Source organism: Musca vetustissima, unplaced genomic scaffold, assembly GCF_032173495.1.
Source record: "Musca vetustissima isolate MV318-11 ecotype Yass unplaced genomic scaffold, APGP_CSIRO_Mvet_v1 utg387, whole genome shotgun sequence".
Lineage (NCBI taxonomy): Eukaryota > Metazoa > Arthropoda > Insecta > Diptera > Muscidae > Musca > Musca vetustissima.
In genome coordinates this window covers 46177-118265 of record NW_026879427.1, presented here as the reverse complement: position 1 = coordinate 118265, position 72089 = coordinate 46177, and the positions used below count along the sequence as shown (strand labels likewise).

General features: G+C 34.0%; 4 protein-coding genes across 5 annotated transcripts in view; 2 read left to right on the top strand and 2 right to left on the bottom strand.

Annotated features, from left to right (window-relative positions):
• The window catches only part of LOC133324332 (uncharacterized), a 9541-nt gene extending 1265 nt beyond the window's left edge, over positions 1–8276 (top strand). The window contains exons 2-8 of the mRNA XM_061533177.1: positions 1–1555; positions 1728–2536; positions 2611–4054; positions 5073–5212; positions 5312–5653; positions 5762–6071; positions 6721–8276. The exon at positions 1–1555 is cut by the window's left edge and continues 413 nt beyond it. Coding sequence (XP_061389161.1) covers positions 1–1555; positions 1728–2536; positions 2611–4054; positions 5073–5212; positions 5312–5653; positions 5762–6071; positions 6721–8271 — 6151 coding nt within the window. The 3' untranslated portion in view covers positions 8272–8276. The remainder of the gene's footprint in view (positions 1556–1727; positions 2537–2610; positions 4055–5072; positions 5213–5311; positions 5654–5761; positions 6072–6720) is intronic.
• A 9120-nt stretch (positions 8277–17396) lies between these two features.
• LOC133324333 (heterochromatin protein 1) lies at positions 17397–20634 on the top strand. Of its 2 annotated transcripts, XM_061533178.1 has the most exons (4): positions 17397–17522; positions 17594–17713; positions 20037–20148; positions 20223–20634. In XM_061533178.1, exons 1-4 carry the CDS (start codon positions 17415–17417, stop codon positions 20507–20509), a joined length of 627 nt encoding a protein of 208 aa, XP_061389162.1. In that variant the 5' UTR covers positions 17397–17414; the 3' UTR covers positions 20510–20634. The 2 variants fall into 2 exon arrangements, with proteins under 2 accessions (XP_061389162.1, XP_061389163.1); XM_061533179.1 differs by lacking the exon at positions 17594–17713.
• Positions 20635–48774: 28140 nt separating this feature from the next.
• On the bottom strand, positions 48775–57939 carry LOC133324331 (hydroxysteroid dehydrogenase-like protein 1). The gene is made up of 5 exons (XM_061533176.1): positions 57764–57939; positions 49861–49983; positions 49609–49719; positions 49090–49538; positions 48775–48888 (listed from the first exon to the last, which is right to left on the bottom strand). The coding sequence occupies exons 1-5, from the start codon at positions 57930–57932 to the stop codon at positions 48775–48777; spliced, it is 966 nt and encodes a 321-aa protein (XP_061389160.1). The 5' UTR covers positions 57933–57939.
• A 3726-nt stretch (positions 57940–61665) lies between these two features.
• On the bottom strand, positions 61666–64973 carry LOC133324330 (inactive hydroxysteroid dehydrogenase-like protein 1). Its single transcript, XM_061533175.1, has 5 exons — positions 64814–64973; positions 64627–64749; positions 64442–64552; positions 61872–62323; positions 61666–61794 (listed from the first exon to the last, which is right to left on the bottom strand). Exons 1-5 carry the CDS (start codon positions 64971–64973, stop codon positions 61666–61668), a joined length of 975 nt encoding a protein of 324 aa, XP_061389159.1.
• Positions 64974–72089: the final 7116 nt, after the last annotated feature.

The following is a 72089-nucleotide window of genomic DNA, read 5'->3' as shown; positions in this document are numbered from 1 at the left end:
ACCCCTCAGTGTTATGTTACCCTCCGATGAACCCTCCAACAACCGGCTCCTGAAATGTAGTCTTTGTGACTTCACCACCCTGTATCGCAACAATCTGCTCGAACATGAAATCGAAGATCACTGTGATGCCAAATTCTATCGCTGCGAGAAGTGCTCCTATGTGACCCACATTAAGGCCCGCTTTAGCAAGCATGTCAAATACCACTCCATGCCCATGATCAAGTGCGTGACGTGCGATTTTCGCACACCCTACAAATGGAATTTGGATCGCCATATGAAAAATCATGGTGGTGCGGGACCATTCCGCTGTGCTGCCTGTGACTTCACAGCCGACATCAAACAATCGCTGACGGTACATGAAATGAATCATCACGTGCCGCCGGTGGGTCACGCAGCCGGCATGACTTTGGCCCGTAGACGCAACAAGGTAGGTGGTACCGACCTGAGTGAAGATTTCTTCAGTGACTCCGCTGAAATGATGGAAGACCATTTCAATAACAACAACATGGATGAGTATGATGAAATGCTGATGACAGCCGGCCCCGCCGAAGGAATGTATGAATCGAAACGTTTCCGTTATGAAGAAGATGAACCCACAGATTTATCACAAAAGGGTGGTTCTTCCGATACATCATCGGTGCACAATCAATCTTTACCCGGCACAAAAGCCAAAAAACCTTTACCCAATCTCATACCCATTTCAAAGGAAGGAGAGAATATTTTGAATCTCAGTTCGGATATGGCAACCGGTGGTAATGGTCGATATTTTAATGAAAAACAAATTTCCGAAATGTTGCAACCCTTGGAAAAGCCGGATTCTGCTGTGGGAGCTGCACCTGCTTCACAATTGTCACCAACCACCACCATAGCCTCTTCCTCGGCTGCCAGCGGTAAAAGCCTATTGGCCCGTAAATCCGGTGGCTCATTTTTCGATAAAATCAAATTTTCCAATACCACAAATGAAAACCTCATTTGTCCATGTGGTCACATGGCCAAATGCTTGTCCGAGTCGATTATACATCGCAAATCCTGTACCTATGGTCATGATGATATCGATTTGGATGACGAAGATCACGATGAGGATGGTGAAGAGGGTCGTTTAGAAATCGATTTCAATGAAGATGATGAGTGTGACAAACAGTCACAGTCCGCCCTTAATTTAAGTGTCACGGGTTCAACACGCTGTCAACATTGTCGCCATCGTTGTAAATCTTCAGCGGATCTGTTGAATCATTTGAAAATCTGTTCAGAGGCCAATAGTCGTTGTGGTGATTCATTGTCGGGTGAGAGTAGTGTTGGTAGTCGGCTAATGATGGGCGATGGCAGTGGACAGCAACACCATCCGATGGAAAATCGGGTATTTGTTTGGAATAAATTACCTCGCAATCAAGGTTCGGAGGGTTCGCAAAGTTTCGATGGAGCGCGTGGAATGCATCAAAATGCCAATATAAATAATGGTGGGCATGGGGGTTCTGGAATTGGAGCGGGTATACTAAGTGCCAATAATGATGAGAATAGTTATTATGGTGTTGAGACAGCACCAGGATATGGGGAGGTAAGTTGTAGTTTTTTTTTCGATTATTTTTTTTTAATTTCCATAATAAAAAAATTAATTAAATTCAAAACTTAAATCAGTTTTTTTAAATCATGAAGTATTGCTATATATCCCCAAATCCTAAATATTTCCCACTGTGCCAAATGAAATTTGAAACTTTCACTGTTTCCAGGTAACCAAAAAGATGACACCCGAAGAAGAGGCAGCCAACTCGTCGTTGAAAAAGGTCTACAAATGTCCGCATTGTTCTTTTTGGGCATCGACGGCATCCCGCTTCCATGTTCACATTGTCGGTCATCTGAATAAGAAACCGTTCGAATGTTCTCTCTGTTCGTATCGTTCGAATTGGCGTTGGGACATTACCAAGCATATACGCCTAAAGACCATTCGTGATCCTAGCCATAAAAATGCCCGTGTCCTGATGAATGATGAGACGGGAAGGCGCAATTACACCAAATACAACAAATACATCACATTGATGAAGGTGACCGAGGAGGATGGTGATCCCAAGCTAATGAAATCTGGCGAAATGACACCGAATCAGGTGGCCTCATTGGCTTTCATTAATGATTACAATCAAAAGCAGCAACAGCATCAGGGATCTGTTGCCTCTTCCGGTTCGACGTCTTTGAATAATATTTTGAATGGTGTCAGGGAGGATATTACATTGGAACCAATACCATCGAAGAACTCGATGGGTGGTGTTAATGAAGATAACATGGCCGATAACTTTATTCGTTTGCCACTCCTGGCCTCAATGATGAATGCTGCCATGGCCCAACAACAGCACCAGAAGGGACAACAGGCTAGCAGTGGAGATCATGAAAATGCCACATTGATTACACCCTCGGTTACCATATCGGCTGTCAAGAAGAGTCAACAAACATCAGCGGCTCCCTTCAAGCCAAGTGATGAAATCATTTTGGAAGTGAGACCGGATAGCAATGAGAAGAATTATAAATGTCGTAAATGTAATTTTAGGTGGGTATTTTTAGTTTCCATTGGTAATCTGCAGTATCCAACGTAATATCTTCTCTCTCGCTCTCTCTTCGCAGACACATGAATCGTGATGCTGTTTTGGCTCATGTCAAAGTTCACTTCCCCGATCCAAACGCGCCAATTGTCACAGCCACTGCTACAACATCACCCAACAAATCCGGCCAATTACAGGCCACGGGACCCCTACAAGTATCGGTAAATTCCAATTTGTATATGAACAAAGTATTGGCTGCCATGTGCCTGACACAACAGCCCAACAACTCGTCGGCTAGTGCCCAGGCCCAATTAACGAATCTGGTTGCAGCCGGTCTACTGGATCAATCGACCAATTCACCGCTAAGCGGCCTGGCATTGGCTCTAGCTGGCAAGAGCCCCCTTAAGGCATCACAATTAAATGCTGCTGCCGCTAATATCATTGAGCACGGTGAGCAGAAAGCGATTCTAAATGACCAGGCAAGTGCCGAAAACACTATGACGTCGCCAAATCAATTAACACTAGTTAAGGCGCTTCAACACAATTCACAACAGCAACAACAAGAACATGTACAAGCGACGTCGTCAAATTGTGGTTATGGGTCGGCGACGGCAACAACAAGTCCCTCATCGTCATCTTCATTGCAAAATCTATTAACATCGCCTAGAGGTGTCAGGCAGACCAATAACACCACCGTCAATATCGATGGTGGTCTAAATGACAATACAATGGTTATGGGTTCACCTAAAACAACAACTACAACACCGGCAACAACTCACACAAACAAGTCTGGCATAATGGCAACATCTGCGACAGCAATTCCACCTCCTCCTTCACCACAAGCAATTGTAACTACTACTACTAGTACTCCTATATCTTCTCCATGTACTTTCAATCTAACACAAACGGCGGCAAGGCCATTGTCTCCAATCCAACCACCGGCATTACTCGCAGCCTCATTTTCTTCCTCATTGGGAAATAATAAACATTTTGGTGATGGTCACGTCGGGGAAAATGACTCGAGTGTCATGTCGTCGTCGGGTGGTGGTTGCGATCTTGGCGATGGTCTACAAGATCTAATGATGAAGGTTATGGGTTATGCTTCATATTCTTCTGATCATCATGTTGGAATAAAATCATCATTATCATTCAAGTCGTCCAATCCGAATCAAACAATAAAACAAAATCAAAATTCTTCCTCCACCTCCTCAGCTACTTCTATACAAAATCATACCTCCTCATCCTCTTCCCAATGTAACAGTAATAATAATAATAACAACAATAATAGTAATAATGCTAGTAATAATAATTTGGGTCATATGTCCTCTGGTAATGGTTCAAACAACAACAATAATAATTCTCATCATAACAACAACAACAATAATAATGGTAATGGTGGTAACGGTAACAACAACAACAATAATAATCTATTAACGCACGAAACAACATCAGGCGATAGGCGTGATCCATCGCCATATCGTTGTGGTCATTGTCATCAAGTATCGAATTGGAAGCATGTCATACAGGTATATTTCTAAAACCCAAAAAATCCCCATCCCGATTTATTTTAAATTGTGAGTGTATGTGCGTGTGTGTGATGAATGATTTTTAAAGTAATTGTGTGAATGGTTGTTGTGGGAGATTGAAGATATTTTAAAATGGGACTCCACTTAAAATCATTTATGGGGAACCAAATAGCAATTTTAAATTGAGCTGGAAGTTAAAGGTCCGTGAAATATGAACATGATCTGGACATGGACATATATCCCTAATATGTTGCAGATCATGTCCAAAGCGTTTTTGTGTGGACATGATATAACCCATTTTCATATTTTAGAGGACCTCGTATATCTATTTTAATATTAGTACCAGTTTATCTTTGGGAAAATAATTAAATGCATAGGGATAATATGATAATTCTCTAAAATTCAATACAGACGAAAACTTTATTAATACATATTGAAAAAAATGTCCCGAAAATGGTTAAATTTTATTTTCTAGTTTTAGACATTTTTTAATTTAAAATGTTTATATGTATCATTCTCTATTTTGGGAATATTTATTAGGATGTTGTTGACCATCAAATCGTAAGTTTTTTCTTTTTTTTCTAATGAATTCGGTAATGTGTAAAAAAGCTTTATTTGAAATTCATTATAAATTTTAAATATTGAAGAATTTAATTGTTCATCAAATTTTTAATATTGTAAGTTTTAATAGCCTCTTCTAAAACCTTAGAAACAAGAAAATAATTTATAGTTTTTAAAATTTAATTCTAAAAATGTTTCATACAAAACTTGGAACAACTTGAATTACATATTTTCTAAATACAAATATAGTTTCGCATAATTTAATATCATACAAATAATTGTGGTGTTTGGTATCATGTTATTTATCTTTGGTATTAATTTACTTATTTTCATTTGTTTATACTGGTATGTGTGTTTCATAATGGTGTTGGTGTGGTGTTTGTGTTTATTAAATATGTATTTATTTATAATATAATTTATTCATAACATTTAACAACTTCCATTTTTCCAATTACAGCGACATTGTCGATTGAAACACGCTGGCGTCATCAACATCGAAACCCTTGATCGTGCAGCAACCGGTGAACGTCACATGGCTCCCGTGTATAAACCCTTGGTCAATGGAGCCACCATCAATGATCCGCAACAACAACAACAGCCAAGCAATAACAACAATCTTAACAATGGCCAATACAGTTTAACCTTAAAGGCCTTACAACAACAAAACAATAATAACAATAACAACAACTCGAACAGCACCAACAACAACAATGTACTTATGGACAACACTAGCAAAATGCTTGTGCCAAAATCTGAAACTCCACAATCGTTATTGAATTTCCCACTACCCCTGATATCCGGTGCTGGGGCCTCACAAGATTTACATGCGGCTGCTGCAGCCTATTTGGCCGAAATATATAAAGCAGCTGCTGCCCAAAATGGTAATCATAATGCCACCCTGGCCAACATTACCAACATGGCTGAGGAGTTATTGCTACAACAACAATTACAAAAGAATGATCAAATTGAAATAACACGAGTTTCATCCTCGTCGTCCGCCTCCAACGCCAATAAACAACAACAACAACAGAATTTCGGGCTATTGAACGGTCAAAATTCCAATTTGGCTCAACTCTTGGAAGCCAATAACAACAACAATAATAATGGCAATATTAATATCCCATTGAGTGTTCCAACAACACCCAGTGGCAACAACAACAAATCAAAACAACAAAAATGCCCCCTCTGCACATACATTTGTGATAGCAAGTCCCAGATGAATTATCACATCTCGCTGCATAAGCCCACCCAATACGAGTGTCATTTGTGTACCTTTGTCTGTGCCAAGAAACAACATTTGAGTTCACATATGCGCAGTGTCCATCAAATGTTGCCCCAACAACAACAACAGCATCATCAGCAGCAACAACAGGCATTTGCTGCTGCATCATCAGCAGCTTTAAATATGGATTTCAGTTTGGCCCTTAAAATGGCAGCAGCTGCTAAAAATCAACAGGTAAGCGAAAGGGGGTTCAAATAAATTTAGAAGCCTGGGTTCTTAGAGGGTAAACATTACGCAGAAAATTGTCAATATATGTCCATGTTCTCATATAAAGGTCCTGCCCAATAATCAGGTCTTTCCCGACATTATTGTTAATATAGAATAGGGATAAGGAAATCGACTTTCGACTTTTTTTAATGAAATATCTAAAAGTCTAAATCGACTTTTGAGTCACAAAGTTTTTCATCATAATTACTTGGTTTATTACCACAAAGCCCAGATGGCCCTAAAAATAAGCATTCCAAAACTTTATTTTATCTGTTGACAACAATTCATATTCAGCCAATTCAGACAAATGGTCTGTTCCAGAATCTTCTAGAATGAAGAAATTAGTAAGAATTAGTAGATTCTTGCAGTACGGGGTTTGACGAAATCGAAAGATCGAAAAGTAGACTTTTAGACAAAGGCGAAAGTCGAAAATGTAAAAATTTAATTTTTGGTCTGAGACAAAAAGCGAATTTTCTAAAACTCGTCTTTCACCCTCGACTATGTTTTCCTAATATAGAACACTCTCGTTTTACGTTGCGAATTTTTAATTTCCTTTTTCTGAAATTTAATATTTTTATCTTAAATTCATTTTCATGTTTTCCTCTCCTTCTTCCAGGATTCTCCCTTGGCCATTGATTTGTCGGGTATTAAACACAACATAGCCAGTCTAAATTCTCCAGCTCAACGTTCAACAACAGCCGGAACAAATTCCGTAGCCAATGCCAATTCCGCATCTAATCAACATTTACCACCCGAATATCAATATCGTTTAATTTATTATTGCAATAAATGTCCCGCCCGTTATGCCCAGAAACACAATGATCCGCAAACAGCAAAAACTGATCTTGATGACCACTTGAGGCAACATGAACCCTATCACGGCAGTTCAGATGATTCACGTAAATATCAATGTGAATATTGTGATTATAGGGCGGCCCACGAGACCTTGGTTCAGGCTCATCGTTATGTCCACACCAGTCAGTATCAAGAGAAATGCAATGAGCTGTATAAAAATTGTAAAGATGATACCGTGTATCGGGCACCGAAATTAATGCACATCACAGCAACGCGCAATAATATGAAACATGAAACCATATGGGTGGTGGATCAGGATCTGAATGAGGGTCACATCATGAAAATGGGTGGTCAAAATTCCAGCATTACATCAAGTTCGCCGAATGGCGGTTTTGAAGTCGGCAATTCCTTGCTTAAGAAACAATTGGAATCGAAACAAAATTCCACGACAAATGTCCAAGAAGTGGCCACAAAAGATGTGGAGGATTTGGCCTCTGTTTCACCGGCTAACAGTGACATGATGGAACATGTGTCGGAGAAAACCAACCGACAGGAAAATCATTCCCCCTCACCAGCACCTGAAAATGTGGAAAAATGTCAACATTGTCCATTTGAGAGCACGTTGAGTTCGGAGTTTAAAACCCATATCCAACAGCATATTTCGGTTTCACAGCAGCATTTGGCCTACACCTGTGAACACTGCGATTACACCGCTGATGAACAGGATCACATTGATGAACATACACGCATACATTTCAATAGCATGGAGAAACTGAAAGATGTTGCATTCTTTACCAGCTATGATAAATTGGAATTGAGTATGGAACAGCCATTGACGGCAGAGGAGAACGAAGGCGCGGATGAGGCAGCCGGGGAAGAAAATCATTTGGAAATGAATATCAAAAAGGAGGTGGTGCAATCGAATAACAACAATGATGAAGATCGTATTAATGAAAATTTGAAACAATCTGCCACCACCACCGCTAATAACAACAGCGGTAATAACAATAATGAGGCAAATACATCAACGAAACCGGAGGAGAATAAATCCCAAAAATGTGCTAAAATTATTTTATATAAAAATGATGGCTGTTTGAGTATTAAAAAGGAAAATAATAACAACAACAACGAAACAGAACAACAATCACAGCAGCAGCAGAATAATAGCTCTTCCAATAACCAAAATATTAGTGATCGTCTAAGAAGACGCATTAGTCGCCAAAGTGGAAATGTAATGCCAACCAACACCACCAGCAACAACAATAACAACAACTCAACATCTGATGACCAACAACAACAACAGTCGACAACTACAAGCCATAAAACTATATTAGTTAATGCCAAAACTGGTCAAGTTATCAGCAGGAATTAAATTCTTATATATAAAAAATATACATATATAAGAGTATATATACATATTTATGTATAACAATATATATACAGTACAAACACACGTTCTATTCAAAAAGAAAAAATATTTTTTTAATTTTTCCAAAATTGAAATATGAAACGTTTTTGTTTAATGTTTTTGATTTTTTTTACTGAAAAGTACCCCTTTAATTTCAAGAAAAACTAATTTTAATTTTCAAAAACACAAATTTAAAACACAAAAATTGTTTTCTTACAATCTTCTTGAAAAAATTATATCCGAAAAGAATAAATTACATTTTATGTATAACTGCATTTATCATACATTTTTGAGAATTAGAGAAATTTCATTTTTTTTTAATAAAATTAATTAACTGAAATAAAAATGTTCCGTTTGGAAAATTGTTATTTTCCACTTCAAATTAATTGTTCTCATCGATATTAAATAATTTGTTGGTTTCAAGCCCTTTATATAAAATTTATTAAAACAAAAATTTGACATTTTTTTATTGTAAAAATTTGTCTAATAAATTAGGTACGTGCTGTATATATATATACAAAAAAAAACTTTTTTTATATTAAATGCTAATAATTATTAATTAATTTTAATATTAGATTATAATTTTAAAATTAATTTTATAATCTTTGTTGTTTATTTTTCTTTCCTAAATGAACACCATTTTAAATATATAGTTTATTTTGTTTTAATTGTTATAATAAATTGTTTGTTACTAACTTTTAAATACTATTATTTTAATAATTTACATACATAAAATTAAGTTCTGTTTTAAATTAAATTTTTTTAAAGTAAAACAATTCCATAATATAAATACAAAAAATTAGCAAGGGGCAGCAAAATCATAAAAACAAATTAATTTTAATTTAAATAAAAAACTAAATTAATAAAAACTAATTGAATAAATAAAAAATACTGTGATGTTCAACTATAACAAAAATATATATACAAAATTTAAAAAACAAATTGTTGGCAAATTTATGAATTAAAAAACAAAAATTATATGGAAAACTAAATTTGCTGGAAACCCCTAAAAATTATTTTTACAAAACAACAAAATAAGGAAAACAAATCAGGATTATGAAACCATATATACATACATATATAATATTTTATTTGCAACATATTTTTTATTATTATTGTTATGTTCCACACTGGGTTTATATTATTTTTTATGTTGTTAAGTTTATGGTTATAATCCCCCACACCTCTCCTTCCCCCCAAATTATTATAGTTTTAACATTTAAAATTATTTTGTTTTCTTTTGTCCTTAAATAATTAGTTGTTAAGACATTTTGTTTCTATTATTTATAGTTTTCTTTTTCTTAATTTTATTTTTTATTTTTGGCAAACACATATATAAACACACACAGAAAAAATGAGTAGCATTATAGTCATTTATCTTATATAAAATACAAAAAACAAGTAATTAATTATAAAAATGTGTATTTACATATTAAATAAAAAAAAAAAACAAATTTAGTGTTTAGTTTATATATCTAAATCAAAAACAAATACCTAACTATATATACAAACAATTGAAACAAACACACACATGCATACCTTTATTATCTAATCTTATTTTTTAGTGTATAGTTTAATTTAAAAACAAAACATAAAAACAATGAAACAAACAAAAAAAGAATACAAAAATAAGCATATTTTTACACAATTGCACACAACTTACAAGTTAAAGTTTTTTGGTTCTATATTAAAATTTTTTGGATTTTTTAAGAATATTTAATTTTGTCTTTATTTTATTTAGTTTATTTTGCTTAATGTTTTTGGTGGGGTTTGGAAAATTGAATGCTTTTAAATCTTAAATTTCAGTAAATTTATGTACCTCGCATGGGATTAAATCCAAAGGGGCCATATATAAATCTGTAGGCTTGTAAACATAATATACTCGAAGGCTACTATATACATGCCTAAAATTTAATCGGTTGATTTAAACCGGTATAAAAAATCGGATTTTGGTGCTGAAAATCAGGGAGTTCTCTGTATTGCGTTGCGAAAGCAAGTGCGATGTAAAAGCTAAATGCGTTAAGAGTACAATTTAGTACTCTGAATCACAAACGCATCCCTAAATTAAATCGAAAATAAGGCAACACTTGGCACCACTGGTAAACAATAACGAAGAATGACAAAAGGAAACGTCAACAAATTGTAAATTAAAACATATTTTTGTGCGGCACGAGTATTTTTTGTTTTTTAATTAATAATTATGGATTCGGTGGGTATAAAAATAGAAGTACGAATTATGTGACAAATGTTTTCCAATATTTAATTTTTAAAGATTTATACAAAACTTTCGTCTCAAAAAAGATAAAGATATACAAATATATATTAAACGCAATTAAAAACGACCTCGTCGTTCCAAATGGATCCACAACTCCAACTCCAATAAAAGTGGCCATTGCTTTGGCCATTCTTTGGACAAGGTGGTTATCCACACCAAATCGGCCAAGACCATCTTAGGATTATCATAGCAATCTATGTCGTTTTGCTTAAAATAGGTTTGCGAGGTGATTGAGCGGATACTTTGTTCCAAGCACATACAATTTGAGGTAACTTCGGAAAATGAAATTGAAATAAAAAGGGGCTTTTTCCATACGTTTGTAATTCGTGAGTGATTGGGGCAGGCCAAACCTGTAAATATTGTAAATATGTAAATGTCAGTAAATAGAACTGACATTGTTTAATCTGTAACTTTTTTGGTGTTTCCATAAAATAATTAACCATTTAGATATAAATGAAACCTTTAATTGAGCTTACTTTCATATTTCGCTTCCTTTGCGTTTGCTATATGTTATTATAGATATTTGCGTTTAACGAACGAGTTTGACATACATACAGATTAACCCCCCTGGGTTTGGTATCTTAAAATTAGGTTAAATTATTTACTTGATCCGGATCTGTTTATCGCGAATACATTTTATTATGTATTTGGCATAGGGAGATACACTAGAGCCCTGGGGGGTTACTGTGTATTGCGATGCGTGAGAAAAATTGTAACGCATCGCGTAATTGGTACTCTCTTATTCGTTTTCGTATCTCCTTTCGCATCTACTTTGCGCAAATGTGGCATCACCGCACTCTGTAATACGAAAACGCATGTCAAACTCGTTCGTTAAGCGCAAATATCTTGCGTTAACAAAATACCAAAGGCAAAGGAAGCGAAACATATAAGTAAGCTCAATTAAAGGTTTTATTTATATATAAATTGTAAATTATTGTAAGTAAAGGCAAAAAAGTCACAGTTGCAGACTCAGCAACGTCAGTTCCTAACTTCAGTAAATTTTATGGGGCAACACAGTGATTTGGCAAAGGGACAGTTGCAGAGTTCAAATGTTAAACAACGCGCTAACAATTTGTGGACAAAACTGTCTGATGACCTCAATTCAAATTGACCTCCTGTAAAAGATGTCGGTGGTTGGAAAAAGTAATGTATTATATTTTTTATATAAAATGTGAAACTATGTGTGCATATTTACTGATTTGTGTTGATAGCCACCTTGCAATTTCAAAGCAGCGGCCTCTTTTATTGGAGTTGGAATTGTTGTGGATCTATTTGGAACGACGAGCGTTTAATAAATACACAAACGAATCTTTATTGAGACGAACATTTTGTATAAATATATAAAAATTAAATATTTGAAAACAAATTAAATATTTAATTCGTACTTCTATTTTCATACCCGTGGTCACTTAGGGAGAGTATATTAGATCAATCTCATAATTTTTTTTTAATTCGTTCATCATTTTTGTTTAAAAAATACTCGTACCACACAAAAATATGTTTTCATTTACAATTTTTTGACGTTCCCTTTTGTCATTATTCGTTATTGTTTACATTGTGGCGACAGTGTTGCCCTATTTTCGATTTAGTTTGCGTGAGCGTTACAGAGTACCAAATTGTAATCTTAACGCATTTAACTTTCGCGTCGCACTTGCTTTCGCAACGCAATACAGAGTAACCCCCCTGACTTGCGTCGTTAATGGGGACCGGATAATTAATGGGGACTCAAAACGACGCAAATCGTATCACCTTTTTCTATACATATACAAAATGCACTGAAGTTGTAAAAATGCTAAACGACAAAAAAATGCTAAATCAGGCACTGCAAATGCAAAAAAAAAAAATAGTAATCCACAATGTAACTCGGACCGACACAACTTGAAATTGCAACGACGCAAATCGAATTTTCTGGTTTTTGAAAGCGACGCAACTTGAAATGATACAAATCGGGATGACGCAAGTCGGGGCTCTAGTGTATATTTATGGTAACCGAAAGTTCACCATAATCTGCAATTTATTCATATTTATTAAAAAAAGGGACCATATATAAATTGTTATGAACGAAATTTGTATCAAATATTTGGAGGTTTAAAATCTCGTTTTTCGGTATTTAGTTTACAACTCAAGAAAATATGGTTAACAAAACGCACAAGATCTCTAGAAGGAGGATATATTTTAAATAATATTCCTTATTCATCTCAAATTCAGAAAAATAACCTCCAATGGGCACAAAAAGATGAGCGTGAAAGTTCATCACGACATAGCTAAAACACTTGACCTATGATGAATTTATCTTTCTACGTTCTTCGTAATTCATTTTTCAACCAAGATCAAAAGCTCCATATTTTTGTAAGCACCACTATTAATTCAGCCATCAATTTGAGGTATTTGTCTTCAATTTCCCAATTTTTGGAACTACCATTCTTTACCTACGAGACATAGTCTACAACCATCGCCATATATCGGATGATATGTAACTGCCACTGAGAATAAAAGTCAAATAGTCCTTTAAAATGCACTCCTGCTGACAGTGGACCTTAATAGTAGCACCCATATATATACTCTCTACTAGGTCCATTTATGTACTGTCACATATTTAAGATACATACATCGATAGAATGTTTAGATATTGAAATGGAATTTGGTGAAAGGTTTTCCTACCAAATGTCGAAGTTTAAAAATCCAAAGTATTTATTTAACAGAACCTCCTTTAACTTGTAATGCAATTCAAAAAAGCAGCCAACAAAAAATATTTTATTAAAAAGTTCTAAACTTTTCAATAAAAGTAAAATAAATAAATAAATAACAACAACCAACAGCAACAATTTTGAAAATCAAAAAGATCCAAAATAAAACTTGTGGAATAGCGGGGCCATACTTATAAATGTATTAAAATATATTTAAAATAATAACGATAAATAAATGAAAAAAAAACTAAATATATATACATATGTATTACTAAGTAACACGCATAGTTTATATAATTTTAAGAATTCATATATATAATAAAAAATAGTGTGTATGTAATGTAATCTATTATTATATAAAATTCACGAACAAAAATTTGAATTGAAACACACAAAATTTTGTTCTATAGATATTATAAGTGACAAACAAAAATCATTGAATTGGTGTACAAAAAAATAAAATTCCATTTAGTAAGAATTTTAAGCATTTAAATAGACGGAACATAAAAACACATACACAAATATATATTGGTGCAAAATAAATTTAAATAAAACAAAATAATAATAAAATCACATCATTAGAAAACAAAAATGTGTCCTGTTGTCATTCATTATTATCAGGATCGATTTGTCAGTAATAGATTTAAAAGGGATCAGCTGTTTTTTCTCAAGTCTAATGTCAACGAATTTTCAGAAAAAAGGACAAGAAAAACGTTATCATGAGCAAATGGAGTTTTACAGGAGTCAGAATGAAATTTTATCAACGAGTAAAACATTAAACCGAAGGCTTTGGTGCAGCAACGTCTTCCTATAGAGATTAACACTAGATTGCCGAGAGCAGTCATTTTGACGGTTTTTAAATTTCAAGTACAAAAACAATTGTGTATATTATGACTCAGCTTTTTAAAATTTGGTGACTTTTTCTACCACATAGAACTACGTTTATTAATCATAGTAGCTGCTTCCTCCCCTCTTTCATTCCCCGTATTCACATGTGCTATACCTAAATAGCCTAAAAGCGGTCATTTTGACCTTTTTGAAATATTAAATAATCAAACTACTTTTATTACTGTATAAAGTAAATTTCTTATATGACCAGATCGGTACAACAACATCGAAACCCGTTTGCTACTCTAGAAACACATACGAACACACAAATCGGGAAAAATTAATTTTATATTTCCAGTCGATTTCACTCTTAGAGTAAAGTCTTTCTCTTTTTTCGAACGTTTTGTCCGCGCTCTTATTTTTCAAAAGGGGAAACCCGAGAGCCCTACCACCGAAAACAAATAATAACAACGTTTTGTATGATTGTAAATAATGTAACAAATATTAAAAAAATAGTTTAAAAAATTTTCTTTACACAATAAAAAATTTTTCAGAATGAAGTCATTTTGACCGATTTTAGACAATATAGGTATATACAAAATTCCCGTCTTTCTAGTGTTAAGAAGTAAACCTGGTGACAGATACACACATCATGTTGAGGATCTGGAAGGACCATTTTGAAAAGCTTGTGGTATGTTGAAGAAGATACCCCAGAACCAATACGATATGACTATATAATGTGTATACCACCTAGCCAAGATGAGGTCAGAATAGCCTTCAATCGACTGAAGAGTACTAAAGGAGCAGGAGCCGGTGGGTTACCAGCCGAACTACTCAAGACTGGTGATCAGATGCTGGTCAGGAGCATAAAATCGGAAAGGACCTCTCAGGGCCCTTTAAACGGCGAGAAGACCAAGCTGTTGGTATCAACGCCCAGTAGACTCGGACCAACTGTGGAACTTGAGAACTAAAGCTTCGAGGTAGTCAAAGATTTCATATACCTTTGTACATACCAGTAGACTCGGACCAACTGTGGAACTTGAGAACTAAAGCTTCGAGGTAGTCAAACATTTCATATACCTTTGTACATACCGCCATAAATCAAACTAATGGCATCAGTTTTGAAATTCAGAGAAGGATAGTGTTGGCCAATAAATGTTACTATAGTCTAAGTAGAAACAAGGCCACCTCCAGCCAGACCAAACTCACACACTACAAGACGCTATTTATATCTGAAGCATGGGTAATTACGCAAGCCGATGAGGCAGCTCTGGAGTGTTTGAGAGAAAAATTCTCCGAAAGATCTATGGGCTGATCTGCGTTGACGGTGAATATCGCCGTCGAATGAACGATGAGTTGTACCAGTTATTTTCGGACATCGGCATTGTTAGACTCAAAAGGCATATAAAAGCGAACTAGCAGAAGGGGAATGCCACGTATCTTATGGATTCGATCAAGTAGAAGACAAAATCTTGGATCGTGGTCTTTCAAACTTGCGGAGATGCGCCCAAGACCCACGCGCCTGGAAATCCTTATTAAGCTCGGATTACGGAACGAAAGTTCTGTCACAAGCCAGCTAAGTAAATCACTTATTTTTAATTACAGCCTCGCAGCGGTACGTATATAAGGTCTTTGCATCGCTGTTCTGGCATCTGTGGCCCATGTTGCATGAACTACATACCATATTTCGGCCTTTGTTGTTGCTTTGATATTGGCCACACATCTGCCAAAAATTTTTCTATCGGATTAAGATCCGGTGACTGCTCAGGCCATGGCACTACGTCAATCCTTTCCAATACAAATCAATCCTTTGCGAGTTTGTTGGTATGTTTAGGATCATTATCAATTATGGTATTTTTGGGTAGAATAGTTTACTAGCCAATTGATCTGAAGATCGTGTCATAAATATCGAAAATTGGGGGTATCGTTATATAAGGGCTATATTAAAACCAGGACTAGTAGAAATAAACATTCGAAACAAAATTATATATCCTTATTTATTTATTATTCATTTCTGTAATAAAAGGCCTTCAATACCATATAAACATATTACGTAGCTAACAAAACCTGAGTGCATAATCGTAATATTACAAAATTGAATGACCAAAATTTTCCATTCCTATTAAATTGTAGCACAACTGTACTTTTAAGAATCTCCGGATCTATAAGAAACTACTTTTGTATTTATTAAAACGGTACTTTAATGAGCATCGCAACTATTTCATAGTTTTACCTAATCTGAAGAAAAACAAACGCACAAATACTAATCCTCCTCCTTAACACATTTTTCTGATTTGGTCAAGTATTTCCAGTTACAAACAGCATGGGTTCTAAAGAGTTTTACATCCTTACATGCAACAACAACAACTACATGTTGCGGTAGGTAAAAAAACTCCAGTGTAATGTTAAATAATTATCTACATAATTGAGTGAATACTGTACAGAAATGGTTCTAAGGGGGTTCACAGTTGATGATAAATGGTAGTGGAGGAATATAATGGCAATGCTCTGAATATGTAAAGAATGCTTTACTTGTAATCGTAGCTCCCTAGTTTAAAATATGATCACTTTACTACTACACTTATCTACGTCTATTCATTTGAACATTCATGTCAAATAAATCCCGATAATATAAGTAATTATGACATACGTGAATTTAATATAGATTTTGATCTTTGAATTTCCTTCATATTGTACAAATTCCCATTCATAATTCAAACAACAAATGGCAGCGGAACGCTTTTAATTATGGTGTTTCTACCTGCTTTACAGCATTTTACATTTTTCCATGCTGGCAATACCCTGACTCCCAGATGTCAGCAGACACAACCCTGTGTGCAAAATAATATGGGCAATGTAGAATAAAAGTCAATACATTCGAAAATCAGTCACTGCACGCGTCGGTTTGTTAGCTACGGCGTCTCACAAATTCTCAAAGAACAAAAAAGCAGATTTAATAACGAATAATTTTATACTTTTAATACTAATAAAAAGTGAATTTAGTTAAAAGTAAGTGACTTGTGTTTAGAAAATAAACAATTCCGTGGCAGAAGAAACCCACTTTCCGAGTGTTTTTCTTGTTGCTTCCATAGAATTCTTTTTTTTTTTTGCATTCTCTTACCATCGTTTTTTTTCTCTCCCTCCCTCTCTCCGATAATAAAACAACGCTCATTTACCACAAACACCGGCTGCTGGCTTGTCATTTTGTTTGAACGTCGAAAAAACAGAATCAGCGAATAATTAACACAGCATATCCACAGATCTCGTCGCCTATTTTTTTCTCCCGTACGTGAATTTTTTAAAACTTCCTTTTCAAAATGAAATCAAAGAAAAATGAAACTGATGCTTCTGGCAGTGGCTCTTCTGATGAGGAGGCAGAGTATGTTGTGGAAAAGATTTGTGCACGTCGTGTACGCAAGGGAAAGGTAAATAGAACGCAACATGAAAATTTCCCTTCCGATTTATTACAACATTCTATGTTTCTTGCCAATTGCAGATTGAATATTTTCTCAAATGGAAAGGTTATCCGGAATCTGAAAATACTTGGGAACCAGAAGAAAACCTCGATTGTCAAGATTTAATTCAAGCCTTTGAAGAAGAAAGAACCAAGGAAGAGGTAAGCTATTTAAAAAATGCAAAATTATTTTCCATGTTTGGGATTTATGTCAAGAAAATATGTGTGAGTGTGTGTTTGGTTGTTTGTACAGGCTGTGTGTATGGGCATTTTGCTTATGAAAGAATTTACATTTATTTTTGCCCTACTGTTGCTATCGACTTGGTGTTGTTGTTTGTATGTTTTGGCGGGATATTAGTGTGAAGATTGGTTTTGTTATAACAGGGTGACGCCTAAACGGCTTGATTGGCTTTGGTATTGAACGGAGCTCAACTTCATTTCCATGACGCAGAAAGTGATAAAAGGCAAGCTGAGTTCGTATTTGTTATAATTGAAGATAAATTGGAAATGTAAATTTATTCTGATTCCTAGGAAAGTACAGTAATTAATGTACATTTCGTTAGTCTAATGATTCCACAGTTGTTTTTGTTGTAGCAGCCCTACTACGGTCTGAAATGACAGACGTTGTCCGAGTAAGACCGAGTATAGTACAATTTTGTCTCAAAAGTGGACAGTTCTATCGAATCAAAATGCATATTTTGATTATGTATTTTTTGGAATACAATATCAAATAAATTCAAATTAATTGAAAGGAAAATCATATATTACAGCATTCGTATGGAAGAAATGACTGTCATGGATGAAACAAATATTTCATGAAACTCCGTACTCAATTTTTTTTTCAGGAAATTAGGTACTAAATTTAAACATTTATTTACTGACGGAAAAGTCACCACTATGGCATATTTATACAAGATAGTCTCATGCAGTCATGTTTCCGATTTTTTCATAAATAAGCTTTTGAGAGCATCCAACTTTCAAATTTTAAATGAATTGAGAAATATTTTAGAGGGTAATAATCTTGGCATTTTTGGCGTGACAGAAACTTGGTTAAAGCCAAATACCAAGTTATTTTTGTTATAAGAGTGATCGCCTTGTAATAGAGGAGGTGGAGCAATTGTGTGTTTCTTGTTGGTGTGGTCTATTTGCCACATGGCGATATTGTGACTTTTGAAGATGAAATTGCTGATCTTGTTGTTAGGTACTTAAATGTTATTATAATGGGAGATTTCAATAATAATATGTTTGATCCGCAGCGAAGTTTAGTTGTAAGGGAAATTTGTAGCAGATTAAATTTATCTGTTGTCCACAACTCAATGCCCACACACGCCGATATTGCGCATACCTCTGGATATGATGGATTTCACCTAAAGTTTCTACAGCTTGTGTTTCCCCTTGTTGGTCAATTTTTGTTGCACGTTGTCAATTCTATGTTAACAATGTCTGTGTTTCCAGAGATGTGGGAAATTGCAAAAATTGTGCCTATTCAAAAAAAAAAAATAATGGTGATTCGGTGAATATAGACCTATATCTACAATGCCGATTCTTTCTAAATTGGTTGAGTATGTCATGAAAGATCAAATGCTAGTTTAAATTGGCAAAAATTCTCTATTACATGAGAGCCAGTATGGATTTAGGAGTAATCGCGGTACTACATCTCTTCTTGTTGAATTGACTGACACAATATAAGGAAGACTGTTGGTGCGGGAGGTTGTTGTTGTTGTAACAGCCCTATTGCTTTAACACAATGGGCTGAGGTGATCGTAGACCCCTCTGTCGTGGAAACGGGTGCGGGAGGTTGTTGTGTGTTGTTGTCAGTAGACTTAGAGAAAGCCTTTGACAAAATTTAATCATGCTAATTTAATCAGAATATTGCATCGTTTTCGTCCTCAGCTTGTGGGAAATTGGAAAACAAATGTTTCTCACATGGAAATTGCTCCATGTGAGAAGTGGTGTACCCCAGGGGTCTGTACATGGGCCTCTATTGTTTGTATTGCAGCCAATGGTTCTGAACCCATCCAACTGAATAGACTGAATAGAAGCTAATACATTTTCATTTATTAGAAAGTTCAAGCCAGTGTAGCTCAGCCCTTCACGTTTTCGTGAAAGCAAACCATACGTATTCTCTCTTAATTTAGATCTGCCGTTTGTTTAGCATAGGCGGGAGAGTAACATACAAATACCAATCCAAGTAATATGAGCATCAATGGTTTATGCTGCATTTCAAACAAAGCTAATATTGGAGAACAAATTTAATAGGTATCCATATTTTCGCCAAATTAATTCTTTAACGGGTTTTATTTACTTCACGAAGGAAAAGTCTCGGCTTCATTCTCTTTGAATGTTGCTACGTCTTTTCATTCGTGAAGTAACCTGGTTGAATGGGAAATCTTACCAAAGTCAAAATTTTGTGCAAATATTTTAACTGCTTTTAAAATATGTCCTCCATAATATGTACGTTATTTACACATTTGTATACTTTCAGGCTGCTTCAACATCTAGCACAAAGACAACTGAAAAAAGTAAAAAAGAACCATTCAGTGGACGATCCAGTGTTGCCGGTGGTAAACGTAAAAATGAAGATTCAAAATCATCAGGTAAATACAACACAATTTCACTTTAATAAACCACCGAATAACATTTTTTCTTCACTTTTCATTCATAATTTTAGGTAGCAAAAAGAAACGCACAGAATCCGGCAAAGATGAAACAGACAATGAATCAGTTTCAGATGCATCAACAAGACACTCAGAGTTGACGGGCTTCGATAAAGGTCTTGAAGCTGAAAAAATTCTTGGAGCCTCTGATTCAAATGGTGGTCTCTACTTCCTTATACAGTTCAAAGGTGTCGATCAAGCTGAGATGGTGGCAGCCTCAGTGGCAAATGTAAAAATACCACAAATGGTTATTAAATTTTATGAAGAACGTTTATCATGGTATTCTGACAACGAAGAGTGAGCGGTCTATGCAGTTCGGCACAAGATGTGTTGATATCTCTTTTTTTTAACATAAACAACATAACTTTACGTTAACCTTTCGTATTAATTTAACTATACTATAATGCAAAAGCAAACAAAAAGAAACAATATTGAAACAAAAAACACTTTTAATTTCCTTTAAATTTTCATTTTTAATTCGTTATTATAACTTCCTAAGAAGTAATAATCGTTGTAAAAGAACTCATCTCTGACCCAAGTCAATGCTTGAATGTTTCGTTGACATTTTTATGACTTCCCATATCTTTCACCACACATTAGTATTTCAGCTTATTTCCACTTATAGTATACTTATTCCCTTACAAGAAACATACATAATATGAATGTCGCTAAACAAGTGGAAGAAAATAATAAAAAAACAGATAGAATAATACATTTTTGTTTGTTTAAGAATCCAGGGAAAATTGATATATTCACCATTGACGAAAACATAAAAAAGACCACGAAAATATGATGTGGTACTTCTACAAATATAATATAAATGTAACAAAATTAAATAAATATTTGTTTTTGTTCGTTTATAGGCAAATTCATATATTCATACGAAAAAGGTTCCACAGTCACTATTACAAAATTACATATGCATTTCTATAGGGGAGCTAGAACTCTGAAATTTGGATTGAGGGTCACTGATGGAGTGTAGAATAGAATAGGGTTTTTTTGGACATTCGAACTATAAGAATCCGAAAAGTACTAAAATGTACTAAAGTTGGTACAATTTCGTAGCACGGGAAGGATAGAGCTAAAATGTGCTAATGTGCATATGAAAGTACTAAATCATACTAATATACGATTTGGTTTAACCGATAGAGCTGGGATAATGAAATTTGAAGTGTAGGATTGGGCTAAATCGTACTAAATTTTGGATTTGGTTGAACTGATAGAGCTGGAATCTGGAAATTTGATGTTATGATCACTGTTGGGGAGTAGGATTGGTCTGGAAATTCGTACTAATGTGTACTAAATTTGGTACAATTTAAAATTGTGGGTGAATCAATACAACTGCAATACTGAAATTTGGAGTTATTTTGGAATTTTGTAGAAAGTTTTGGAAATTTGTGCCAATGTGTACCAAATGTGAACTTGGGTGAACCGATAGGGCTGGAACACTGAAGTCTGGAAATAAGGTTACTGTTGGAGTGTAAGATTGGGGTATGGGTGTAGTTTTGGAAATTCATACATTTAAGTACTAAATTTGGTACAATTTGAATTTTGGTTGAACTGATAGAGATGGGATACTGAAATTTGGAATTAGGATCATTATTGGGGTGTAGGATTGGGGTATGTAGGAAGTTTTGGAAATTCGTACTAATGTGTACTTAATCTTGAAATTTGAAGTTAGGATCACTGTTGGGGTCTAGAATTGGGATATATAGAACGTTTTGGAAATTTTTACTGATTTGTTAGTACAAATGGTTCCAAATTTGCCAGGGAGTCGGATTGGGGTATGTACAAAGTTTAGTAAATGTCTAATGTGTACAAAATGGTACTAAATTTGGTACAATTTGGATTTAGAGTGAACTGATAGAGCTGAAATCCTGAAATCGGGTAATAAGATTTCCATTGGATTGTATGATAAAGATAGTAATGGAAATTTGTACTAAATGGTACAAAATTGGATACAAATTGGAGTTTCATGAACCGATAGAATACTGAAATTTGACATTAAGATTGAGGTATGTAAGAATTTTTTGAAATTCTTACTAATAATTGTTAAAGTCATGGTTTAAAATGCTAACGCCAAAATAGCAAAAACAAAGAAAATTGCCGCACTGCTAACTAAATTCATCCTCAAAATATGCAGCACAGACAAGCACAACTGCAGCAAATAGCAATACATTACGAATAATTTTAGCGAGCAAAACTAAAGCTTATTGATTTTGTCAGCAGCTACAAAATAGCAATGAACAACTACAACATAATTGTCAACGCGACTAACAACCAAAGCTTACAATGAAGACTAAGCACCTTGACTGCGGCTGCTTAGCAAGATTTTTAGCAAACAAAACCCGAGCATTTTTCGAGTTCAGTGTTGCCCATTAAAATTTTATAAATTATATGAGAGAATTAAAAATCGCGATTATGATCATTTAATTTTTTTTTAAGAAAGACAATTAATAATACTTGCTAAAGAGTTTAATTTAATATATTATTTAGGTTTTAGTACTATTATTGACAGTTTTTGATTATGATTTAACAAGTTTAAATTAAATAAAAACGCACAAAATGAAATGCTTTTTTTCTAATTTCTGCGTTGGCAACACACAAACATAAAAACAACCCTCGACTGATTATTCGTCGGCAGCGAAATATGAATATGTAGTCGTACTGCCGATTAGTCATAACAAAAAAAGCTCGCATGTGCAATACGTGCTTAGCACGGATGCTACGAACTAAAAAAGCTAGCCGTTTGCTGATTTAGTCATAATGTCAATATTTTTTAGCAGTAGCTCTGTAAGACTAATGCTAATGTTTTTTGATGCTGCATTTTAAACCCTGGTTAAAGTGGGTAGTTATGGAAATTCATATAAATGCGTACTAACAGGTACTAAATTTGGATTTAGGTGAACCTATATTTGAAATTTAAAACATTCTTTCTTAATTACTATACAATTCGTAAAAAGGATATTTTTACCATTATGCAAAATTGTTAGAGGCTATTTTTTGTTTATTAAAAAAAATAAACACAAAGACTCCGTTAAGTTCGTTCCCACTTGGAAGTATATTATATTGCAGCTAATCGTTTTAAATCTTGAGGTTACAACTTCCGATTTTTATCAAGCCGTTTCCTATAATTTGTGGTTCCCGATGCCTTCAATCGTATTGAAAATTAGCGGTATCATTATATGAATGCTATGCCTAAATGTGGTACGCGATATAGCCAAACTTCAAATTTTATCTGCCAACAAAAATACGCTTCGGTGATCTGATAATAAAATAATATAGGGATAGACACAAAACCTGTACAAATATAGATACTTTTGTTAGATTCATTATATGAAAATATGAATATGGTTGAAAAGCCTATCCAACATAGCGAAAATGGTAAAAAACGGTTATTATAGTTATATGGGGCTAGACTTAAAAATGAGTAATAACTTTTAATAATTTTTTGTAGGGAGACTTGATGAAATCGTATGCCATATATCGGTATTGTCTTAAATGTCATGTGTCAAATTTCTATGTCCCAAAATTCAAATCAGCGTACAAATAGTTTTACATAGAATACAATTTATGACTTCACATAAAAATACTTTTTGATTTTGTATAATCTAATACAAATAGTTAATTCGAAAGTTTTAGGGTATTTTGCAAACAAACTTACCACACTGTTCCTTACATCCAGCTAAGAATCTCATTGCGCCTTTCCTTTGCAATAAAACGACTTTGTGTTATACGAATACATCCGACATAAAACGAATAGTCCAACAAACTTTAAACGAACCGGCAAAACACAATACAAAACACATTTAAACTGCAAATTAATACTGAAGGAATATTTTTTTACAATTGATATTTTTCCAATAAATATTATCAACAACATAAATATTTAATATTTATTTCTATTATTTTCTAACTGACATTTTCTAGAATATTTTTAATTGAATATTTTTTCGCCATCAAAAACTTCCAAAACAAACTTATTTACACGAAACAACCGAACGATCACTGCAAAAGCGAGCAAGATACCGACAACAAAAATGATTCTCTCATTGACAAACGCACGCACACACACATACACCACTTGATGCTAAAGGAACAACAACAACAATTGCATTGCGGTGCCAAAGAAATTACAACTTCACTTTTTTAACATTTTACAACCGAAAACACTTTAATTTAGCAATTATTTTATATTATTTCATATACATTTTATAATTTCACACTTTTTATATCATTTATATGCGATTATTTACTTTTATTTTTTGATTTACTATGGAACAACACAATTCACGACCGACTAACTTAAAAAATACTTCTTAACTGAAGTTGGCGTCTGATAGGAGTTGCAGTGTTGCCAATATGTTGAATAATTGAATGAGATCGTTCAAGTGATTACCAATTAGATTTTACATATCTTTGATGTCAAATTCTAATAGGAATGTCATTTTCATTAAATGAAAATATTGTTCGAGAAAATTTAGTTTTGCACATAATTTAGGAGGGGTTTTTTATAATATGTATTAAATAGTTATATGAATAAATACTCAAAGGGTGGCAGAGAGACAGTCAGTCAGTGAAAATTTATTGAATATAATGAAATATCAGATTCACATAATCTCATTAGTAATATGTGACTATTCCTCTGACATACAAACACATTTACGTTGTAGTTTAATTAATTGCAACGATCCTAATTCTCATTCTGAAAATACAAACAATGCACTGGCGACATCTGTTTGAAAATAACAACTAAGTGTTAAAATGGTTTTGAACAAGACTATTCATTTTGCTTGCATATTAATAGATGGCGTCCAATATATAGTATTGCCAGATAAAGCCATAAACATGCGGGAAACTAATAAATTATGTGGAGAGCAACAATTATTATAAAATATTTCAAGATTTTGGGATAATCAAGTAAAAAGGGTGTGAACTTGGGTGGGACCGAACTTTTTATATTAAGTCTACGTTCCACGGCAATATTTTAAAGTTGCAAAAATGTTGCCCGATGCCGTCGTCTTACACGATTACCGATAATATCCTTGATTAAGGATAAATTGGCGCCCATTACATCAGGACAATTCTTCAAGGGCAACATGGGTATCGTTGGAAAGGTTTTTGACTGTACTTTCCATTGCAATAGTTAAAAATGTTGCTTGATACCGTCGTATTTAACAATTTCCGAATATATCCTTGATTAAGCATAATTTGGGGTCCATTGGTCCATCAGGACAATTCTTTTAGGAGAAAATGGGTATCGATGGGAAGGTTTTTGAGTCTACTTTCCACTGCAAAAGTAAAAAGTTGTATTTAACGATTTCCGTAAATATCCTTAATTATGGATAGTTTGGCGTCCAAAATGAATTTTTTAGAAGCTAGATTGTTTGCTAGAAGATTTTCCACACAACGAGAATACAAAATATGAAAATAGTGCCTATTTGGTTAATAGAGCCGATTGGAGCTAGCCTGAAAATTCGCCCAATGCACTCAATGAGAATTCTACATATAAAACCAGTAAGCGGAGTAGTATAGTCGGACGGGTCGACCATATGATATCCGACAAAACTACCACTGCCGTCTAATTTTTTTTCCGATCTCTATTCCGAGCCAGAGCAATATTTAAACTCTCTTCACGGATTATTGGTCAACAGCTCCACTCCATATTTTCCAAATCTTGTTTTCCAGAGTTAAATATTTCCGCCCTCTAGTAAGGTAATATCAGAATACGTAGACCCCTGTAAATATTGAAGTATAACTCTCACATCCGATTACATACAACAATATAAGCTATCAACTTTTCGGGTCTATGTCTTTCAGGAGAAAATATATGCACGAATTTACATTTTGTCAAACTGTGGCCTGTATCGTGTTTAAAATTACAATGGGCAGACGGACGGACAGACTGACACATGTCGACTCAGCTATTCGAGATAGAACCAATATTTCGCGGCATTAACAACTCTTAGATCTGCACAAAGCTATAATGCACTGTTATGCTACCCTAAAACTTGATAAAATACCAAATTATAGCTGATTTGGGTAAACAACATGTCCAAAAGCCTCACAATACCGAATAATTGGGGAAGGGGCTACAATAAAAAAATAACGGATACCATTTTCAATATTAAACATCTTAGGCGTTGTATCAATGTATGTGCAAAATTTCAAAGCTATATCTTCAATATTGCAATCATTATCGTGATTTGAACAGACGGGCATGGCTAAATCGACATAGAATTTTGTTCTGATCAAGAATATATACTTGATGGGCTTTCAGATGAATATTTCGATGTATTGTAAACGAAATGCCGAATTTAATATACACTCCACTCCACCTACAAATACCGAAAATGAACTGGACCAACATTGATCAATTTCTGACTATTTTAAACTCCAGCCCCTAATTGTACTTATTTAAACTGCGTGCTTTATCCCAGCTGTCGTTTAAATGTATTTTAAACTCCTTCGAAAAATTTAAATACATTTCATAAAAAAAAATTTGATTAATCCCTAGGTGTAAAAAAAGGACACTGAACCAAAAAAATCTTTTTTTATTATTCATAGATTTATTGACCTTTCCGACGCATACAAAATTGAAACATAGAAATGTCTCCGTACACGATAGATCATGATATATTGCAATGTTTCATTTGCGTTCAATTACGCCTTTAATTACCCCTTTGTTTATCCACAAGGCACGTTTTCCATAAAAAAGCAACATCTTTGTCTATACAAAAAAATCCGCAACCATCACTAATAGGTTAATTGCGTTTTATGATTTTGAACAGCAAAACGACAACAACAACACAAACAATTGAAAAACAGAAATGTTCTATATTTTGTTTTGAAATTTCATTTTAGCGTATATTTCACTTGAATATGGGCGTGAATTGACGAGATGAGTTGATCACCCTCTCCACCTAGTCATCCATACATCCATCCATCTTTCTTAATCGGAGAAATGCAGCATCTGTCAGCGAATAATTTGGCGTCGTCGGACTGTGTCATTGCGGCCATTTGTATTTCATATTGGAGATTGGATATGACTAGTTTTGTTGTTGCTTTTCTACGTCAATTACATTTCATATGAATATAGCATTTTTAGGGGGGTATATTTTGTTTTGGGAAACTTTCTTAGCAACATATGTAAACACACAAGTTTACAAATGAACATGAGGAAACAAATTTTTTATTTACTGCTGAAATTGTAATTTGGGGAAAATATTGTAAATCATGAACATAATTACTATTGGTGTCAAAGCAAAATAAAACCAATTTAAAATATTGGTATTTATGGAATAAATTATCCTCTCAATACTGACGATGTTTCAGTAGTTTAGTTTGTAAAATGTCGATAAGCGATAATTAGAAAGTCCCATACACTTATAATAGAGGTTTTTCATGTCTGACAGTAGTACCGAAGGGGATTATAAGACATGTATACAAACATACATATTTAACGCCACCTCAACTCAATTTGTTTGTCCCCATTGTTAAAAAATATATGTATATTTGTTAGAGATATAAAGGTAATAAATCAACTTGATTTGTTTTTTATATATTTATAAAATTGTTTGTTTTTCATAAGAGTTAGTGAGAGTATTTTTAATACATACAATTTATGTGAACCAATTTCATGGCAGTTATGTTCATATAAAGAGCAGTGATATTTGGCTTAAATTTTACACCAATTAGTCGGATATTAGAAACACCTGCAAACTGAAAAAAATCAAAATTAATTTCAAACTAATTTATTATTTTTTTTAAATTTCTCTTTCAAAATGAGCTACATGAACGGAGTTGCAATGAAAAGGAAAGCCAGAGAGATACTACATTCCAACCACTATGCGACGCGTTTCGCCGTTGGTTAAGCGGCTCATCAGGCATATTGAGCAATGTGGCTTACAAATGTCTTTACTTGATAAGTTGTATTTATGTCGACTATTGTTGCGAAATTGCATCTACGAATTAAATTCAACCGTGTCAAAGTTCGGACATTTGGCATCACACCAGAACATTCCTTTTCAGAACAGATTTTTCTTGTAGTGGCGGACTTTTTTTCCATACAGACTACAATATTTTTCTACAATGGTATGCAACTGCATATTGTGCAACCTTAGGAAGATAAGGAGGTGGTTTTGAACGCTAAGGCGCCAGACATCAACAGATGCCATGGGAACCAGAGTTCAAATCCCAGACGGGCACAAGCAGAATTTCTTGAGTTTTGTTTTTATGCCTTTTAAAGGGCGAAGGATCATTCATGAAAATGTTTTTAATTAATTTTTCTTTCGAGATGAGCTACATGATCGGAGTTGCAACGAAAAGGAAAGCCAGAGAGATACTACATTCCCACCACTATGCGACGCGTTTCGCCGTTGGTTAAGCGGCTCTTCAGGCATATTGGGCAATGTGGCTTACAAATGTCTTTACTTGGTAAGTTGTATTTATGTCGAGTTCGTTCATGAGCCGAACATTATGGTCGGACAGACGACCATATGACACCCTACCCTTGCCTGGGCCATACTTCGCGATATTTGTACCCTCTTAACCAATAAGAGGTCAAGAGCTCTTCTTTCTTACCTGACCCTAAATAAATAGTTGGCCAGATACTTCCTTAGTGTAAAATTTGTGATTTTCTGACCATTTAAATATTGACCGATCTTCATCAAAACTGTCATGCGTACTCTTTCTCTGTGTAAAATTTCGGGATGTTCGGGTCATTATATGAGCGCTATACAAAATCGTATACCTATATGAAATATTTTATTGCGATGACGTTTTCTACACATAATGCTAAATTAGAAATGTGATTAAAACTTTTAAAATTTCAAAAATGAGAGTCGAGCCCCAAAACTCCATTTACTCTACCATATAAATCTCATTCACTTTGTGACTCCGCAAACATAAGTATTTCGCTTTCATCTACAGAGGTCGGCTTGCAATTGCTATTTTGTGTTGTGCAGGTTCATGGCACACACGATCATTCACAATTCTTTTTGGTTTCACCAATTGTGGCAGCTACATACATACTACACACACAGAGGCTCAGGCTTACTGTTTGTAGTTAGATATAGTAGATTGTACGAGAACATAGTAACTAACATCCTTTCCGATCACCGTTAAATCGCAAGGTTTTGTGGGTCCTTATGAAGACCGTGGACACGACTGGGCTAACCTTAACTGACGACAAAACCACATTACACCGCACATGAAGAAAAACTCAAGCTTTAAGGTTTCTCAGTCGAAGTGGAATAAGTGATTCACCACACTGTAGTACAGGGTATATTATGTCTTTGTGCATATGCTTGTAACAGGCAAAAAAAAAATCCTTTTGAGAAAATGCATAGAATGCATAGAAAATCGGTTCAGATTTAGATATAGCGATTGCGACAAAATTTTGCACAGAGTACTGCATTAGGCCCTGATTGATGTCTGTGAAGTTCCGTTCAGATTTAGATATAGTTTCGTCCGATTTGGTGTAATTAGTGCACCAAACTCCCAAATATTGTTTCGATTGAGAGGAAATTATGTACAGAGTACTGAATTAGATCCTGATTGATGTATGCAAAGTTTTGTTGGAATTGGTTCAGATTCTGATATAGGTTCCATATATATTTTTATCCGATTTCATCTAATGTTGTACCAAATAACTAATGCTTGTCCCATTAGGACGAATTAGTGTATAACTTACCAGATGGAACCTAGAATAACGTGTATTGGATTTTGTGTCGATATACTTTTTGGGTAGTGCACTGTGCTGCAACATACGGTTGCTCAAATATCTCCATTTATATAATATATAGTACCATACATATTGCATGTAACCAAAGTGGTGAAGGTTATCATACGTCCGACTTTTGAACTTTCCTTACAAAAGTCACAAGTTCGGGAAATGCATTGAGATAATGTTAAAATCTTGTAATTCATAATTTTGCCGTAACAAGTTGTGTGTTGAAATGGGTCATATGAATTCCCAATTGAATTTCGCAATGACGTTCTAAGTTGAGTTCTCTTTTAGAGGCAGTATATTTATCCAACGCCCTTCCCTCGGAATAATTTGAAGTATTTTGGTAAATCACAATTTTCTATACACTTGTATTGGTACCTCCCAAATTGAATGATTTTCTGGGATTTAAGTTTGTTCCTTTGTAATTAAAAGTAATTTTTAATCGATTTATTCTTTTCATCTGCTATTAAATCTCCCACAACTGTATATTTGGATAAAAAATATGTCACAACATACAAAATTATTTTGGACTAAAAGGAGAATTTACTTGTCAGTTTCATTTAAGAGAGAACGTTTAGAAAACTGTTGACGACAGATGTGTGTAGGGGTCTCCTTAAATGTGTTTTTTCTTCTCGATGTTGATGGTCTTTCTTGAGAATTTGGAGCCAATGAATGGATTAGCACATGTTTGTCAACGCTTTTCTAAATTATCTATATCCGTTGGTACACACGTACATACATATTCATGTACACTTATGTATAGATATGTATATTGAGTGTTTTTGTCAGCAATTTCAAAAAGAACTATGGAAATAAAGAGATATTTTATTTGTGTTTTTGGACTTATTTTCAAATTGCTAAATATTGAAATACTCAGTTAAGTCCAATACTTGCTGCAGTTAATAGCCAAACAGTGAATTTTCAAATTAGAAAAAAAGGTTCGTTACATTTAATTTTCAAAGGATTATTCGATTTAAATGAGTGTCTGTTGAAATTTATGCGGATGCCATAGTTTCGAAATGTGTTGTGATGTCAAGGGTAGAAATAAAAGTGTGTGCCGCCTCGCCTCGCCGTAGACTATTTTTTTGAAACGAACTGACAAATCAAAAGGACTGAATTCTACATTTTTTATTAGATTATTAAAAAATTATTTGGCTTGCTGCCAATCAAATTTCAATTTTGGTCCAATTTGTGTATTTAAATTTGTTTTTGTTTTGGTCCAATGCATGGAAAAAACATAACTTAATTTTTTATAAGCAATTCCATCGTGAATTTTTTGATTTTGAAATAATTAAAAAAAACCAAATCATTTATTGTGGTTGTTTATATGTTGTACCCTACACTCAATGTGGGTGAATAAACGAAGTGGATATAATTGCGACTGTATGCGATCCGCAGATGAGCATATAGTTAAATTAATTGTTCTAGTTTTCTGTTTGTCAGAGACGAAATTATTCCTTGTTTGTCACTCTCAATTTTCTCTTGAATATTATTTTTAATACATGAAGGACGTTTTAACACTCATTTCATAAATTTAGTGAAAACCCTTAAAGAAGTGCCTGTAATATTTTTCAATTTTTTCGATTTTTTTACATATTATTTCAATATTTAGTTTATTTTTAAATCTTTTGCCATTGATTTAGCATACCACGTGCTTGCTAATTCCCCTTTAACACCCCCTTGTTTTACTAAATTCCTTACAAAGTGGCAATATGTATTTAGGAAATAAATGATCATAAAATGTATTTTTATTTTTTATAGTTATTTTTATGTTTTGTTATTGTTGTAATGAATATTTTTCTATTTTATGTTATATTTCTAGCCAACACCAAACATGAGTGAGGGACAAAATTTATTGACCACCTTCATCATTTTGTTCTTTTTGTTGCTGGTCTTATGGATGATTTACGCAATGTTCTAAATAGAAACCTCCCACCGCTGCCACGTCACGTCACTTCGCCTGCCATTTCATCAGAAAAGAAAAAAAAATACCCACAATTATGTTGACTAAATAAATAGAGCCGTTGCTAATTAATTTCTGCTAAAATAAGTAAGTAATTAAAAACTTTTCTCAGACACTTTAACAAATAGATACTGGTCAATGGAAATTAATTGCAAATAAAATTTTGGAAACATTTATTAGGGTGTAACGAGTATATAAAATTAGATTTTAAGCACCATGATACAATGAATATCCGCACGCATAAATTTTTAGTGGACTTTATAAAATCTTCGATATAGAAGGAAATACCTCTGTGTAGGCGAAATTGTTCAGGCTTTAGACATTTAATGGAATTTTAATCATAAAAACGTCATTATGTTCATCGAGCCATAGTAAGTAAGCCAAGCCATAGTAAAATTTTTAGGAAGATTTGACACCCAATGTGGATATACTAAAAAGTAGACCGATATCGATTTTTTTTGTCGGTAGATCCTAAAAAGTCCCAAATACAAAATTGTAGCCAATTTGGTAGAAAAAATCCCGAATAATGGAGAGTACCGTTATATAGGAGCCACATAAAAAGTGTACCGATATCGATCCTTTATGGATGGATGGTCCAAACGATATACCAATGCCAAACGATACATCGACCGATATATCCCAATGAATGTCCAAATTGCAAAGAAAAATTATGTCCGGTCTCCGGTGAATATTTTAAGGATTTCCAAACGGAATGACAAATTTAATATATCCTCCACATCGTATTAGCCAGAGGAGAGGCCGGAAGGGCCAACTATATGACCCATTTAAGCCAACTACCCCTCACCATTTTAAGTACATACAAGAGATATTCGTATGTACAATATCATCGGTGCACCATTTACATAAAATCGGACGAAATTATATGGGAGCTATATCTAAATATGAACGGATTTTGTTAGTCAAATCGGACAAACATATATATGGCAGCTATATCTAAATCTTAACCGATTTCAACTGACGTCAAACAGGACACAGTTCAGTACGGCATGCTAAATTTAATCTTATCCTAATTACATAAAATCGGACGAAACTATATATGGGAGATAGAGCTGCAGTAGCTATATATATATGGGAGATATAGCTGTGGGAGCTAATGGGAACCGATTTCAACAAAACTCCGCGTATATCAATCTGGACCGATTTCAGTACATTGTGCAAAATTATATCTCAATCGGACAAATATTGGTAGTTTGGTGCGCCATTTACATAAAATTGGACAAGCATACATATGAAAGCTATATAAAAATCTGAACCGATTTCAACAAAACTTCAATGATGTTAAACAAGATCAAGTTCAGTATACCATACAAAATTGTATCCTAATCGGACAATAATTGGAAGTTTTGTACACCATTTACATAAAATCGGACGAATCAATATATGGGAGCTATATCTAAATGTGAACCGTTTTCAACAAAACTTCGCAAACATAAATTAGGACCTAATTCAGTACGCCATACAAAATGTTGTTTGCATAAAATCGGACGAAAATATATATGGCAGTTACCTCTAAATCTGAACCGATTTTCTGCAATTTCAATGGTGATCGTCCATGGGCCAAATTTCATCAACATCGAATCATAATTGAGACATTTACTTTGTTCACAAGAATATATCGACAGACGGACATGCATAAATCAACTCAGAAAGTGATTTTATGCATATTCACAAAAGGAACCATGTGTCTATCTCGTTTCCTCTTGCTCGTTACAAACTTATGTCCAAAGACATAATATCCTGTACCACAGTATCTTGAAGGGTATAAAAACACCTAATATTGGGCGTGACCGGAACGTGCAGTCGACCTACCCTGCAAATTGTTTTTCGGGAAGTTTTTCATCTCACATATATAATTAGTCTGAAAAGAAAATTCGGTTAGGACTTTAAACATACCATAAATAGATTGTGACCTTTATATAGGCACTATGCCAAATATGGGCCTTCTTCGAGAACTCTGAATGCTTTTTATATGGTGACTCTACTTAAACGCGTCCCATATGCAAAAAATATGGTCTTTATACAGGAGATATACGAAAACATGAACCTATATTAAACATTTTTTGCAACAATAGATTTTACCCTTCATGTACCGGATGGACAAATTACATCCTCGGTTTGAAAATTCAGCTGAACACAGGAAAATACTGTAAATAAAGCGGTACCATTATGTGGAGGTCATACTAAAACATGAACTTATATCTTCAAGCCAGAACAATATAACCAGGGCAGAGAAAATAAATGGAGAGAGATACTTCTATCCAGATTTCGTATTCCCTGCGCAGACAATACTTCATAAAAAATGAATATCATAAATATTTTTAATTTCGAATTTTCCTCTAAAATTACTCATTCCCAGTACAGGCTATTATACAAATTGCTCTATCGCAACTAAAACATTTTTCCGTAATAACAATTTAAGTGTTCGGCATTATGTTTGTTTGAATACAAATTGCCGATATAAATCATTGAAATATCTTAATTTAACAACACTAAATTTTTCATTCGAAATTTATAGAAGTTATAAATTCTGGGTGATTTGTATTATAGATTTGTTTCCTTCTACCAAAAATGTTGTTTTTTAAACCATGTTTGATTTGAACCATTTTCATCTGTTTTGAAAATTACTGTCAATTTTTCATTGACAAGTGCCATACCTTCAAAGAAATCCATGCGTAGATGGATAAAGAATCATGCAAATATTTTTAACCTTAGTAATCTATATTTTAGGTTTTTGTCCCATTTTTGTTTTTGTTGTTTTCATTTTGTGGGATGGCAGTTTATACAAATATAGAATGGCCCCTATTTTAGCGAGAAAAAAGTTGTCTTTCTTTGATTCATAGCTTCACAATAATAATATTGCATTTTCTTATACATATGTATATATTTTTTGTGGTATAGAAATATATGTATGTATGCATATTTATTTGTGGACATATATATGTCGTATACAGAACAACAACAACACTATTGTTTTTTTATTTGGAAAAAATATATTTTGTGGCGGTTGGAAAAAATGCCTGCTGTGCAGCCACCTAGACAACGAAAAGAAAAATTTAAAAAAAAACCATACGTATGGAATCAAAACACACACAAGATAGTCTATCAAACGACAGGCTGATTAGTGCTGTGGATTTTTTTTTTGAATAATCGGTTATTATATATTTTATAAGGTAAGTGAATCATAGGTTCTTGGAAGATATAAATCCTTGTACTGGTATTCTATAGTTAAAAAATCTATATGAAAAATATTACCGACTACCTATTTCTTTTCCTTTAGGATCTTAATAAATGTAAGATTTTCCATTGAGATAAACAATTATAATATTATCCCTTTGATATCTACCCTTATAGACATCCCTAAGAATATAATCTAAAGTTCTTCTAACCACAGAAGTCTCCCTATAGGTATTCTGTAAATATGGGATCTTCCATATGTCCTTTAAACATTGACCTTAGAACACCTTCTATAGGACTTCTACACATAGAAGATTTTGTTTGGGAATTGTATATTTAGGTCTTATGTAAATATGAGACATACATAGCACTTCTAAAGATATTTTATATATAAATATAGATCTCCAACCTTGTCTCATATTGATAACATTCCTTCTATTGATACTCCATACACGAAAGACCTTCTATTGGCCCTCAGTGGAAATAATAAAGTACATTGATCGTCTATACATAGATGACCGCACATGGGACCTCCAATCGATCCTCTATACTTAGATGACTTTCCAAGAGTTACATTCTATACATAAAAAACTTTCTATAGGTTTTCTCCTACACTAGGCACGGATAAAGCGTAAAAAATTCGGTTCTGAGAGGCAAATAGCCTCTGTGTGTGTGTCAATGGGTTTTCAGTTGTTTAGGTCTATCTATACTACTAAAAGATTAAAGTGATTGACAGACCTACTGACTTAACGATTCATTAACGCCCAGACGAAACGGCTGAAGCTAGAACCATGAAATTTGGGGTGAGGGTCACTATTGGTTCAAAGGTGTCATACACCGCTGGGTTTTTTTGGAAATGCGTACTAAAACGCACGAAAAATACTAAATGTGGTACAAAGTGTATTTGGCGAACCAATAGAGCAAGAACTCTTAACTTTGAAATGAGGGTCACTACAGAGTGTAGAATGGATGTAAACGGTTTTTAGGCATTCGAACTATAAGTATTCGAAAACTACTAAAATGTACTAAATTTGGTACAATTTCGTAGCATGTGAATGTATAAAGCTAATTTGGAATTCGAATTAAGGTTTAAAGGTAGGGTCGATATAAAGAGATGGTTTAGAAAACGTGCACTCATGTATACGAAAAGTACTAAACTGTAAGAAATTTTGTAAAATTTGAATTTGGGGAAACAGATGGAGCTGGAATCCTGAAATTTAAAATTAACATTACCGTCGGAGTGTAGGATTGGGATATGTAGGTAGTTTTTAATATTTGTGCAATTTGGATTTGGGTGAACCGATAGAGTTGGAACACTGAAATTTAGAAATAAGATTACTACTGTTTGTAGTTTAGAAAATTCGTATTTATTTGTACTAAATTTAGTACAATTTGAATTTTGGGTGAACCAATAGAGCTGAGATCCTGAAATTAGGATCACTGTTGGGGTATAGGATTGGTGCAAGTAGGCATTTTTAATAATGTGTACTAAATGGTACTACATAAAAAAACCTCTGTAGGCCTTCAAAGTATAGGCGACTTTTCTAGTCTAAACATAAGACTAGAAGAATAAATAAAGAATAAATATATATATCTTCTATACTGAATGCCTCTTGATGTCCTCTTATTTAACGAAAACCTTCTACAGGATTTCAAGGCATAGAAAAAACACTGCCTTCTCAAACAGGAGTTATTTCTCAGGACTCCAATTTATGTTTTCTATTTATCGAATATCGAACACCACTAATGGCATATTCACAGCGGAGTTCTTTCCATATCTATATGATTTTCTTTTCTACAATAACAAACACTAGACCACAAATAACAAAAAAAAAAAAAAAACAATAACATCTAGAATCGATTATGCTTTTTTTAATAACTTGTTCGCTGGTTTCTTCAAGAATATTAAAATGTGAAATTTTTCGTTGCTTTTTTATTTAATTTACTACTTGTTGTTGTTTCTGGTGTTGTTGGTGTGTGTGTTGGTAATTTTGGAATTTATTTGATTGTGTTTCCAAACGTTTCAGCAGCCATCAGATGAATTTTCCAACGAATCTGAAATATTCAGTTTGAACGTGTCAATCGATTCGAACGGTTTTTTCGAACCAGCCAGAAATTCTTTTTTGTGAAAAGTGCGTTTTGATTGAGAATAAAATAATAATGATAATATTTATAATAAAAAGAAAAATTCAAAAGACAAGACAATTTTAATTAAAAAAAATGTGAAATCCTAAACAATTAAATGTGTTTATTCATTAATTAAAAAATCTAAAAAACTGTGCATTTTGAATAATTAAAATAATAAAATTAAGTTTCAAAGTGATTTTTATTAAATTAATTTTCAATAAAGTAATTTTTATTGTTTTTTTCTTCTTCTTCTTTGCCGCAGACTCACCCACCCAACAAATCCAAAATGAGTGAAGCCCACAATTTGATGACCACCTTCCTCATCCTTGCCTTCTTGTTGACCATCATGTATGTCCTCTATGAAGTCGCTTTCTAAAGACCCCAAAATCAAAATTCAACATGAAATCCTTTAACATCGCATAATTATGATCACCGACGGCGGTGGCATTTCTGTGGCCGCCTTTCATCTTCATCCCGTTCATCGTTCGTTTGTACGTAAACTCCGTTGCCATTTCTCTATAAGAATATTCGAAATTCCACATTAAGATGCAGTACTTTAAGCAGCTAGTATCTAAAGGATATACATATATTTTTTTGAATATTTTCGTCGTCATAAGGATAACAAAAGGTAAGTTCAGTACCTAGATTTTTTTTTGAAATTATAACAATAATCTGGCAATGCTTGGTATTTGATCAGTAAAAACAAATATTTGTTACTGTAAAAAAAACCAATTATGTTAAAATACGGAATATTTCGGACTACTGAAACTTATGGAAAAAGATTATCATCACTCAAGGCAGTAGAGAAAATAATATCTATAGGCGCTGAAAGTACTTAATCGAAGCTAAAATTCTGAGCAGCATCCAAAATAATGCAGTAAAATCAGCTAGAACTAATTGTACACAATATTTTTCACCCAGGAAATCTTTGGTCGTCCCTGAGGGATTTTTTCCCACAAACTTCCTGCCGTTTTCTATGTATGATAAATTCTATAAGAACCTATGTTCTACAAGAACTGCTAAAGGTATTTTATACATAGAAGACGTTTAATTCTTGCAAGACTTTATACAGATTTACTCCACATAGAAGATTTAGCAGTCCAAAACTTTAATGGGTTTTTCTCGAAACGGTGTTCTTAGGATTGGCAGGCACGATAACTCAAAAACTATTTTTCCTATCGGTTCCAAATGTTAACATATTATTCTGTACCTAAATAGGTATCGTATGAACTACGAACAATTTAATCGGTCAATATGTTCCTTATTTTCCAGCTTGGTTTTTGGTCGAAAATAGGTGATTTTTCAAAAAAAAAAAAAAAAAAAAAATCCTATATCCGCCATTTTGCCAATTTTCGAGCGAAGTCAATAATCATAGCTCATACCGGAGCCAGATTCGCATGTTACCGTGATCGGTAATCATTTTCACAACAACAAAAAGTTTTCCCTTATGATCTTTTGATATAGGGATTTCGAGTTATGATCTTTTGATATAGGGATTTCGATCCTCGTGAACTGAATACAGTATTGCCTGAGCGAATATTTCCTGAATGCAGTACTTCCTGAAGGCGTTTTCTATGCATTAACAACTCAAAATGCCAAACTACAGCCACTTCTGTTAGAAAGTGGTTCAAAAATTCCTTCCATTGAGTGGAATCTGTATATGGATATTATATTGATTATATGGACCCTATATTGATAACTTTCTGTAAATACGTGTTTCAGCCTCCAAGAAACTGTATTGCCAAATTATAGCAACTTCGACTGGAAAATTCGGCTGAAGCCTTCAAAATTTTGGAAATCCGTCGATACCGTTATATGGTGGATATACCCCATTCTCAGTACCAAATATCCTACGAATAGTAGTGCAAAATTTCAAAAATCTATTGAACCAACGGATGTGGCTAATAATGTTATGATGGAGGGTATAAAAAGTGGGCCTATATTGTCCACTTGGCGTTATCATGATACTGTGTTCGTATGTATTTAAAACTGCATAAGAATATAATAAATGTTGCCGGGGAACCAAATCAAGGATGTGGCCAGAATTTGTAGCATTATTTTTATTTAGAACAACCTAATGTACCTATTGGTTCTTTTTATATAGAAAACCTTATATTTGTACAAGTAAATATAAGACCGCCCATTGGTTCTCCTCTTTTACATGAAAGGGTTTTCAGAGGTTAATAGAAGACCCTCTATTAAACCTATACACAAATAGACTTTCTATATCACCATTATAGGCCTTCTTTACAAAAAACGACCTCTACAGGTCTTCTAAAAGTCTAATGTACATCCACCTAACCCATCCATTGGTTTTGATCATTATTTTGAAAACAATTTATGAAATATCCAATTTAATTTACAATGAAATTAAATACAAATGAAATAAATTAAAAAATGTAATATACAGCCCCTTGAACTAAATTTTTGGCAGTCAAAAAACCCCCCTTCCAACTACACATTTCTGGCTTTATGAAATTTATTTAAATAATTTTCCAATTTTTTTTGTTGCTTGACGTAAAACAAATGTTTATTATTTTTTGGGGTGCCGGCAAAAACGACATACATATATGTAAAAACAAACAAGTGCATATATGTAAGTAACACAGAAGCCAATAATGTCTGGTGGTTGAGTGTGGCGAGTGTGTGTCTTGTTGCTGCTAATTGAAGAAACATTTAAGAAAAAAAAATTCCGACAAGTAAAATGGTAAATTAAAATTTCCAGATCAACTAATTGTGTTGTGTTCGGTTAGCCAAGACACTTGAAATTGACCAGCACCGACAAATGATTTACCCCACCGCCACCACTACATCATAAAATCTTATTTTTTTCTTGCAGTTTCGCTTTCGTTTTCGAAAAACAGACATTTTTCTGAAATGTTTTCATTTCTTCATGACATTGTTAAATGCGTATCCGTTTATATATCCATTTTACCTATTGAGTGAGTGAGGTATACGTGCCAATCGACATCAATCCTATTAACTGAAACAACCCCCTCCAAAATGCTACACATGTATTTATATACAAACAGTCGTTGTATATATATTTATATATTGAAAATTTATGTTTGGCTGTCCGTCAAATTTTCGAAGAAGAAAAAAATAGAATAAAATTTGTCAACTTGTGATTTGAGATTTTTTGTCAGAGTGAAACGTGTGCAACACTTTCACACACTTTTTTGCCTCCAATTTTTTCTGTCCAGTAACCGGGGGAGAAAAATTTGGTTTTCAAATATTACACTGTGATACAGCCAAACTGTATAAGAATGAACAAATTGGATACAAATTTGACATTTCGATAAAAATTCAATATGGGTCTGAATGTTTTCTGCGTAGTAGTATTCTGCTCTCCAAGGACTAGGAATAATATAAATAATTATGGCGGATATGTCAAAACATGGGCCAATATTACATTTTTTTCTGTGAAAGCGATTTTTTACTCTGAAAGCACGAATGCCTTCTTAGCGTTTGAAAAATGAGGCTGAACCATCAAAATGCGTAAAATAAGACGGGAGTGGACTATATGGGACAATGCCAAAATATGGACTCACACGAATTTTTTATACCTACTAATAGCCCGGACTGTAAAATTACAGCCACTTCGATTAGAAAGTGTGCTTTTATAGTTTAAATCGAGCGGGAACTTTATATGGGGTTATGAAAAACAGAGATATATGTTCGAATTTCTATGCGAATCCGGAGGTATATCAATACACGAAAAAACCGGTATACTAAATTATAATCACTTATTTTGGAAGAGTCATCAAAATACACCAAAATGGGACGTAAATGCCGCTAAAATCTTCAAAAATACCGAAAATGTGACTACCGACTATGGTGCCGATATACCAAAACCTGGACCGATATATTCCATTTGAAAATTCCCTTAATTTATTTTAAATATTGCGAGCACCATCGTGATTTCAGTACCCGGACTAGGATACGTAGAAGAGAACAAAATTCGACCTTTTGAATTTGGCTTCAAAAGTTGATTTTTAGAGGTTTCGATTTTTGCCTTTGACTGAAAAGTCGACTTTTCGATCTTTCGATTTTGTCAAACCTGTTCAAAATCGATTTTCAACTTTTACTGATTAATGCACAATCGACTAAGAATTTGATTTTTTATATAAATTGTTATCGACTGATAAAATAAAGTTCTGGAATGAGTTTTTTAGTAATTTGGGCCTTATTTTAATAAACCAGTATTTATGATGCAAAAATCGTAAGTTGATCAATACAATTAACAATTACATAGGAATATTTATAACTTGATTGCCGTGGTTGCCCTATCAGTAGTATACGTATAAAAAGTTGCAAATTTCTAATTATATTGAAAATATATGTAGCCTAGTGTTATTGTAGAAAATTATAGATTTTTTGAATATATGCTACTTCGGAGGGTGTCCATATGATCATCCATAAGCATTAAAACGTGTCGACTTTTATGTTCATTGTTTTTGTTGTTGTCGATGTTTCAAAATGAAATATTTAGAATTTATTGCTGAATTGTATTTTTAACAAAACAAAAAAATATATAAAAAAACAACCCTAGATAAACAAATAACACCGGCCAAGTAAAAGTTGACTAATTTCAAAAAAATAGCCGAAAATCAAACATATAAAAACCAAGGCATTGCCAAAAGAAATTATGTTACTTAAATATTATATAGTATAATATTATTTTTAAAAAATAATAAAAAACAATACATAAATATTATGCAGCAAAACATACTAATTAAAATGTTTTTCTCTTTTGTTTTATTGCATTTTCCAGCTGACGTCATTGAAAATCGCATTTAAAGCATCTTAGCGGTTTCTTTTTATTTAACAGCCACAAAAAGGTAAGCAAAAACAAAATTTCCTTAATTTTATAAACAAAAATAATTAATATATTTTTTCATTTTATTTTCTTTCAGAAAACTGGCGTTCAGCTTTTGTATTTTGTTATTTATTTTATTTTTCTATTAAAATTAATTATTGTAATTTATAGATTTTGACTTTTGTCAAGGTCTATACAATGTTTGTTTTATTATTATTTAACTAGTCATTAGTATTAACATTTATATATTTTCATATAAATATTTTTTATGAAAAACAATCGAAAGAACATCTTCAACAATCGGAAACCAGGATTTGTAATTTTTCAACATTTCATCGTTACAAGTGTCCATGTGAAAATGTCATCATCCTCACCGGGAAATGAACAAAATTTAACGAAAAAAATGGTATCTGTGTAAAAAATTAACATCAATTTTGTCTTTCCAACACGTCGCGATGAAATGAAATAAAATTACATGTAAAAACAAATTTGAAATTGTATTTTATTTATGAATAGTGAAATGAAGAGATATATAAATCGTTCAGTGCACACTTCGATTAACTCTACTATTTGAAAAAAATATTAAATTTGAGTGTCGAAGGTCTCAGTATAGTCATAAAATTTATATTCATAATGTATCTCCTGAATAACCAAAATGCATTACATCACTTTCTCAAATTTTCAATTTATAGAGTTAATCCATGTGCGCACTGAGCGGCTCACATGATATGCCTTCTGGCATAGGCAACACAAGATGTTGACTTTTCCCTTGGAAAGTGTAATATTATTAAGTATAAACGTACTCTGTACTGTTTGACGTACGACCATGTGTTGTGTTATTTACAGTGACGAATCAGGAACAATGCGTAGGAGCGCGAAAAAACCAGTCGATCGTGTGGTTCTTCAAAGATGAGCATATCCATCGAAAATTGTTCATAGAAGAAGTACTTCGATTCAATTGACCGACTGATTTCTCGAGAAAACTGGTCATGTGGCGACTGTTCCGATTGAGCAACGTAGGACGGCCAATTCTATGTTGAAAATCTCAATTTGTTTGCCTGATTTTTTAAGGAAAGTTCCAAAAACGAATAAGATAATCTAGTTCATTTTTGGCCGACCAAAACATGGCATCAATGGTTCATCGGTCATACATCATTGACTTCGCTTTGAAGCGGTTAAAAGAAATTGGAGGTGTCTCAGTCGGAGTAGAACAGAAGTAAAAGTGTATAAATCACACTGGATAATGCTTGATTTACCTGTTTGTCCATAGTCCAAAATGTCTCGATCCTTTGGTACCTTGGCCGACGTTATAAGCGATTTTGAATCTATTTTTAATTGGGCGTCATATTGGTATGGTTTTGGATATACAAACCTATTTAAATAAACTACGACGTCTTTATATACCCAAAAATAATGTACTTACGTAGCTGGCTCTAGACAGAACATTTATTCCATAAGCCGAACTTAAAGAAGATTTCCAGGCTCGTTGGTTGTTTGCGCATCTTTTCCAATTTGAAATACCATGTTCCGAAGTGTTGTCTTCCACTTGATATTTCTATAGAAATCTTGGCCTTCCCCTTCACTTTTATATGCCTCTAAATTACAATCAGAACGCATCGAGAGGATCTATATTAATTATAACATTGAATTTTAACATTTTATACCGCCAGTCTCGCCAAAAAAAGGTCTAAATGTTGTAATATGTAAATAAACTTATGCGAGCGTCGCATCCCGAGCTTACCCGCTCTTTTTGGAATATTTCCACGAAAGTGTTAACATTTTAAAAACTTTTAAATCTCAAAAAGTCGCTGGTTTGAGCCAATGTATAAAAATCACTTTGTCATGGGGGTTTTCGAATTACAGCGAAGATTGAGGTTTACTACTGAGATTGAGGTTTACTATTCAGAATTGGGCGTCCTAGTAAGACACGGGTCGTTTCGGATCATAGTAGAAGCGAACTATTATCTCGATGTCATCGGCGTAGGTGAGTAACATGTGCTGTATGGCGAACATTTGTGTTCATCATTGCCTCTCGTATTACCTTTTCCAGCAGGGTGTTACAAAAGTCACACGACCAACTGTCACCTTATCTGAATCCTCATTCGGTATTGAAGGATCCGAGAGGTTCTTTCCGACTTGAACTGCTGACCTTGTGTCAGTTAAATTTATCCTTCATAGCTGCATTAATTTTGCAAAAACGCCGAATGCAGACATGGCTTTATACACCTCTTAACGCATAGGGCTTTCGAATGAGGCATTATAGTCGTCGAATAGGTGGAATGTGTCGATGTGTTTTTCGTGGGTCTTTTCCACAATTTGGTGCAGTGTGAAAATCTGGTGAATGCTGGATTTTCCAGTGGTATGGTCCAATAATGTCATTGACCATTGGCTTCTGTCGCTCCCACATCACGCTGGATAGCACTTTATATGCGATGGAAAGGAGACTTATACCTCTATAGTTGGCATATATCGTCTTGTCTCCTTTTGTATACACGGACACAGGATTCTGAGGTTCGAATCATTGGGCATGCATTTCTCTAGCCAAATTGTACTAGTCAGCTGGCAAATTGTGCTAGTCAGCTGGTGCATGCTTCTGACCAGCATTGGATCATCAGTCATTATTAGTTCGGTTGGTAACCCAACGGCAAATTCTCCTTTATCATTCTTCCGCCGATTGATTGCTATTCTGACCTCATCTTGGCTAGGTGATATACACTCAATACCGTCATCTCTTTTTGGTTATTGGTTATCTTCTTCACCGCCACTATTTAATACCAGAAGCTTTTCAAAATGCTCCTTCCAGATCCTCATCTCTACAGGAGAATGTGGCTGCACCAAAGTTTTCGGGTTGGCGTTTTACTCGTTGGTAAGTTTTCCGATTTGCTCCGCTCAAGTTTTTTTGTTCTTTCTTCTTTTTCTGAAAATACGTTTCTCCGTTTTATGTACCCAAGCATAAGGTAGGCTTTACATTAAAATCTTCGGCTTAAATGAACTAATAACATGATTTTATTTTTCAATTATGATTTTGGATAAAGTCCATTCGTAAAAAATAACCTTATTTATAGGTTACTAATAAATGTGGTTCATTAACGTTCCAGATGATCTGCTTCATATTATATCTGAACTCATATCCCTCTCCAATAAACATTTTTGGCAAATTAATTACATACATTTATAAATACTTTACTGCTACAATTACAATCAAGTATTTGCTGCAAGGTTGCTGAACAACCTTTGATTTATGATGACGTTTAACAACCATAACAATGGAGCAAAAAAGCAACAACAAAAATTAATTGTGACAATAGCTACCAAAAACAAAAATAACCTCATTTACCACTATTTTGTTAACAGAGGGCTTAAGGCGAATAAGTGAAACTATTTTTACAAAAAACTCACTAAAGATACAAACAAAAACCATTACCAGATACACGAAGAAATCGCAATGCCGGCTTAGACATCATACACGACTTCAATGATATAACAACATGTTTGTATTTAAGGTTATGTTGTTTTTACCAAAAAAAAAAACTAGAATTGTTTTTGTGGAAAACTTTTTGAACAACGAAATTTTGGAATTTGTAAATACACAAGCCGTACGTACGTACATTCAAGGGCATTTGCCAGAAAACATTGACAAGCTACAACAACTCTAGACAAAGAACCATTAGATGCTAAGTTCTGTTAGGTACATAATTCTGGTTGGTTGATTTCATCGGCATTAGCTTAAAATGTTGTCTTTAATTGTAATTAGTTTTTAAATGACTGAATGTCAACTCCAAACAAAAATAATGTTTTTTCTTTCATGTATGTACGTACGTGTGTATGAAACAACAGTGATACTTACATTATTTTTGATTGTTGTTGGTAAAGGAAATCTCCATGTAATACCACAATGGCAACAACAACAACAGCATTGTCGATGTGAATGCAATCAAGCGTCAATTGATGCCAATTGTTTCCTACGGCTTTAGAGTCTCTGCATCGACCGATCACCACATGGAAGTTTAACGGTCAACGACTTTATTGTTGTTGGATTATTTTTACAGATATTTATTTATTATTTTTTTCTACATTAAAACTGGTTACATACGAAATCGAAAGTTTAACAGAAATTATGCAATAGCCAGGTTGAATGTTTTTTTGTGCGGCTTGTGGCCGACAAGCTACAACAACCGACAGGTTTGAAATGATAAAAAATGCAATGATGAAACTGGTCTTGCATTTAGGCAAATGTAAGTTAATGCAACATGTCTTGTAAAGAGGAAACAGAAGAAATATTAAACGATGTTACAAAATATGTTCGAATTAAAACATATTGATTTTGAAACGTACATTTAAGATATTCTGAAAAATGTATAAAGACAAATATTGCTCAACTGTTAGCATTTCACTCTGTAGATCACTTTTGGCCAGTTAAATTTGTTACACTATTAAACAAAATCTTAATTTAATCGAAAAAGGATCACTTTTGGCCCTTTGTTATAATTTTCCATGTGTTCCAAATTTAGTTCAAAATTTGCCGAAATTAAAGGGTATATTAACATGATGATATTTAAAAAACAGAATATTATATTAAAACCTGAAATTTCTAAAATGAAACTAACATGGCAGTACCTTCAATATACAGAATACGAGGTAAATTTCGTATTAAAGCCCGATGATATGGTGGAAGGCTTTATAAAAATAAACTACAAAATCAGAACATATCATATCTTTGTTATAGAGGTACCACCGAAATTCCATGGATGTTCCAAATTTAGTTCAAACTTTGCCGAAATTAAAGGGTATATTTATATTAACTTGATGATATTTAAAGTGGTGCAACTATAAAATTGAGAAATACTATAAAAAACAGAATATTATAATAAAACCTGAAATTTGTAAAATGAAACTAACATCGCAGGACCTTCAATATACAGAATACGAGGTAAATTTCGTATTAAAGCCCGAAATGTATAATGAAGACCTGTTCGGTTTAAATATGTGAAACTATCGAAATATGTGTGCTATACCATTAACAATTTTTGTGGAGTCTGACAAATATTTCAAGGAAGGCTTTATAAAAATATACATCAGATTTTAGTATTTTTATATTAATGAAATAACGATTTTAGCAATCCCTTTTACCCAGCCTTCATCCAGTTCGAAGATAGAACCCATCGATCCGCTCTTTCTGAAACCATTTCCACAAAGAGTCAGCATTCTTAAAAGTTGGAAATCTCATATAACGATTATTTAGAATTGAATAGGTCTATAAACCGCTGATTTGAGCCGATTTTCTCTTGTTCGTCTTCTCTTGTTCGTCTTTCGAATTTCTCCCAATTCCTACTCAGACTTTTCCACTTGATCTTTCCACCGAATCCACTTGATCTTTCCACTGAATTCGCGGCCTTCCGTTGGCTCGCTTTGTGCTGAGGCATCCTCATCTCTCTTTACAACATGGCCTAGCCAACGTAGTCGCTGCAGCTCAATACGTCTGACGATGTTTATGTCCGAGTGTAGATGGTACAACTACTGGTTAATTTGTCGGCGATATTCACCGGCAACCCAGATTGGACGATAGATCATACGGAAAATTTGTCTTCCGTACACTCCAAGAGCATCAGATCCATATAACGGCACGGTTAGTATAAGCGTATTGTAGAGTGTGAGTTTGGTCTGGCGGGAGGTGGCCTTGTTTTTGATTTACTTACTCAGACCCTAGTAGAATCTGTTGGCCAATACTATTCTTCTCTGTATTTCATAGCTTATGTTATTAGTTTTATTTATGGCGACTACCCCGAATTTGTAGTATTTAAGTTCCACAGTTGGTCCGAGTCTACTGGACGTCTTGCGCGTTGATATCATAAGCTTGGTCTTTTCGCCATTTACTGTCAGATCTACTTTAGGCGGACTCCTTCTCAATTCCTTTAAAGGTGACCGCTCACAATTTTCGACCCATTAGGTCGATGTCATCGGTGTAGGCGAGTAACATATGGTGTTTGGTGCACAGAATGCCATTTCTGTTCACATTTGCATATCGTATGACCTTTTCCAGCAGCAGAAGGTCACACGACAAACTGTCACCTTGTCTGAATCCTCGTTCGGTATTGAAGGGCTCCGACAGGTCCTTTCCGACTTTAACTGCTGACCTTGTGCCAGTTAAAGTTATCCTGCATAGCCGTATTAAACACCTCTGAGGGGGTGTCGAATACGTCTTTGTAGTCGGCGAAAAGGCAGGGATTTTCGAGTGTGGGCAACTAACCCGACCCCTCATCCCAGTTTTATAGTTCTTATAGGTGAACTTGAGGCACATGTCAGCTCACTATTTCAACGGGTGATGAAATAGCTACCCCTGGTGACACTGTGTGGAGGTCAGTGTCCACAATTGAGATGAAAGAGGGACCAATATAAGCCTGGGCTTCGCCATGTTAAATCAGATCCGTTGCTTGGTATTTATCATCCCCTGTGAAATATGAACGAAAATGTTAATGAAATAATTCCACTTAGTTGATTGTTCAAATCACTGAAAACAACATAACCATGGCCGTAAGTCAAAAAGTACTGGACTATGCTAGATGGACAGCAACAATTTCAAATTATTTTTAATAATAAAAACATTAATTTGGAAAACAAAATATTTATTTTTTTAAATATATATACATTAAATTATACAAATATAAAAGTCGAACTTAACTAAGTAAAAACAAACAACTTATTTTTTCCTAAGATACTTTGGAATGCATTTAATTAGATGGCCTTCTCTTTGCGTACTGAATCCAGATATTCTTGTCGTAACTTTTTGCACATGTTGCCACCAATGCGGGTTCGCACTCTCTCGGGTGATAGTTTCATAATGAAATACTAAAACAAAATAAAACAGATATATATTTGAGATTAAAAAGAAAACAGAGTTTTTGCTAAATAATGAGGAGAGATAATTTTATCATTCCTCTTTTTCTCAAATTAAGTAATTTTATTAAAATTTCCCTCTCGATTTCACCTGTCACCAGATTTTTTTTATTAAGTAATGTTCCATAATTATTTTTCAAAACCTCTTCTTACCTGCAAACCATGAGACCAATAACCCGTTGTCTCCTTAGTTTTTCCCAAAGTAAATACAGTTGAACGGGCATAAGATGCAGCACTGGGTACCATTATACTGCCCTGCATTACTGTCTCGGAATATTGATTCATTTTGGTGACGACAAATAATGGTGTTACACACTGCACCTCAATATTGTGTTCAGCCAATTCTTGTTCAATGGCCAAGGTAAAGGTTCGCACAAAACGTTTTGTGGCAGCATAAACGGCCATATAAGGTAGAGGTTGCAGCTCACTGCCCGATGAAATATTCACAATAATACCTTTGCCCTGTTTCTTCATATAGGGAATTATCATACGGGTCATCATGGTCACGGAACCAATGTTAATGTTGATAATATCCCATAATACATCCTCGGGTACATTTTCCACGGCATCGGGATAATCGTACATTTTACCAACATTGTTAACTGAAAATCAAATGTAACCATAGGATAATGTAGTTTGAACGAGATATATTAGTTTGTCATTCTCTCTTACCCAATATTCCCACAGGTATACCAGCCAATTCATTTTCAATGTGGCTGTAAACCTCTTTGCCCTTGGAAAAGTCGGCTGCAATCCATTTCGTTTTAACTTTATATTCGGATTCTGTAACCAAAAAATAAAAATAACATAAAAACAAAATTAAACATGAGAATTATCAGTCAAGCGCTAAAATCCGCCAAATGTTGATTTTTTTTAAAGCAGATAAATAGTATTTGTGCCCCTCTGCCGTCTCCATGCACTTACCAATTTGATTACACACTTCCACCAATTTGGCTTTGGTACGTGAAATGAGCACCACATTAAGACCTTGTTTGGCTAACTCTTTAGCGTATTCCTTGCCAATGCCATCGGTGGCTCCCGTAATAACTGAAATAAAGCAACAAATAAAGAGGCTTTAGTTACATACATGGTGAAGTGAACATAAAAGACTGGCAATAATCGTTATGGTAAAATAGCATAACCAGCACTGTCGAAGAAAAAGCGAAAACGAAAATGAAGTAATTAACATTTAAGTGTTAATTAGCGAATGCAAATGCCTAATGCTAAGAAGAAAGTGACGAAATTAATGCTGTTGGTTTTTACAAGCAACAGCAACATTCATAAAAAACGCAACACTAAAACAGTAGCGGAATTGAATAGGAAGCATGACCAACATCTAAGGAAGGCAAATATGGGTTGGGGAACAAACATCGATGCGTCATACCGGCCTCACAGTGTCTTAGTATATAATCAGCTCATAGAGCGGACCTCTTAGGAGGTTTTGCGATGGAACATCCATCACCCAGATCATTTGTTTGGTATCAGATGACCCATATTGAACCAGTAAGAAAAGTTCACTTTGAGTACGTACAAGAGATACTATATATACAATATACTGTAGATAGAACAGACATAGCATCTTTGGAGGAACATTGAAATCGAATCGAGCGAAATTAAATGTGTGATCTACATAGATATTTTAACCATTAAAAAACAATACACATGCCATTCTGATATCTATGAAAAATTGCATGTCAATCGGGCAGACTTGGATTCTTTAGTAAACCATTTGTATGACATCGAGTAAATATGTATGGGAGCTATATGTAAATCAGGACCTTATTGAGCAACCGTGGCATACGCCATTTAGAATCCTGCAGCACAGTGCGCTGTCCACTATTTTATCTCGGTAGTAGAAATCTTTATTGCATGAATTCAGACGAAAATGTGTAGGGGTTAAATCAGAGCCGATGTCAACAAAACTTCACAGACATCAAACATCAGTAAGCTGTGCAAAAGTTTTTTCTCAATCGGACAAATATTGGGAATTTCATGCGCCATTTACACAAAATCGAACGAAATTATATAGGGGAGTTATATCTAAATCTGAACCAATTTCAACAAAACTTCGCATACGTCTATCTGGACCTAACTCAGTACGCTGCGCAATATGTTGTCTCAATTGGACAAACCATGGGAGTTTGTTGCACCATTTACCTAAAATCGAACAAACTATATATGGGAGCTATATCTATATCTGATCCGATTTCAGTGAAACTTAACATACTATATCCTTGTATTAATTCTATACGTTATGCCAAATTTCGTCACATTCGGTCAAAAATTGGGAGTTTAGTGGACCCTTTACCTAAAATCTGACGAAGCTATATATTGGAGCAATATCTAAATCAGAACCGATTTCAACAAAACATTACAGATATTAAACTGGACCTAATTCAGTACGGTGTGCAAAATTTGGCCTCGATCGGATATAGTTGAGTTGTGCTAAATTTCATCCAATTCGGATCATAAATGCGACCTGTACTTTGCTCACAAAAATACATGGACGGACATGCATAAATTGACTCAGAAGGTTATTCTATGCATATTCTCAAAAGAATCATGTGTCTATTTCATTTCCCTTTGCCTGTTACAAACATATGCACAAATACATAATACCCTGTACCACAATGTGGTAAAGGGTATACAAATTGTTAATACCGATCCAGAATCAGATTTGTTTTTTTTTTTATTTTTGTAAACTAGCTCTTACACATACACCATTGCCTTCGACGTGAAACATCGCACTGTCATGGTTCACAGTTATTCTTCCTGGAACAACTTTCGTTAGAATTAATTCGTCTTTGACACCCACACTGTCGATGACTGTGGTCTGAGTAAGCAATTCAAAAACAAGGCTGCCTTTTTTTTAGAAATTTTCACACTCTACAAGACGGTGATCGTTTTTTGTGTTGGATCTAACAAGAAGAATCCTTTTGACGGCAAGTGTTTGTTCTTTACAACACAACATATGTTCGTACGATAGACTTTACTGAGACAAGATGAGACTAGCACATCGTGGAAATACCTTAAATTGACATATTTAGATGGATGCTAGCCATAGTAAATGTGCTGTCAGGAGATATCGAAATATCAAACACCAAACTCTCATGTTGGAAATTGGTCTGTAATTCTCAAAATACCAACAATTATAGGACACTCGTATATGATGTTTACATCGAAAATTGAACCAATATTGATCATTTATATCGCGATTTCAACAATGAAATTTTGTACTGATCCAGAAAACATATTTATATTTAAAGTGGTGCAGGGTAAAAATTGGAATTGAAAAGTTGACGGGACATGTCACATTTGGACTAGTTCGGTCAAATGTGAAGGTTCTCTGTTCTCTTCGATTTCAAAGCGTGGTGCATCTGGAATTCTTGCAACAAGGCCGTATGGTCAATAAGGAATACCACTTTTATAAATTGCGCAACATGATAAGGCATCCGCTCACACATCAATGTGTGAGGGGCCGGACATAACCCCAGATGACTTTTTCCCCTTACTAAAACTGAAGACACAGCTGAAAGGAAAGCGTGTTGCTACGATTGAGGAGATGAAAGAGAAATTAAAACTTTACGGTTATTTTTCAATCATAACTCGTATGCAGTATACGCATATGTTAAACAAGATCGATATTCGCCATAATAGATATATGTATGTGTATATATGAATTTATTTTCATTCACAGATGTCTATTGGAAAATTCTGCAAAATGTCCGGAATTTATATACTATGTATATGGAATGTAATAAAAAAATTATATTTTTGGATGCAACGAATAAACTGAAAAACGCAATTTGTTTATAAATTGAAAGGAATTGCTGTTTATAAACTATGAAATTTATAGCTGCTATCGAAAAATGATGTCTTGCAAGTTTTTATGTCTTGCACAACAAGATCAATGCCGGAGAAATGTATAAATATATAAATTGTAACAACATTATTATGATTGAGGTATTTGGCTGTTAATGGAAATTACAAAAAATTATTATATATACGATTTTTAGAATATAAAATATAAATATATATTATAAATTTTAGTTCAATTTTCACTAAAATTAAAAAATATAACTTTCTTACGTTAAGTTGCAAAATTCAAGTATTAAATAACCGCATTTTAGTTCAATGAACTTCTTGAATTTCGATATTTATAATGCATTGCAGTTCAATATTTTATCGAATCATTTTATTTTTTTCGCAGAACTAGTTAAATTGCTCTGAGTATTTCCTATTTGAGACACCATATAATTTATCAATCAAGTAATGAAAAATGTTTCCAACTATATGCTAGTGGGCGTTTGATATAATCAAATTGCCAATTGAATCCACTTTATGATGTTATTTTTAAGCGACTATTGTCAATGACCTTTTACCAACTAATGGAGATAATTGAAAAGTTAGCGAAAAATTCGACGCATAAAGAAGAAAATAATTTACGCGAGCTAATTTGTTCAATACTGTCAAATTGGATATTGGATAAGTTATACAGTTCCGATTTTATATTTTCTAATGACTTTTAAATTACATTTAGAATGTCTAGCATTTTATTCTATGATGCCAATTAATTTTCCATGGACTTGAACTTGACTTTGTTCAGGTCTCTCCTCAAATTGCGTGAAATAACAATCTCAAAACAAATTTAACGCACTTTATTCAAGCAGTCACACTAGAAACTACGGTGGCATACGGGTTCACAAAGTCGATGTAGTACCATAGAGTGTAAACAATGCAAGGTCGTCTGAAGCTTCATTATGACAAGACAGAAGCCAAGCTTACCAGCCATCGTGCCATACTAAACTATAAAAAAATCATAAACCGAAAATAGACATCAAAAGAAATTGGGTAAAAATATTACTTGGGATGAATGAAACACAGCAACACAAAAAGAAAAAAAAACAAAAAACTAACAATTAAACGCACGATTCATAAAAATTTATTTACAGTCTGATCTAAAGCTGTAACCGCATCAAAACTTAATCGAAGCATAAAAAGCCGGTTAGTTGTTCATCCATTGTGTTTAAGTTAATAAATGTTCAACTCTGGTACCATTAGTAGGGAGGAGAGTGACTAGTTGCGCCCTGTTACTAGTTATTTGTATTTATGTGGTACTAGCAGAATTTGATAAAAAAATAAATTAAAATGTTATAGAAAATAAAGGGCTAAATTGTCACATCGTGTGAGGATTGCATTTTTAACGAAGGTTGGGCCTGGTTTTTCAAAAATGTTGAACGGGCAATTGGCTTTAATGAATCGCCGCCTGTCCGTTCGCCAGTGGTTTTGAAGGCAACCTGGTGACAGATACGTGAAAGTGACATACAGCGTGTTAAGGATATGGAAGGATCAATTTGAAAGGCTTCTAATATGAAATAGTAACGGCGAAGAAGCTACCCCTGAATAAATTACAGATGGCGGTATAGATTGTATACCACATAACCAAGAAGAGGTCAGAATAGCAACTAATTGACTGAAAAACAAATAAAGCAGCAGCCAAATATTCAAAACCGAACTATTCAAGGCGCTAATCAAGAGCATGCACCAACTACAATTTGTCTAGAGGAATGCATGCCCAATGATTCGAGCTTCAGCATTCTGCGTCCCGTGTACATAAAGGGATGCAAGACGATATGATGTGGCTTCAGACCTGGCAAAATCTGATCTATAGTGGACCAGATTTTAATATTAGATTTTCAAATCCTGAAAAAACCAGGAGAAACACATCGACACATTCCACCTGCTCGTCGACTAAACATCCGCATTCGACAGCCCAATCCGCTTATTCTGCGTTCGGCATTCCTGCAAAATCAATACTGGTATGCGGGATAAATTTAACTGGCACAATGTGAGCAGTTAAAGTCGGAAAGGACATTTGGGACCATTTCAATACCGATCCGATATCATACGAGATGTGAAGGTGAACAGAAATGGCACTCTGAACACCAAACAACACATGTTACTCGCCTACGCCTATGACATAAAACGAATTGAGAAGGAGCCAGCCAAAGTGAAACTGGCAGTAAATGGCGAGAAGGTCCAAGCTGATGGTATCAACGTGCAAGACGTCCAGTAGAGTCGAACCAATTGTGGAACATGAAAACTACAGCTTCGAGGTAGTAAAGGATTTTATACACCTTAGTACCACCATAAACAAAACTAATAATATCAGCTTTGCAATCCAGAGAAGAATAGTGGGGGCTAACATAAGCTACTATGATCTGAGCAATTTAAAAATAAATCTACCTCTTGCTTGACCAAACACACACTCTCATGGATCTGAAGCATGGGTACTTGCGGAAGTAGATGAGGCAGCTCTTGGCGTGTTTGAGAGAAAATTTTCCGAATATAGCGGTCGAATGAACCATGAGATATACCATTTATTCTCGGAGATCGACATATTAAGACGTATCGAGCTGCAGCGACTACGTTGGCTTGATCATGTTGGGATAATGAACGAACAAGCCCCAGCTCAAAATGCAAATATGGTTCACACAGAAGGAGAAGTCCTCGAATTCGATGGAAAGATCAGGTTGAAGACAACATTTCGAAATTGGAAGAGCTGAGTACAAGACCTTTGCGTCTGGAAATGTTTGTTTAGTTCGCCTTATGGAACAAATGTTCTGCCTTAAGTCATCTGAGTAACTAAGAAAGTTAGTACTTCATTTTTGAGGGGATACTCTTGTGTTCATGGTTTAACAAACCCAGTATATATATTTTGATTACCTGCCTTTGGACCGACCGAACTTAAGAAGATTTTCAGGGACTAAAAAAATAATCAGTTTAGTTTTTAAATAAATATTTCAAATTTGAATTATAATATTGTATTTTTCAATGGCCAATAGATTATTATTCGGTGACATTTTAAGGACTAGTAAGCCATTAATTATGAACTTTTTTGTAAAGATTTTGAAGGACCAATGGACCGCTAAGGCACTTTTTAAAGATTAGAAAGTTTGGGTTATTTAATTATTTGTCAAAGATATTTTTCAGGGGCCAATACTCCATTGAACTATTTCTACCAGTTGATATATTTCCCATACAGGAAATCTGTGAGCTCTATCGTAAATTCAATATACACACGAACATAGCTAAATTAATGTAAGATTTTATTTTAATCCTTAATACGACTGAAATAGCAGTTGGGTACATTTTATATCTACTAGGAAACCGATATTCCAAATTTCTGTCAGTCCTGTGGAAACATAGGGTCACTTTTTGCAAAAATACTGTGTGTATTCCACAAGTATTGACATTACTTATGTGTACACCTTTATTATATAGAAAAGCTTTGACAAAAATTCCAATTCATTTGATGCATGGGAATTATGAAAAAAAAATATGAGAATTTAAATTTTTAATTCCTTATCTGCAAATACTACTCAGACATAGCTTTAGGTAATAAACGATATATAATTATATTCATTTGCGGTATTTTAAAAATATAAGCTTTTAGTTAGTTACAGTGAGTGCATGCTAGTTCCACGTTCCAACTGGCACTTTTTAGATTTAGTGTTCCTCACTTCGTCTTCTAAGACTTCTTTGGGTTTTTATAGATCTTAATGTAAATTAAAAAAATAATTTTTATTATAAATTTTACAACATTATCTCTACTTTCAAACGAGCTAAAATATGCCAAATTTAAATGTCAACTTTTCTTTTTTTTGCGAAAGTTCCATACCCCGAAAATAGTTCATGTTTCTTCCCATGCTTACAAATGAAGGTTTTTGGCTGATGTTTATTTATTTTTTTTCCTTTTGTTATTGCTACTAATTTGTAAATATTTATTTTGGCTAAATAAAAATCAACAACTTGCAACAACAACATCAGTACATTATTTGCAAAAACAAAAATGAAATAAACAAATAAATAACATTTTATGACACTTGAAATTTACACAGAAAGGCAAAAAAGATTGCAAAAGATCGCCAGAGCGAGCAGCAACAATAGTTAATCATTACGAAAAACGGGTAAGTGGCACAAATGTGCTATGTACATACATGACTAGACATAAAAATTGCAAATTTTATTATCGATAATTAACGAATAGATGATTACATTACGCAGTCCATAGAGGATTCAGCAATTATTTCGTGTTACTGTAGTCACAAGGAATTAATGGAGGAAACATGTAAATAAATGTTATAAAATATTTGAAGGACAGTTTGTAGAATTGTGAAATTTTTGATTGTTGACTATTTTTGAAGATTTTTTATTTGGTTACTTTTGATTTTTTATCCTATTGATTTTCATCCCTATCCGTTCAGAAGTGTTTAAAGTCATGTCTGCGTTTGGCATTGCTGGTACAAGATCAGCAGTTTAAGTTGGAAAGAACCTCTCGGAGCCCTTTAATACCGAACGAGGATTCAGACAAGTTCACACTTTGTCGTGGACCTTTTTAACATCCTGCTGGAAAAGGTTATACGAGAGGCAAATGTGAACAGAAATAACACTCTGTATTGATGTTTAATATATTTAAGATATTTGCTTTCATTTCTCATTTTGTTAAATCGAACACGAAATTTGCTAAAAATGATTTTCATTGGTAGAAGCGATCAAACTTTACAAAATATTTGACTAATGCACATTAACCATTGATACTTTTATATCAGTTTTTGTTTTGTTTTGCGCATTATGCAACATTTTAAAGAATTTTAAAATACACACAAATTTCCAAAATACCAATTTAAAGTAATTGTAATTCAATTGCCTTTAAAAGCCATTAATATTTATTCACCATTATATGGGGCCTTTGCTTTGCAAATTCAATAATATTGAATTAATTTTTCATTTTGTTTTTATTTTCACTTTCAACACATTCTCTCACCTGCCCATTTTCCGTATTTATCCACTAGAGTTGTCGGTAGCTGAGGTTGGAAATATGGCTGCAGTAATGATTTGATTATGGATACCACAGATATGAAATTATCGTAAATAAATACGGCAAGAGCATATATTCCGACAAAATAAATGAAGGCCGATAACAGGGACAACATGTTGAACGCGAATTTGGCGGAAAACTGATGGTAACCGAAATGTATTTTTTTTACTTGACGATTGCACCTTTTTTTATATTGAACACAACAATTTTGGGTATTGCAATAACAACAGAACACTGCTAAGGGTTATCTACAATTCACATAGAGGTCTTGATAAGAGCGATTTTTTATCAGCGTACGGTTAAATTATAGTTAAACCTTTGATTTACCAACACAATTATTCAGCTTTTTTGTATTTGATAAAAATTTACACTAAAAGCAACAACAATCACTTCCTTATCATTAACATTAAATAGTTTGCATTGTATCGTAATTTAAATTAATTCACTTTTTTTGATTTTTTTCATACAATTGCATTTATACAAACATTATTATTACACTTGGCTTGGGCTTATCAACCGTTCACGAGCCTCTTGAATTAAACACTAAATTTCAATTCGAATTGTTTGTTTGGTTTCCATGCTTCATCACTATCAGTTGGATTCGTTCAAACTGAGCCTAGCCTAGGCTAGGTTCGCTTGCTGCAAATGCGGCGGCGGCTCCGACAATGTGTATGAATGAAGCAAGGTTTGATTCGCCAGATCTGAATCATGGTTAATGCTATAAAACTGACAACCAAAGCAACCAACTAAAATTTGACTTCATACCTCTTTTGTCATGTGTATGATACGAACCTGTAGAGGAAACATAAGCTTAGCTTTGTCTAATCTCAATTCATGAGTTTAGTTGACGCTGTAATGTTTTTATGTGATGCAGCATATAATTGCCATCAAATGTTGTATCCAATAATGATTATTATGATTATAAGGAAAAATATCGTAATTTAAGTTCTAACTACTGAAAAAGTATTTTAAAATGTTTATTAATAAATGTTATGGTTTTTAAATAATGCTCTATGTCTGAGCTTTTCATTCATATACGAACAAAAGCTCCAACATTATTTTGCTTGGGTTGATGTCTACAATAAAGAAACTTTTTTTGGAAAGCATTTTTCGTTTCCATATTTTATTGTTTACTAGCTGACCCGACAAATACTTTCAAAGTGAAATCAAATAAAGAAAATATTCAACCAAGAATACCAAATCCGTACGGAATTTTTCTTTTTTCATTTTATCATGAATAAAAACTCCGCAAGGAAAATCATTCCCCAAAACTTGTGTTTCCTGTAGAACTCACATATAAAATTGACGGGAGCTGGCAAAAAACTAATTTCTTCGAAGTAATTTTGATTAAAACTTACAAAATCAACATTTTTAATAGATTTTGTAGCAAAATTTCTTAAAATAAAAATTTAAAATTAATTTTTGGTTGCAGCTCAATAATTTTTTGATCACGGATTTTTTTATTATATACAAATAAAATCGTATTTTAAATAATTATAAATTGTTTTGTTTACTTTTGTAATTGATTCCATTTCTTTTTAAAGAGACAGAACATTTGTTTCATAAGCCGAACTTAAGAAGATTTCCAGGCGCGTCGATCTTGTGTCCAGTTTTTCCAATTAGAAAGATCATGCATTGATATGTCATCCTACACTTGATCTTCCCATCGAATTCGTGGTTTTCCCCTTCTGCGCGAACCATCAGTTGCCTCGTTTTTATATGACTTTTGTGCATACTTATCCCTTCGAACAACATGGCCTAGCCACCGTAGTCGGTGCAGATCGATGCGACTGACTATCTCGATGTCCGTGTATAGATGGTTAGATCGTGATTCATTTCACACCTATATTCACCGTGAAAATCCCTCATCTGCTGGCGTAAGTGCCCATGCTTCTGATCCATAAACCAGCGTCTTGGACAGCGTGAGTTTGGTTTGACGAGGGGTGGCCTTGTTTCTAAATTGCTTACAAATAACATAGTAGCATCTGTTGGCCAGCACTATCCTTCTCCGAATTTCAAAACTGATGTCATTAGTTTTATTTATGGCGGTACCGAGATGTATAAAATATTTGACTACTTCGATGTTGTTTTCAAGTTCCACAGTTGGTCCGAGTCTACGGGACGTCTTGTGCGTTGATACCATCAGCTTGGTCTTCTCGCTATTTACTGCCACGCCTATTTTGCCAGACTCCTTCTCAATTTGTTTAAAGGTGGCTGTTAACGCTCACATTGTTCGACCCATTATGTCTATGTCATCGGCGAGTGACATGTGTTGGTTGGTGTACAGAGTACCATTTCTGTTCAACTTTAGCTTCTCGTTTGCCAGGATGTTGTAAAGATGAATCGAGAGGCTGTCACCTTGTCTGAACCCTCGTTCGGTATTGAAGGGATCCGAAAGGTTCTTTCCGCCTTTAACTGATGATATTGTGCCAGTTTAAGTTATCCTGCATAGCCTATTAATTTTGCGGGAATGCCGAACGCAGACATGACTCATGGCCTTTTCCATGATTTGGCGCAGAGTGAAAATCTAGTATATGGTGGAATTTCCAGGTCTGAAGCAGCATTGGTATGGTTCAATCATTTCATTGACCATTGGCTTCAGTCGTTATCACAGTACGCTGTAGAGCACTTTATATGCGATGGGAATGAGACTAATTCATCTATAGTTGGCACATATAGTGCACGGACTGGGCATGTATTCCTCTAGCTTGTACTAATCACCTGGTGCATACTCCTGACCAGCATCTCACCACCGGTCTTGAATAGTTCGGCTGGTAACCCATCTGCACCTGCTGTTTTATTATTATTCAGCCGATTGATTGCTTTTCTGACCTCATCTTGGCTAGGTGGTATACACTCTATACCGTCATTTTTCATTGGTTCTGGGGTATGTTCTTCGCCGCTACTATTTGATATCGTAAGTTTTTCAAAATTCTCCTTCCAGATCCTCAACACGCTGTATGTATTTGTCAACAGGTTTCCACCGTCATCTCTACAGGAGGATATGCCTGCACCAAAGCCTTTGGTTTGGTGTTTTACTCGTTGGGAAAATTTCCGAATTTAGTTCTAACTCCTGTACATTTCGATTTACTCCTGATCACGTTTTTCATGTTCTTCCTTCTTTTTCCTGATAATCCTCCTCGCTCTCCTTTTCTTCCGATAATTCTCTCTAGCATTACGCGTTCCTACTCTGTGCAGGGTTGCCCTATACGCTGCGTTTTTCACAGCAGTAGCATTACGACTCTCCTCCTCTCCATATATATTTTACTAAAGTTATTCATGATCGGAAGATTTGATTCTCGAGATTATTTTTATTAGAGGATAGAATTCCTTGCGGATATTCATGATCGGGCAGATTAAGTGGAAGGAACTAATAACGTCATTTAGTTCGTCCGAGTTCAACTTTTTATACCCTCCACCATTAGGTAGACATTTAATATACCTGTAATCGTTTGGGACTTTTTATATATGACGGGCTATGTCGTAAAAAGTGGGCCAATATGGGCCAACTCTATCGTGATTTCAACATATGACATAAAGCGAATTGTTAATACTATTTGACCCACATTTGGCGCACCTTAATGTTTGAACTAAATACCGACTACATAAAAAAATCATAATATTTGAAAATAGATCTTATTTTTTTTAACCGCTGCACCAATATTTTTATCGAACTTAACTTATTTACAGATATGGAAAGTAAAATTCCATATTTGGTGTTAGGATAAATCTTTACTACATATATCGTAGGCTAATGTTACATATCTCCCAGCAACATCGACTGATGCTTTATAACTAATTGTAATTTTTTTATTTTGAAGAACACAATAGCTAGATTTCGTAAAATATTACAATTGACCATACTGTTTTCTGATGCTAGCTTCATAGATATTTGTTGTGTCATCGGTAACGGCTTTTACCAGCATTTTAACCATTTCAATTCTAAGGAATGTTGGTAACCACTTCATAGTGGCTAACTATAAAATGAAAAAAAAAACATGACAATAAATTAATTAAGGCAAAAAGACATCTTCCTATCTCGTCATTAACTCACATGTACGGCATGCCAAATGTAACCAGTACTCTGGTCACATTTCCCTAGCGTGTTGACAGCCCACTTAGCATATACCTCAGCTGTGGGAACGAGCAGGTTTCCCTTTAAGCACCATGCTGAATAGCTATTGATTTTGGTTGCAACAGCACCAGGCGATAATAGTTGAATGGTTATACCGAATGATTGAACTTCATGTTGGAGAGCTGTTGTAAAACTTCGCAGATAAGCCTTTGTAGCACCATAAACGGCACCATATGGAGCCGGTTGTCCTTCTAACATCGATGATATGTTTACTACACAACCGGATATTCCTTGTTTCAGCCATAAATCAACAAAGTGGCGAGATAGTTGTGTGGCAGCACCAAGATTAACATAAATCACATCCCAAAGATGTTCGGCCGTGAAACTGGGAGTGATGCCAGGTGGATTGTGACCGATACCAACGTTGTTAACTGAAAGGTAGATGTAGAAAATATATGTTAAAAAAAATTTAGATGGGCTATTTTTTCATTTAATATTTTCGGAGACAATTATGACCAAAACGCTATGTAATACTCTACACACGTACCTCTAATGTTCAAATTTGATTAAAATACATTATTATTATGAAATAAAATATCGCGTTTCATAATTGTAGTAAAATGTTTAGATCGATCTAAGAGGCTTGAAAGTAAATCGAACGATATACTGATAGAAGACTGCTTGAATTTTTACAGAACTATTGATCTTGTAATCTATGATCTTATATGTGAAATACCTTCAGAAATATTTCCTGTGGAAGACACCTTTTGCGGTGAAAAGCAGTTTAAAAGTTCTGTATATATAAAATTTATAAACATTTTATAAATACCTCTTTTATATGTAAACTAATGTTTTATATTAAAAAAAAATATTTACTCCACCTTATGGCTGAGGGCATATCCTTCCGTAAATGGCTAGCGTTTTATTAAACTTACAATTTTTATAGTTTGAGGCGGCGGTACCCGATGGGCGTATATATAATTGGCGTATATAAAAATTAAGGTCTGCTATATTCTCTATATGTTTTTATCAAATAGTTGACCATCTGGGGTCGTTCCAGATGATGCTGTCCTTCAGACCCTTATGTCGGACTTGCTCTAAGTCAGGTGAAAATATTGCGATATGCAAACATTGGATCTGTGATCAGATTTTCACTCTGCGCCAAATCCAGCAAAAGACCCACAAAAAACACTCGACACATTTAAAATATTCGTCGACATTAAAGCTGCATTCGACAGCCCTATCCGTTCAGAATAGAGTTGTTCTATCTAGTTCAGTTAGCTGATCGCTCTTTTTAGTTCAGCTCTTTTGACTGAACTAGTTTGGTCTTCTAGTTCAAAGTTCAATCGTTCACAATTAAGCTCTTTTATTCAGCTGTCGTTTTACTTCGGTCGTTCTTTTAATAGTTCATGGCTCTCCAAATCGTTCAGTTGATAGTTTGTGTTCTTGGAAGATTGTGATGTGTGAATAAAAACAATTTTGTTTTATTTATGGTGAGAATATTATATAGAAAAATTTTAGAACAGTTTATGGGGGTCTATAAGGTGTGGATTTTTAAAGAAAAGTTTCAGAATAATTGAAAAATTTCTTGCGAACATAAAGGGCTTAAATGATAGGCAACATATTTTATATGTTTACTAAATGAAAGCGCTGTTAATATCACATGCAAAATAAAACTCTATCGGTGCTGCTTCCATTTAGAGAAAAATGGAACTAGGTCAGTAAAACGCTCAAATTTGAACTAAAAGAAACGATTATTCCAGTTCGTTCTTTTAACGAACTAAAAGGAACGACTTTGAAATACCTAGTTCAATCGTTTTTTTTAATGAATCGTTCATTTGAACTAGTTCGTTCGTGAACTGTACAACTCTAGTTCAGAAGTGTTTGGTGGCAATTTGTGTATGAGTTGCCAGAAGGAGTGGGCCAATGGGTCCCATATTCGAACTTTGGCAACAATTTACGAGTGCACAGTTTGTATTCAATCGGGCACCATCTACCTTCATATGAATTTTACAAATTTCCAAATTTAGAACCTTTGTGAGAGAGGTACTAGGAACAGTGGATCGATAAGCCCCATCTACAACATTATAACGGCTTGTTATTATTACGTTGTGCAAAGTTTAGCTCTAATCGGATACTCCCTTCGCATTGTATTTGACAATTTTGTGGGGAAGGCATCTGAAGAAGTGGACCGATATTTCCTATCCTCGAAGTTGGTTAAAGTTTGAAAGAAATATTTCTATATACAAAGTTTGGAGGAGATCGAAGGATGGCGGATGGACGGACATTTGTACGTCGACTCAAACTTGTCTGAAAATGTTTGGTCCCAAGGAAATTTGGAGTTTAAAACCAATATTTCGATGAGGCACATTTTTGTTTCATTTTGCTTGTTTATACCATCAGTAGCAATTATCTATAATCCTGAGTGTATAATTATATATATTTAGTTTTGTTGGTCTACCAACCGACTACAACGATCTTCATTTAATTATATAAAGTTATTGTAGCAACTATTAATTTATATTATTAAATTCAATTGAACAACTTACCCAGCAATCGTATTGGCTTCTTTGCCAGATCTTGAAATAATTTATCATATATTGCAGGTCCATGGGAAAAATCTGCCTTAATAGTGTAAACTTCTACACCAAATTCTTTTGCTGTAAAGCAAAGATTGAAATCAGTTTAGAAATTTATTTTTACTATATCCGAGCACATATTGCAATTTTCTTACCTATATCATCGGCAGTTTCTTTTAGTTTTTCTTCATTTCGGGCAACTAACACAATATTAAATCCCTTGTGGGCCAATTCCCGAGCATAAGCTTTGCCAATGCCATCCGTGGAACCTGTAATGGCTATAATAAGAATTTATTAAAAAACCTCTTAATGAGTTTTTAAAAAAAATTTATTATTACTTACCAGCCCATTTACCAAATTTCTCTGTAAGAGGAATTGCTTTCCCTTGAATTTCAAGCCATTGATAATACAACAGCTGTAACGGCGATTTCAAACATTCATAGAGATAATAAAGAAAAGTGATTACACCCAGCGATAAGAAAAATTGGGAAGAACAATACATTTTTTCTTATTTATGCTACGGCTGCAACTATCCCAGGTCAGTGTAAAAATATTACTAAACATTTATTTTTCTTCCGTTTGGGATTTGCTACTTTGCTATTCAATGAAAATGGTTGCTATAATAAGCAATTTATTTGCAAATTACACTACGATAGGGTGTTAATACGTGTATTGAATATTTTTTCGTATGATGATTTAATATGACTTCATACACAAATATAATAAATAATTAACAAAATATTATATATGAAATATTATGTACAGTATCAGACTATGTTAATTTACTACGATATGAAATATAAACAACAACTTCACTTCAAGAGTTATTCAATAAATGTGAGACCCTTTAAATTCAATGTTATCGCGAAAGGATAAACCAGTTCGCGAATGAGTTCATTAACTGGAAACAAGTTTTCTTATTCTGAAACATCGAATAACGTGGAGGTAACAAAAAATTACACAAACGAGTTAAAATATATTTCTTTAAAAGGATGTATGGAATATTAAAAACATCGCACAGTAGACGAATTTAAAATCTAGCGGAGCGAGAATTTATAGACTTAAAACGGAATTAAGGTAATTGAACGATTATTATGCCCTACACCACATTATAGTACGGGGTATAATGTCTTCATAAGTTCATAAATTTTTAACAAGTTTTGCTAAAAGTTTGCGACAACATTTAGCATAGTGTCAAATTGAGGGTAGACGTCTGACGTCTGCTATATTTCTTTGAAATCGGTTAAGATTTGACTTTTATATATATTATATAATGGGGGGAATTAAATTATATTTTCCGTATATATACGCTTTTACGATCGCTCTGATTTTTTGCATGGTGTATCGAATTGAGTGTAGAATAATTATATTTAGTGTTGTCAAAATCAAATTCAGATTAAAATAAGAATATTTAGATCTTGTCTTTTATATGACCTCCCTCACAAAATGGTTAGAAGTTTGCTGAACATTTTGAATAAATGCTGTATGAAGCGAAGGGAATATCCAACTGTGTCCATTTAACCAAACCAAGAAAAAGTTCGACGATGGAGTCAATCAGTTCATTGCTTCTATTCCTTCGAACCCAAAGGACGAAATGTGTAAGTTCCATATGAAAAGAACGGAAATTATATTCAAACGGTGTCCATTGTAATATTGACCCATCGGTTCACCCCTTGTGTTATGTTCACCACAAAGTGTTTAAATTTTGAAAATTTGTAAATCCAATATCTAGCAAATTGAATGTTCGCATAAATTCCCTTAATTTTTTTAACAAAACTAGTTTAAGTCCGAATAGGGTTCGGATAATTGTAGACTTTACATGCCATTGAGTATATACCCTTAGAAAGGTCTTTCACCCCAATCGAATTTCAAATGTAAAATTACAAGAAAATCGAAATAGTAGCGTAATTATAACGGCCATAAACAGAGACTTGAATGAAATACACGTTTAAAAAATACTATAGTATATTTCGAAGCGAGCACATTATTTAAATACCGATTATGACTGGGTTAATTGATTATAAAAATAATTATATATTTTGATGAATAGTTCATTTGACTCGCTGTAATTATTAATTAAATAATAATAAAACATGTGTTATAAATGTATATAAAGTCATTGTTAATAATAAAAGAAACATGAAAAACATCATATCTTCAGATAAGTGGACCACGCCATTTTCGATTAGAAACAAACTTGTCATTTTTAGTAGAAATTGCAATAAAATGCGATTATTAACATCGCACAAAAATTAACAAAATTTCGGACCTATGACTACAAACCATCATAAGGAAAATCTTGAGCGATTACATTTATCCTACTTCATATGATAGCTATGGACGTACAAAATAAAGTGTTGAGATTTGGAACCGATTAGATTATTAGTTTTGGAGAAAAGTTGCCCACCATATTTTATTTCAAAATAATTGTATGCGTACGCCGTAAAAATACCGAAATTCGGTAGGTATCATTATGTAGGGGCTAGGCCTAAATACGGGGCGATATATGTAGTTAATTTTCGAACCTTACGTTCTTGTTTTTTTTATCTCGATATCCTCCGCAGGTTCAATGATTACAACGGAGTCTTTGAAAAAATAAAATAAATATAAAAAAATGGTGAACATATGGGGGCGAATATTAATAATGTTTGGGAGGGAGATTGGGGGGGGGTACCCTAATGTGGGGGAAACCCGAAAAAGGTAATGGATTTTTATCATTTTTAGTGGAGAGTTTTGGTACCCAATAAGAACTCAAATTACTAAATTACATTAATTGGGGTACCCTTATATGTGAGATATCCCAAAAAGTGAACCGATATAGCCCATCTTCGAATTTGACATGAATTAACAATCTTTCAGTTAATGAATAGTCATTAAGTAAATTCTTAAAGTTTGAACATGTTCACTATGGGTCTGTGTTTTGAAATAGACCCCTCAACAGGTCCCGCCCAATTTTTGTTCGAAAAGCTTTTTCCAACCGATGTGATTGTAAATACACATTTTCTCATTTATCAAATGGTTTAAATTTAGTGAACGGAGCAGTATAATCGGATTGGGCCGACCATATGATACCCTACATAACTACCATCCAACTTATATTTTCTTTTGAAATATATTCCGGGCAATATCCATACTTCCCGATATTTGCATCATCTTAATCGATTAGAGGTCAACAACTCCTCTTTCTTACCCTTGCATATTTTCCCAATCCTATTCTCCGGAGTAAACATTTACGCCATACGTTACAAAATTGCTTATTTAGTTCACAAAATCTTGGTTCATTTGGCCCTACATAAAATGTTGGTAAGATCCTTTCGCCGTATAAAATTTGTGATGTTCGGCGTACAATAGAGCGACTAAGAAGAATTACAGAAAAATGTTTTTGACCCATTTCATCTAATGACCACATTTTGTAGTCCTTGACCATAACCGGAACTTTATATAAAATTTCATAGACATAAGGGCTTAATTTCCGCCTTTTAGTGTAGTAATGGTAATACTAAACAATATTCCAATATTGGTCAATCTTCGCTACAATTTTTTATTAAATTTTAGTATTAAACTGGCAATGACGATGGCTACCAAAAATTTAACTAAACTTTGTCTTAAAAATATTTTGTCAACTACAAAAATATTTCAAATCGAAATAAAAAACGCCGACAATGCTACGCCCTTTGTATCATTTGTTGGCATATTCATGCTGAGTAAATGTATGGAACAAATAGTTTGTGGTAAAAGGCTTAGTGTTGAATTTGTCGAGGAAAATTTGTGGTGGAGCTTAGAGTAGAAATTAATTAGATGCATTTTTAAGTTGTTGTTTAATTTATTGCCACTTTTTAGCACATACGTTATTCAGACGCATAGTTTGAGTCATATTTATGTGGCAACTTGTGTTAATCCATTTTTAATTGCATCTTTTAAAGCATACTATTAGGCGGGTGAAAAAGTGCTGTCATGTTGAAGGAGATTGTTAAAAAATTATACAATATTTATTACACAAAATATAAACAAAATATTTATATAAGTTATAGGACGGACATGTTTGCTATTAGGTGTTGATTAAATAGGTGTATTGTTTCAATAAAAATTTTCTATTATTTTTAAATTTTAATCTTTTCTTAATTATTTTTAAATTTAATCATTTTTGATAGATTTTTTCGTATCCAAATTCATGTTTTTTATAAAACAAATAACTCATTTTTATTAAAAAAAACCCGCCCTCAGCTTCTTACGATTATCCTTCCCTTCCTAACTAACATCTAACATTGTGTATGTTTGTCTATATATTTTTTAATGTTCACTTTGCGCAAAACAAAAAGAATTTGTCGCTGCTAAATGCCGTGAATGACACATTGCTGTGAATACAAATTGTGTGTTTCTACATCGTGGTTTATTCCATTTGTCGAGGGATAACAAATTGAGTTCTTTTTTTGCGGATTAAAGTGAAACAATTTTCTAGTACGTACATGTTGGCGGTTTTTATTTTGGACTTCATAGTTATTGCGGTTGTATGTTGCCAATGTTAGGATGGAAAAAAATCTGCAAGGAATCATAGATTCTAAAGTTGTTTGTTAGCGAAAAAAGCCTATTTACTGCATTAAGGCGGTTTCAAAACAATGATAATGCAGATTGTCGTTTATTTTGATGGAGTTTCCGTTATGTCAGAAGGGAAGAACAGTGGTACCAGTGGATGAAAAGTGAGTTCATTGGTATTATTGGATTTAAGGGTACCACTCACATTCTCGTTCTTAAAGTTTAACAATTTTTAACTTCCTGTTAAATGGCGGGGAGATTTCAGCTCGTTGGGATAACGGAAACCGACGGCATTATATAGAGTAAATGTCTGACTCTGGTATGAATTAGAATTACTACAATCGCACAAAAATTAATAAAATGACATATTTATGAAAGTTTAATTTTTCGGGTATCAAATTGACTAAAAACATTATGTATTTTGACTATTTTCTGGTTACTCTAGAGGCCACAATTATGAAATTTTACAACAGAAAGGAAATCTGGTCAAAGAATTAGCATGAATGTTTTGGTGAAGATCGGTCAAATTTAACGGGTCAAATGGACTCAGACTTTACAATATTTGTATTCTGGGAAGTATATATTTACTCCTGAAGAACATAAGTTGATAGACTTTTCCAAGAGGAGTGGTTGAACTTCAAATTGATACCAATTATATTGTGGTATGTACTCGGATGTGGGAGTAATACGTAAATATTTAGATGATGATCGCTCAATATTCCCAGGGTCGAATCAACCAAAATCTAAAGTGACAATTTTTTTATTTTATGGAGTACATATTCAGCTCGGGGAAAAAAAATTTGGAAAAATGCCAAGGTTAGAAAGTGGAGCAGATAACCTGTAATCCGTCAAAAGTGCGCAAAAATCGCAATTATTGACCAGGTTCAGAATACAGAACCGCAGAAAGTTAGATTTTCGTTGTAGTTGTGTAAGTTATCATATCGTCGACCCCGTCCGCTCTGTTTCAAAAAAGTCTTTAAAGTTTGAGAAGCTCTATCGCTGCTTCTAGCAAAAATCGACTACATCTTCAAACGTTTTTGAACATTTTATTTGAAGTTTTTAAGGGGCATTCTTGAGTATTTAAAGGTTGGAATTATGTAAAAATATAAAATTTATTTTAAATATTTCCTTGACAATAGGATATGATTTCAGATTATCTATAAAAATAGAAACTGCAACTTTAGTTGGACGTTGTATCTAAATTATTCAAAATCCACCAAGAAATTTTTTTACCCACTAACTACCACGAAAGTTGGAAATGCGTCTAGGACCATTAAAACTTTTTATGAGAGCTCTACCAAACATAATTTTTTTCTTCCCACAAGAACAAGAATGACACTTCGATTGAAAAAATGCGGCTAAATTCTACAGAATTTATATGTAGACTAATTTTTCCTGGAAGAAGTTCTTACCCACCATACCTTAAATAGGACGGATCTATTTTGGCGGCTGTGTCAAAATATGAATTTGTTTTGAAAAATTTCCGTGAAAACGCGAAATGCGATAAATCAGCCATTTCGTCAAAACCGAATCATCCAAATACCGAAAATGAAAGTATATACTTTCTGGGGTGTCCGGAATAAAGGAATCGCCTAGAAGGTCCTTTGGCTTCCATTTGAAAGACCTCTAGAAGGTCTCCAATTTATAGCAGACTAATAGAATGTATTCCGTTTATGACATATCTTTATAATATATTGTGTTTATTGAATACCATGTGGAGGTATTCTGCCTATAGTATGCCTTCCAAGAGCATCAACTAATAGGTCGTCTTTTTAAGAATGTAATTTTTCTTGTCAACAGAAGTATTTTATCCGAACACGAGCAATAGAAATAGGATACCTCTACAGAGATTTGTTTCTATAAATAGTATATAGGGAGTGTCTTCACAGGAGGCCTTCTACTGTTAACAGAAATCTTAGAAGACCACCTCTTAAAGATCTTCTTGAAAGTATTATATTATATTTCTAGGTCGATATCTTTCCACTCTTTCTTTCCCCCAAAAAATTGTCAACATTTTGCGAGATTTTCTACATGTAGAATGAATCCAGTTTCAATAAGTATTTATATAAGTATTATATACCACTGTTATGTTCTATTTCTATCCTGCTGTTCAAATAAAAATCTGCCGTTATTCTCAACTTTTCTATAATTTTTTTTTTGAACCGGCTATGAATACACAATTTTAAAACGTTGATAATAAAAACAAATTGTTGAAACAATTATAACAGATTTTAATTTTATTATAATAACAAGAGCACACGAAAAAATGTAAACTATAAAAAATAAGTATTTAAATAAAAGTTCATAAAACTTTGGTAATAAAATAATAATCAGACATAAATTACCATCTCAAACCAGGGACATTTTTACTGTTTCGTTTTTTTTTTGTATTTCAAATCCTTTTTGGTGGAATTTTGTTGCACTAGGATGAGAATTTGAAGTTGAAATGCTGGAACTGCCACCTGTTAAATTCTACAGATGCCAAGCAAAACGAGTCACTTGCTCAAGGCTATGGCTATAAAAATGACTTAGTGGCTGATATTGTGGCCAATATTGGCATTTATGCCAGCAAATAAAAAAGGAATATCCATTGAAAGAGTAATACAAAGTCGTTGACTATGAGAACCCAGGCGCAATGTCTAAAGTGTTGCACCTCACTCAGCCGTCAGTTAGTCAGCCAGCAGGTTGTTATGTCACATCTGCTACATTGGATTGTCGTTTATTCGTCCGTCTGACGGTCTTTCTATCTTTCATGCCTTATTGCCCGTAAAGTGTCACGTATCAATGTTTAAAAATCATAAAAAGCCATTTAGTTCGAAGCAAAACCGCACAACAAAGCAAATCTCAAAGCTAATAAAAAGCAATAGGATAACTAAATTTAGCCGCACATGGAGCAAATAACTTACAAACTTCCCCAGTCAATTGAAGCCTTCCGATGTTGGGGTGTTTTTTTTATTTTATTTGGCAATCATTCCGGCAAATAGTTTGCTAACAATACTCTCAGGAATATCTAAATATGTTGCAGTGGCAGTTAAAGGGAGAACAGAAAAAAACGGAACTTGAACTAGAACTACAATAGCGGTGC

Coding starts and splice junctions, on each gene's coding strand:
- LOC133324331 (XM_061533176.1), bottom strand. CDS start 57,932: ATGTTGTCCCTGTTATCGGCCTTCATTTATTTTGTCGGAATATATGCT. Junction 49,984..57,763: donor TAAATACGGAAAATGGGCAG/GTGAGAGAATGT, acceptor GCTTTATTTCAG/TTATTACGGGAGCCACCGAT. Junction 49,539..49,608: donor TATACCTGTGGGAATATTGG/GTAAGAGAGAAT, acceptor TTTGATTTTCAG/TTAACAATGTTGGTAAAATG.
- LOC133324333 (XM_061533178.1), top strand. CDS start 17,415: ATGAAATCAAAGAAAAATGAAACTGATGCTTCTGGCAGTGGCTCTTCT. Junction 17,523..17,593: donor GTCGTGTACGCAAGGGAAAG/GTAAATAGAACG, acceptor TGCCAATTGCAG/ATTGAATATTTTCTCAAATG. Junction 20,149..20,222: donor TGAAGATTCAAAATCATCAG/GTAAATACAACA, acceptor TCATAATTTTAG/GTAGCAAAAAGAAACGCACA.
- LOC133324330 (XM_061533175.1), bottom strand. CDS start 64,973: ATGTATTGTTCTTCCCAATTTTTCTTATCGCTGGGTGTAATCACTTTT. Junction 62,324..64,441: donor GAAGCCAATACGATTGCTGG/GTAAGTTGTTCA, acceptor TCTACCTTTCAG/TTAACAACGTTGGTATCGGT. Junction 61,795..61,871: donor ACATTTGGCATGCCGTACAT/GTGAGTTAATGA, acceptor TTCATTTTATAG/TTAGCCACTATGAAGTGGTT.